General features: G+C 38.2%; 3 protein-coding genes across 12 annotated transcripts in view; 2 read left to right on the top strand and 1 right to left on the bottom strand.

The window, feature by feature from the left end:
• The window catches only part of LOC127971850 (zona pellucida sperm-binding protein 3-like), an 18,915-nt gene extending 10,194 nt beyond the window's left edge, over positions 1-8,721 (bottom strand). For 4 of the 10 annotated variants that reach the window (XM_052575156.1, XM_052575165.1, XM_052575174.1 and 1 more), the window contains exons 1-3: positions 521-1,083; positions 188-306; positions 4-107 (exon numbers count right to left, since the gene is read on the bottom strand). In XM_052575156.1, coding sequence (XP_052431116.1) covers positions 4-107; positions 188-306; positions 521-1,054 — 757 coding nt within the window. In that variant the 5' untranslated portion in view covers positions 1,055-1,083. Of the gene's footprint in view, positions 1-3; positions 108-187; positions 307-520; positions 1,106-6,686; positions 6,786-6,854; positions 6,947-7,006; positions 7,289-7,386; positions 7,565-7,635; positions 7,740-7,819; positions 7,939-8,152 lie in introns of those variants that run through there. The other 6 variants (XM_052575132.1, XM_052575184.1, XM_052575140.1 and 3 more) reach the window with 5 other exon arrangements.
• LOC127971888 (zonadhesin-like) overlaps positions 1-11,723 on the top strand; it is an 18,776-nt gene extending 7,053 nt beyond the window's left edge. Inside the window, exons 2-10 of the mRNA XM_052575217.1 lie at positions 2,092-2,430; positions 9,631-10,231; positions 10,308-10,495; positions 10,569-10,666; positions 10,738-10,895; positions 10,969-11,161; positions 11,232-11,379; positions 11,459-11,531; positions 11,612-11,723. Of these exons, the coding sequence (XP_052431177.1) occupies positions 2,092-2,430; positions 9,631-10,231; positions 10,308-10,495; positions 10,569-10,666; positions 10,738-10,895; positions 10,969-11,161; positions 11,232-11,379; positions 11,459-11,531; positions 11,612-11,688 (1,875 nt within the window). The 3' untranslated portion in view covers positions 11,689-11,723. The remainder of the gene's footprint in view (positions 1-2,091; positions 2,431-9,630; positions 10,232-10,307; positions 10,496-10,568; positions 10,667-10,737; positions 10,896-10,968; positions 11,162-11,231; positions 11,380-11,458; positions 11,532-11,611) is intronic.
• A 17,799-nt stretch (positions 11,724-29,522) lies between these two features.
• Positions 29,523-35,446, top strand: LOC127970784 (uncharacterized). The gene is made up of 15 exons (XM_052573521.1): positions 29,523-29,659; positions 29,820-29,949; positions 30,253-30,330; positions 30,632-31,021; positions 31,465-31,563; positions 31,848-31,981; positions 32,132-32,280; positions 32,440-32,533; positions 32,640-32,749; positions 33,011-33,136; positions 33,270-33,384; positions 33,711-33,773; positions 34,081-34,135; positions 34,393-34,484; positions 34,867-35,446. Exons 1-15 carry the CDS (start codon positions 29,561-29,563, stop codon positions 35,074-35,076), a joined length of 1,944 nt encoding a protein of 647 aa, XP_052429481.1. The 5' UTR covers positions 29,523-29,560; the 3' UTR covers positions 35,077-35,446.
• Positions 35,447-72,089: the final 36,643 nt, after the last annotated feature.

Genomic DNA, 72,089 nt, shown 5'->3' with positions numbered 1-72,089 from the left:
AACCCATCATGAGCTTCAGGGAGAACAGCAAGACTTCTTCACCAGCCTCCGTTGAGGCATAAGGGACCCAAGTTGGCTTCAAGGCATTACCGCTGATATTTTGAAACCTGACGTTCAAGTAACCGATTAAACGGGCTTCCAGTTCCACCACCGCAAGCAATGCCACGAGTCACAAAAGGTCACTTACCTTTGATAATGGCATTGAACACCAATAACTGCACCACCTGCACGGGTAATAGGAGTGCCAGCAAACGCCTCGGGAGTGTAGGTAAGGGCAAAGGTGTAGACAAGCTCATCCTTGGTCATCTATAGGAGACTGACGTTGTTACCAAGAGGATTCTCCCCAAACCCCGCCATTCCAAAAGGCATCTTAGCAAGTCACGCCATAACACTTGGTTACCCGAGTAAGCGGTTATTAAGAGTTTTTCCCCAGATATAGATTCAGGGAGCCATCGATACCAAAACAAGGGCCCATTTTTAGTAGGGTTCAATAAATCTAGTAACACTTAACCGCTCTTACCATCAACACACTGTTGCAGTCCTGCAGTTCATTCTCAAAGAAGAGCACCTTGGAGCCTGGGACCAAACCGACAACAGGACATCCTCCCAAAGTCAGACCAGATGGCTGGATCAGTTCACCATTGCTAAACAAGTCCTGCTGTACCTCCACATGAACCCGGTTCTCACCGCATTGAATAGCTACACTACTGGGAGTCACAGGTTGCCTCAAACGGAAGTCCACCGCCATCTCACTCGGCACTTCTGGAACAATGGGAAACCTCCAGTCCAAAGGCCTCACTGGACCCTGCAACACCTGCTTCTCCTGAAGACCAAGAGGCTCTTGCGCAAATCCGCTGTAGTCAAGACCCTGAGACGGAGAAGCCTTCTGCAAAGTGTTTCCGAGCACTTGAGAAGAAACAGCCACTCTGGAAGCTGGATATGGTTGATGCTTCTTGCTTTTTGGACTTTGACTGGATCTCAAACTTCCAAAAGCATTCTTCAGATCAAACACCACAAGCACAACCAGCACTAACACATATTGCAAAAGACCCATCCTGACAAACGTTAACACAATACCCACCAGTCCTCATCTTTGCCATTAAGTACAGCTTTGAATTTAAGCGGCTCCTCCCCTTTCAGCTTGAATGATTACCTTTGATTCTCCTCTGGACCTGTAATTAACAAATGAGAACGTTCTGGAATGTCACTAGCCATTGGAAGGCTTGATAAGGATCTGAGCTTTTCAGCTACACGTATTCACAATTTTACAATTAAAGTTTGACTGTGTGTCTATGATAGACAATGAATGTCATTAAAAAAGCCCCTGACATGACTCAAATAATAGAGAATATTCATAAAAATCTCTCTTTTTTAAAGAGTTTTTAGTTTATCATTGGAAAAGATTTGGAAAAATGTAGAATTACATCACTTGCTCCCCAATGAATCCTCTGCAGTGAATGGGTGGCATCAGAACGAAAGTCCAAAGAGCTGATATAAATATCAAAATAATCCACAAGTAATTCACATCAATTACTGTCTTTTGAAGGGAAAGGCTGTGTGTTTATAAGAAACAAATCCATCGTTAAGAAATTAAAACTATTGTTTCCGGCCAAAATAGGAGTTCATAATCCCAGTTAAAGGTGCCACAGAATGCATTGATACAATATTTTAAAGGATATCTACATTAAAGGTACGTGGCTTGGGCATAGGCAAAAATTCTCCAGAACGGTTTTACATGTCCATTTACAACCCTGGGATTTGTCCACTCAGTTGTTAATGAAGAGGGAGGGACTATCGTTAATTAGCTGAAATCTGTAGAATACAAAGACCAAAGGGCAATGTTTCCACTTTGTGTTTAGCTGTTGAACAATGGCTGGAAGTTGGTGTTTGGTTCAGATTTCGTTGGTCTGTGCTTTCTGTCATGCTGTTCCACAGTGGAGTAAGTCGCTTCAGGATGCTCAAGCTCTGATGATGCAGCAAACTGACCAGCAGTTTCAGCTCCAGAAGCCAATTCAACAGTTAACTAACCAACAGTTTCCACTTCGGAAGCCAGTTCAACAGCTAACTAAGCCGCAGTCTCCGCTTCAGAAGCCTGTTCAACAGCTAACTAAGCCGCAGTTTCCACTTCAGAAGCCTGTTCAACAGTTAACTAACCAGCAGTTTCCACTTCAGAAGCCAGTTCAACAGTTAACTAAGCCGCAGTATCCGCTTCAGAAGCCTGTTCAACAGTTAACTAACCAGCAGTTTCCACTTCAGAAGCCCGTTCAACAGTTAACTAACCAGCAGTTTCCACTTCAGAAGCCAGTTCAACAGTTAACTAAGCCGCAGTATCCGCTTCAGAAGCCTGTTCAACAGTTAACTAACCAGCAGTTTCCACTTCAGGAGCCTGTTCAACAGTTAACTAACCAGCAGTTTCCGATTCAGAAGCCAGTTAAACAGCAGTTTCAGAAGCCAGTAGTGCAGGCAGAGCCCTTTGATAAATGTGTAGCTGTAGCTGATTCTGAGCAGATCCAATGTGGTCTACCTGGGATCAGTGGTGCTGAGTGTGAAGCTATCAACTGCTGCTTTAACGGGCAGCAGTGTTTCTATGGAAGGGCGGGTAAGTGTTCTCGATCTTATTCCGTTTGTGTCAAACTGATTCTCTGAATTTAACCTGCTCTTGTACCTTGTTCTAGTGACTGTCCAGTGTATTAGAGATGGTCAGTTTGTGGTAGTGGTGTCTAGAGACGTTACTCTGCCTCGACTGAGTCTGGATACGGTTCATCTACTGGGTGGAAATGACCCACCTTGTGCTCCTGTGGGGTCTACACCTTCCTTTGCTATATACCAGTTCCCTGTGACCGCATGTGGCACGAGCGTGATGGTGAGCAGCTGCTACTGGTTTTATTCTGCATTGCTTATGATGGACTGGATGCTGACACTGTTCCTATTCACAGGAGGACAGCGGATATGTGGTGTATGAAAACCGAATGACCTCCTCGTATGAAGTGGGGATTGGACCATATGGTTCCATCACAAGGGACAGTCATTTTGAGTAGGTGATCCTTGTCTTGGTGTGACCATTAATCCCTGATAAACGCTACAAGCTCGCTGTGTGTCGTCCAGGTTTCTCTTCCAGTGTAGATATTCGGGAACTTCTGTGGAAGCTCTGGTTGTGGAGGTCAACTCTGTTCCTCCACCTCCACCAGTAGCTGCTCCTGGACCTCTCAGGGTGGAGCTCAGACTGGCCAATGGCCAATGTGTCACCAAAGGCTGTGCTGAAGGTAAGGTCTTGTCCTGTGTCTGCCTAAAGCCTTGGAAACTGGAGTCTGGTTAAACCCCAGTGTTGTTCCTCAGGGGATGAGGCCTACACGTCCTATTACAGTGACGCTGATTATCCCATCACAAAAGTCCTGCGAGAGCCTGTGTATGTTGAGGTGCACATTATGGAGAGGACCGACCCCAACATTGTCCTGACGCTGGGACGTTGTTGGACGACTTCAACCCCCAGTCCACTCAGTCTCCCCCAGTGGGACCTTCTGATCGGCGGGTGAGTGTACAGCCAGTCTTTATCCAGGTAGTCTGCTGGGAGACCCTTTCTAACTTCCTCTTGTTTTCAGATGCCCTTACCAGGACGACCGCTATCGGACCACACTGGTTCCAGTGACTGGATCGTCTGGTCTTCAGTTCCCAACCCACTACAAGCGCTTTGTTGTGAAGATGTTCACATTTGTAGATCCAGCCTCACTGGCTGCTCTGCAGGAAACCGTATGCCCCCCTTTACTTGAACCTCTGTATATTTACTACTTGTGGATTCTATGACTTGAGCCTCTTTCTTCCCTGTCAGATCTTCATCCACTGCAGTACAGAGGTGTGCCATCCATCATCTGGCTCTTGTGAGCAAAGCTGCACCAGGAAACGTGAGTTCTTGCTTTCTCTTGACAAGAGGAACTGAGCACTTTAGAAGTGCATGCTCACTTCGAACCTCTCTCTCTTTCAGGAAGAGACACTCGTATCAAGGCTGTCTCTGGGGAGCAGACTGTGGTTTCCAGTGGAGAAGTTACTCTGGTCATGTAAATCTAGTGTTTTTAATAAACTTTGCACAACCCTTAGGTGTCTCTTTGTCCATTGGTATTGTTTTGGTTCGGCAGAATGCGGGATTACATGCCTCTTCCCAGTGTTTTTATTCCTTTCCCCTATCACTATTAAACCAAGGTTCCACAACCTATTGTAAGGTTGTGCATTCCTTAATCCTTCCTCCCAGTTGCTAACCTGGGGCAGCACAAGGCTCCCCTTATTTATTTTTATTTTTTTTAACTTGTCTTCCAAACAGTAGTTTGGTTCCCAACATTCACAATATATAAAGTTATGTGGATTACTTGCGGCTTTTGTTTTAAATATAACCCAAATCGCTGAGCTCAAGTTTTAAGTGGAAATCAATTCTCGACTGTCTTGAAGCAAACTAAAACGGTGTCAATTGTCCGCAACTCAAAGTAGTGATATTAAAGGGATACTTCACCCCAAAATTGTGTCACTAAGCACTTACCCCTGTGTTGTTCCAAACCTGTAAAAACTTAATTCGTCTTCGGAACACAATTTAACCCCTTACTTGTCACCCCCCCATTTTCAGCATGAAGACACAAATGACATACCCAAAATTAAAAGGTTGCTGCTTAGGAGTCTTTCCTACTAGATACATAATGTTCACAAAGCTGACACCTCAAAGTTTACTGTTCAGGAATCAGAATTACTCGGACTGTTATAATAGAGATAAGCTCAAACATGTCAATAAAAAATATTAAAAAACTATAAATGATGTAGGATATGATTTTAGATACACAATGAAGCTAAAGCCACAAGTCTACTAATACTTTATTTCAGAATATGATCTCACAAAGTGTGAATTTTATGAAACCTTTTCTAAGACCATGTCATGTGTGTTTTTAGATAAGGCTCATAAAAGGCTAATAAAATTGATTTATGACTCCTGGAATGTGATTATCTCTTGTTTGGACCGCCAAAATTCTATTGATCTTCCGAAACGAGCCTTTCACACATTGGCCAGGTATGACACAAGATCCTCATTCTTCATTTATCATTATTCCGCTACTATTAGCCTTTGTTCGGGTATTTCAAGGTTTACCAAGCCACAACGCTTCATTTCCAGTATACATTTACCCCACTATTATCAAAAGCCTTACTATAAAAATACAACAAAACATTTTCTTACAACCTTTGACAAAATTACTACAAAATGCATTATGAAGAAGAACTGCACCTGCTATGTAGCTGCATTAGAGCTAACGTTAGCATCCAGCTACATAAGACTATTTACGAAATCATTAGTACGCTTCTACTCAAAACTCACTTTAAACCCTGACTGAGTGTTTGTAATAACCTCCTTTTGCGATCACATGTGGAATTTGCTATTTATAGCCTTTTACATCGCTGCACAAGTTAGCATTTCAGATGTACATTTTTAATGTTGTTATAAAAACGCCCCCAAATCTCAAGAAAATCACATACCAACCATTAACTAACGTAATCGTGTGTTTATTATTTGGATATTTCATGGGTACAGAGGTTTCTCTGTGTCTGGCGCCATTTTGAAAAACTCCTGCTGAACGCAAACGGCATATGCTATTGTTAGCCGCAACAAGGACGCTGCGGTTCTCTTTCAAATCAAAGCGTAAATTTATGTAGAAAACACATGCTTGTGGCGCGGCTGACACAGAAGAACGTACACAGTCTGACTACTCCGAGGATGCTTTTCTGGACCTTGACAGTGCATTTTACTTGGCACTCTGTGGACCAATGACAAGCCTCCTAGTTTTCCTCCAAAATAAGTTGTTCCAAAGATGAACGAAGCTCTTATGGGTTCGGAACGACTTGGGGGCAAGTGATGACCAGTTTCAATTTGGGGTGGAGTATCCCTTTAATATTGAAACTGTGCTAGAAACAAACCCAAGAAGCCCAAGATGTTGCACAAGCCAACAGTTTTCAAAAGAGGTAATTCACTGACAGTCCAAACATTAGCTCTATTTGGGTGTCATTTCGGCAATGATTTTTCAGAATTATAACTGACCTGCTACTGCACAAAAAAAAAAAAAAAAAAAAAACCCTTACGTCAGTACAGGTTCTGCAAGTTTGGCTCCCCAAATACTAAATTGAACTTAAGAGATGCCTGCCATTTTCCTAATGGAATGGAAAACCTATAAAGAACCCATCTGAAGGTGGAAAATGTTGTGCCAGTGTTGATACTGGGAGTATAATATTTTACATGGATTTAAAAGCATTAGAGATGTCAACAAGGAGCATTAGGAAACAAATTTAACTGAGCAAACCTATTTGGGGATGCAAGGAGAAAATTAAACCGCTCATTTGAAGTTACCAACACGAAGAAATCAAGTTCACTGCATAAGAGGCACGCAAAATCTCTAGTGCTACAAGGATGTGGACGTTTACGCAGAACTCTTGGCACAAGTGCCAATTAACAGAATTCCCTTTACAGCACCATGGGCAATGTATTCCACCTTTACAGTACTCATCAAAAGGGAGCTCACAGCAGGTCCCTTTAAAAGGGTTATTAACTTCCCTAACGTGAAAAGGGAGCCTTTCCTTCTGGCAAGAGAACAGGTACAGTAGGACTACCCGCTTCCTCGCTCAAATCAATTGGTTAAACTAGACATGAAAAACCAAAGCAAGAATAAGTTTGCTTCCCCACATTTATTGAAGACCAGCCAAAGTCTTCTTGTGCTCTTGAACCACTACAGGACCGAGCGAGGCCTTCCCTTCCCACTGAAGGCCTAGAAAGAGCAGACACCAGAGTTAAGTGCTTGAAGGGTCAAAAACCAAGCTTAAAAGCACCTTCCTACCTCCAAAAGGAGAAGCAGCAGTTCCACCATCAGGACCACATGTGGAGTCACAGCAACCACAAACCTGGTGGTTCCCATCAGCAGCAAGCCACCTGCAATACGAAAAATCAGACATGGCACCTTTAATGTATTCGTAAGTGGCATGAACATACCCATTGGCAAAGGAACAGGATTTGTGGAGCGCGTCACTAGGTGCAGAAGCAAGAGTGGCCTTCAGAACACACGTTATGTAGATCTGCAAGAGACACCACGGGTAAGGGGTAACAAACCAAAGCAAATGGGAGAGGTCGTTCTCCCAAACACTCATAATACATACAGAAGGACTGGATCCCCCCTGGAACATGAAGGCCTCCAGCTGCAACCGGATTTTGTCTTCCTGGGATCGAGGCATGAAGCGCGAGCTGGAAGCGGTGACCTTGGCATCCACAAGACATCTAAAAAGGAGTGAAAAGTAGTTGTCGGGGACAAAGTGGTTACAAGGAGCAAACGCGAGAACAAGTCAACTCTGCAGCATCTGGTGACATGAACACACCCATGATTCTCCATGAACAAATATCTCGGAAGGGCGTTCACATCAGGTACTTGGGTGGCCACACAGCGGTCCACAAACACACGCAGAGGGACGTGGTTGTATACCTTCACAGATGCCTCAACATTAATAACGTCACCCAGGAAGTAAGAGTTTGAAGGCCTCTCAAAGGACCAGTCATCTGCAAGAGGGAAGAACTGCTTAGGCACAGCCTCGTTCAGAAGACAGGAGGTCTAGAGAAACTGCACAAACCCATCATGAGCTTCAGGGAGAACAGCAAGACTTCTTCACCAGCCTCCGTTGAGGCATAAGGGACCCAAGTTGGCTTCAAGGCATTACCGCTGATATTTTGAAACCTGCCGTTCAAGTAACCGATTAAACGGGCTTCCAGTTCCACCACCGCAAGCAATGCCACGAGTCACAAAAGGTCACTTACCTTTGATAATGGCATTGAACACCAATAACTGCACCACCTGCACGGGTAATAGGAGTGCCAGCAAACGCCTCGGGAGTGTAGGTAAGGGCAAAGGTGTAGACAAGCTCATCCTTGGTCATCTATAGGAGACTGACGTTGTTACCAAGAGGATTCTCCCCAAACCCCGCCATTCCAAAAGGCATCTTAGCAAGTCACGCCATAACACTTGGTTACCCGAGTAAGCGGTTATTAAGAGTTTTTCCCCAGATATAGATTCAGGGAGCCATCGATACCAAAACAAGGGCCCATTTTTAGTAGGGTTCAATAAATCTAGTAACACTTAACCGCTCTTACCATCAACACACTGTTGCAGTCCTGCAGTTCATTCTCAAAGAAGAGCACCTTGGAGCCTGGGACCAAACCGACAACAGGACATCCTCCCAAAGTCAGACCAGATGGCTGGATCAGTTCACCATTGCTAAACAAGTCCTGCTGTACCTCCACATGAACCCGGTTCTCACCGCATTGAATAGCTACACTACTGGGAGTCACAGGTTGCCTCAAACGGAAGTCCACCGCCATCTCACTCGGCACTTCTGGAACAATGGGAAACCTCCAGTCCAAAGGCCTCACTGGACCCTGCAACACCTGCTTCTCCTGAAGACCAAGAGGCTCTTGCGCAAATCCGCTGTAGTCAAGACCCTGAGACGGAGAAGCCTTCTGCAAAGTGTTTCCGAGCACTTGAGAAGAAACAGCCACTCTGGAAGCTGGATATGGTTGATGCTTCTTGCTTTTTGGACTTTGACTGGATCTCAAACTTCCAAAAGCATTCTTCAGATCAAACACCACAAGCACAACCAGCACTAACACATATTGCAAAAGACCCATCCTGACAAACGTTAACACAATACCCACCAGTCCTCATCTTTGCCATTAAGTACAGCTTTGAATTTAAGCGGCTCCTCCCCTTTCAGCTTGAATGATTACCTTTGATTCTCCTCTGGACCTGTAATTAACAAATGAGAACGTTCTGGAATGTCACTAGCCATTGGAAGGCTTGATAAGGATCTGAGCTTTTCAGCTACACGTATTCACAATTTTACAATTAAAGTTTGACTGTGTGTCTATGATAGACAATGAATGTCATTAAAAAAGCCCCTGACATGACTCAAATAATAGAGAATATTCATAAAAATCTCTCTTTTTTAAAGAGTTTTTAGTTTATCATTGGAAAAGATTTGGAAAAATGTAGAATTACATCACTTGCTCCCCAATGAATCCTCTGCAGTGAATGGGTGGCATCAGAACGAAAGTCCAAAGAGCTGATATAAATATCAAAATAATCCACAAGTAATTCACATCAATTACTGTCTTTTGAAGGGAAAGGCTGTGTGTTTATAAGAAACAAATCCATCGTTAAGAAATTAAAACTATTGTTTCCGGCCAAAATAGGAGTTCATAATCCCAGTTAAAGGTGCCACAGAATGCATTGATACAATATTTTAAAGGATATCTACATTAAAGGTACGTGGCTTGGGCATAGGCAAAAATTCTCCAGAACGGTTTTACATGTCCATTTACAACCCTGGGATTTGTCCACTCAGTTGTTAATGAAGAGGGAGGGACTATCGTTAATTAGCTGAAATCTGTAGAATACAAAGACCAAAGGGCAATGTTTCCACTTTGTGTTTAGCTGTTGAACAATGGCTGGAAGTTGGTGTTTGGTTCAGATTTCGTTGGTCTGTGCTTTCTGTCATGCTGTTCCACAGTGGAGTAAGTCGCTTCAGGATGCTCAAGCTCTGATGATGCAGCAAACTGACCAGCAGTTTCAGCTCCAGAAGCCAATTCAACAGTTAACTAACCAACAGTTTCCACTTCGGAAGCCAGTTCAACAGCTAACTAAGCCGCAGTCTCCGCTTCAGAAGCCTGTTCAACAGCTAACTAAGCCGCAGTTTCCACTTCAGAAGCCTGTTCAACAGTTAACTAACCAGCAGTTTCCACTTCAGAAGCCAGTTCAACAGTTAACTAAGCCGCAGTATCCGCTTCAGAAGCCTGTTCAACAGTTAACTAACCAGCAGTTTCCACTTCAGAAGCCCGTTCAACAGTTAACTAACCAGCAGTTTCCACTTCAGAAGCCAGTTCAACAGTTAACTAAGCCGCAGTATCCGCTTCAGAAGCCTGTTCAACAGTTAACTAACCAGCAGTTTCCACTTCAGAAGCCTGTTCAACAGTTAACTAACCAGCAGTTTCCGATTCAGAAGCCAGTTAAACAGCAGTTTCAGAAGCCAGTAGTGCAGGCAGAGCCCTTTGATAAATGTGTAGCTGTAGCTGATTCTGAGCAGATCCAATGTGGTCTACCTGGGATCAGTGGTGCTGAGTGTGAAGCTATCAACTGCTGCTTTAACGGGCAGCAGTGTTTCTATGGAAGGGCGGGTAAGTGTTCTCGATCTTATTCCGTTTGTGTCAAACTGATTCTCTGAATTTAACCTGCTCTTGTACCTTGTTCTAGTGACTGTCCAGTGTATTAGAGATGGTCAGTTTGTGGTAGTGGTGTCTAGAGACGTTACTCTGCCTCGACTGAGTCTGGATACGGTTCATCTACTGGGTGGAAATGACCCACCTTGTGCTCCTGTGGGGTCTACACCTTCCTTTGCTATATACCAGTTCCCTGTGACCGCATGTGGCACGAGCGTGATGGTGAGCAGCTGCTACTGGTTTTATTCTGCATTGCTTATGATGGACTGGATGCTGACACTGTTCCTATTCACAGGAGGACAGCGGATATGTGGTGTATGAAAACCGAATGACCTCCTCGTATGAAGTGGGGATTGGACCATATGGTTCCATCACAAGGGACAGTCATTTTGAGTAGGTGATCCTTGTCTTGGTGTGACCATTAATCCCTGATAAACGCTACAAGCTCGCTGTGTGTCGTCCAGGTTTCTCTTCCAGTGTAGATATTCGGGAACTTCTGTGGAAGCTCTGGTTGTGGAGGTCAACTCTGTTCCTCCACCTCCACCAGTAGCTGCTCCTGGACCTCTCAGGGTGGAGCTCAGACTGGCCAATGGCCAATGTGTCACCAAAGGCTGTGCTGAAGGTAAGGTCTTGTCCTGTGTCTGCCTAAAGCCTTGGAAACTGGAGTCTGGTTAAACCCCAGTGTTGTTCCTCAGGGGATGAGGCCTACACGTCCTATTACAGTGACGCTGATTATCCCATCACAAAAGTCCTGCGAGAGCCTGTGTATGTTGAGGTGCACATTATGGAGAGGACCGACCCCAACATTGTCCTGACGCTGGGACGTTGTTGGACGACTTCAACCCCCAGTCCACTCAGTCTCCCCCAGTGGGACCTTCTGATCGGCGGGTGAGTGTACAGCCAGTCTTTATCCAGGTAGTCTGCTGGGAGACCCTTTCTAACTTCCTCTTGTTTTCAGATGCCCTTACCAGGACGACCGCTATCGGACCACACTGGTTCCAGTGACTGGATCGTCTGGTCTTCATTTCCCAACCCACTACAAGCGCTTTGTTGTGAAGATGTTCACATTTGTAGATCCAGCCTCACTGGCTGCTCTGCAGGAAACCGTATGCCCCCCTTTACTTGAACCTCTGTATATTTACTACTTGTGGATTCTATGACTTGAGCCTCTTTCTTCCCTGTCAGATCTTCATCCACTGCAGTACAGAGGTGTGCCATCCATCATCTGGCTCTTGTGAGCAAAGCTGCACCAGGAAACGTGAGTTCTTGCTTTCTCTTGACAAGAGGAACTGAGCACTTTAGAAGTGCATGCTCACTTCGAACCTCTCTCTCTTTCAGGAAGAGACACTCGTATCAAGGCTGTCTCTGGGGAGCAGACTGTGGTTTCCAGTGGAGAAGTTACTCTGGTCATGTAAATCTAGTGTTTTTAATAAACTTTGCACAACCCTTAGGTGTCTCTTTGTCCATTGGTATTGTTTTGGTTCGGCAGAATGCGGGATTACATGCCTCTTCCCAGTGTTTTTATTCTTTTCCCCTATCACTATTAAACCAAGGTTCCACAACCTATTGTAAGGTTGTGCATTCCTTAATCCTTCCTCCCAGTTGCTAACCTGGGGCAGCACAAGGCTCCCCTTATTTATTTTTATTTTTTTTAACTTGTCTTCCAAACAGTAGTTTGGTTCCCGACATTCACAATATATAAAGTTATGTGGATTACTTGCGGCTTTTGTTTTAAATATAACCCAAATCGCTGAGCTCAAGTTTTAAGTGGAAATCAATTCTCGACTGTCTTGAAGCAAACTAAAACGGTGTCAATTGTCCGCAACTCAAAGTAGTGATATTAAAGGGATACTTCACCCCAAAATTGTGTCACTAAGCACTTACCCCTGTGTTGTTCCAAACCTGTAAAAACTTAATTCGTATTCGGAACACAATTTAACCCCTTACTTGTCACCCCCCCCCCCCCCCATTTTCAGCATGAAGACACAAATGACATACCCAAAATTAAAAGGTTACTGCTTAGGAGTCTTTCTTACTAGATACATAATGTTCACAAAGCTGACACCTCAAAGTTTACTGTTCAGGAATCAGAATTACTCGGACTGTTATAATAGAGATAAGCTCAAACATGTCAAAAATATTAATTTTAATATTTATACAACCATATTTTGGAACTAATTTGTTATTTTAATAAGCAAATAACACATTTACAAATATATTTTACGATATTTTATTTAAATGTACAAGAATGTGTAAAAATACAACTGACATTTTCAAGATGTACAAATGTGTCAATTCATATCAAAACACAAATGTGCAAATACAGTTCACAGCTGTGGCCTAATGGTTAGAGAGTTGGACCTGTAACCCGAAGGTCACCGGTTTGAGTCTCGGTGCTGGCAGGAGTTTTAGGAGGAGGGAGTTAATGAACAGTGCTCTCTTCCACCCTCAATACTCATGGCTGAAGTGCAATTGTGCAAGGCACTGAACCCCCAGTTGCTCCCTGGGCCTGGAAATGGCTGCCCACTGCTCCGGGTGTGTGTTCACTTCTCACTGCTGTGTGTGTGCACTTAGATTGGTTAAATGCAGAGCACCAATTCCGAATATGGGTAACCACACTTGGCAAATGTTACGACTTCCAAATAAAATGAACATAACATATAATAATAAAACAAAGAATAATCATAAAAACAAGTAATAATAAAAAAAATATACTAGCTGCTGGACCTACTGATGATCAATAAAATAAAGTATTTAAGGAGGAGACAGTGTGCAGAAGGAACTATTAAAGATTGTGTGTTCCAAAAACTCTCAAATGGGAGCAGAGGGCTTTGGGTAGTAGATGTCATATTCAAAGAAAAGTTTGAAACACAGATTGGCTGCTTGTAGTATCATCTTCTGAGTTTTCCTTGTCACCAAGCACCAGGACATTTCACCAGGATTCTGGCTTGTCTCATGATTCAAGTACAGCACTAATTAGATTAGATTTAGATTAGATTAGATTCAACTTTATTGTCCCTGCACATGTAGGTACAAGGCAACAAAATGCAGTTAGCATCTAACCAGAAGTGCAATAAGCAGTAAGTACAAAATATACAAGGTCTATAATATGTACAATAACTATACAGATAAGAATTATGGACATAATTTACAGATTTTAAATACTATTGGCATGATATACAGAGGTGTACTATGAACATACTACACAGATGGATTATGTATAGTGTATGTACACTATAGGCAGAACTATGAACATATGAACATAATTACACTATTGCAATAGACAGTAAAGTGCATAGAAAATATTTCAGTGTGGAAATTGATTATTCAGAGTTCCTGGATGAACAGACAGTAGTGCAAGTAATAACAAGTTACTGATTTTTTGCTTGTTGTGAATAAATAAATAAATCAGTTGGAGTGTTGAAGAGGGGGATGAGTCTGTGTGTGTGGTGTTGAGGGGTGTCAGAGGGCAGAGTTCAGCAAGGAGACAACTTTAGGGAAAAAGCTGTTCCTGAGTCTTGTGGTCCTTGTCCGGAGGCTCCTGAAGCGCCTCCCGGAGGGCAGGAGGTTAAACAGTCCATGGTCAGGGTGAGGGGAGTCCTTGAGAATGCTGCGAGCTTGACGTAGACAGCATTTCCTCTGGATGTCCTCAAGGGCAGGAAGTGGTGTCCCTGTGATGTGTTGGGCAGTTTTGACCACCCTCTGCAGTGCCTTGTGGTCAGCCACTGAGCAGTTCCCATACCAGACTGTGATGCAACTGGTCAGGATGCTCTCAATCGCATACCGGTAGAAGTTCACCAGGATGGCTGAAGACAGCTGGTTCTTCTTCAGTGTCCTGAGGAAGAAAAGGCACTGGTGAGCCTTCTTGACCAGGCTGGTGGTGTTTGTGGCCCAGGACAGGTCCTCCGAGATGGTGGTTCCCAGGAACTTGAAGCTGGAGACACGTTCAACAACCATCCCGTTAATGTGGATGGGGTCATGCATGGTCCTTTCTTCTTCCTGAAGTCCACAATGAGCTCCTTAGTCTTATTGGTGTTAAGGAGCAGGTTATTGTCAGCGCACCATGTGGCCAGGTGCTGTACCTCTTCCCTGTAGGCAGTCTCATCGTTGTCTGTGATGAGGCCAATCACCGTGGTGTCGTCTGCAAACTTAATGATGGAGTTGGATCCATGCACAGGCTTGCAGTCGTGGGTGTAAAGGGAGTAGAGGAATGGGCTCAGCACACAGCCCTGTGGTACGCCAGTGTTAAGTGTGATGGTTGTGGAGTGGGTGTGGCCTGACCTAACATGCTGAGGCCTGTTGGTCAGAAAGTCCATAATCCAGTTGCAGAGAGAGATGTTAATGTCCAGGTCTCCAAGTTTTGTGGTCAGCTTGGAGGGAATGACGGTGTTAAATGCTGAACTGAAGTCAACAAACAACATCCTAACATACGTGTTGTTATGGTCCAGGTGTGTGAGTGCAGAGTGCAGCACTGTGCATACTGCATCCTCTGTGCTCCTATTCCTACGGTAGGCAAATTGGTGTGGGTCCAGTTTCGGTGGGAGGCAGTCTTTGAGGTGTGCTAGGACCAGGCGCTCGAAGTACTTCATAATGATGTGTGTGAGTGCTACGGGGCGATAGTCATCCAGGCACATTGGGGAGGAGTGTTTTGGTACTGGCACAATGGATGTGGACTTAGAACATGTTGGCACAGTTGCTTGGGTGAGGGACAGGTTGAAAATGTCTGTGAAGACCCCTGCAAGCTGCTTTGCACATGCCCTAAGCACACGTCCAGGAATGCCATCAGGGCCAGCAGCATTGCGTGCGTTTATCCGGCTCAGTACAAGGTGGTCATCTGTGGAGGTGAGATTGAGAGGTTGGTGGTCTGCTGAGTGTGTAATTTTGGTGGCTGTCTCCTTGCTGTCGCTGTTGAAGCGAGCATAAAAGTCATTTAACTCATTAAGGAAGGAGACGTCCGTGACCGTTGGAGTGGATTTGCTTGACTTGTAGTTACTGATGATCTGGATGCCCTACCACATGCGTCAGGGGGTCAGAATTCGTCATTTGGTCATTTTGGTCATTTTTTCAAGTGCCAACCTTGAAAAAAAGAATTTAAAAAAAGTTCAGTTTACTTGCATTGTGATGATTCATTGATACACTCACTGTACAAATGAGTGAATTTAAATGAGTTAAAAGCTATATAGAATTTAAATTGGTTAAAGTGATAATTCACCCAAAAATGAAAATTCTGTCCAAGAATGCAATTTGTGGTTATTTTTGTGTATTAATTTGTATCGTTAATTATGTTTTTTTTGTTTTGTATTAGGTTTAGTTGATCGCTGTTCTTCTTGAGTTTGTTTTGTTTTGATTTCCCCATCTAGCCAGTATCGATAGGTGTGCGCTGTATGCCTCCAGCGCTACGTGTATAGATGTTGTGAATCGTACTGGCTAGTAGGGTGTTTTCTCTTTTTATGTTTTTTTTTCTTGTTTGAACCTCACTTCAAAACCATTAATTCGAAATACTACCAAATAAAGCAAAAAAAAAAAAAAAAAAAAGTCAGGCTCTTCAATCTTCCCCCGCCCATCGAGTGCTTGAAGTGCGTCAGAAACAGAGCGCGCGCACAATCAGTTGTTGGTAATTTGTTGTGTAGCGTGCCCGACGCCACATCCAATGTAGACAGTACTGCTTTTGTTAACACACAGCTCGTAGAAACGGGCCTGGCAGCTCGCGCCAGTTCTAGACACAGTGAAAGTTTCCTGATTGTGACGGAAGGCCGAATTTACATGACACATTATAAATGAGCATAGTCTGCGATAGATACAGTGCCAAAAAGTAGAGAAGAGGATAAAGACAGAGGTAAAGAGATGTAGTGAAAGAACAATTTATTGCATAGGAGTAAGATACTATAATTTCATGGCAGTTATTTTTACCTTAAACTTAATGTTAGCAGTTGTTCTGAGTTCTGAGTCCCCAGACTGTGATTTTGTACAATCATGTCAGTTTTAAGACGCATTTTTTATTATCACTTTTTTTATAATGTTTTACTCTACAGTTGTGCAGTTTTGGGGGGATACAGTACAGGCCAAAATTTGGAAACATTACTATCTTTAATGTTTTTGAAAGAAGTTTCTTCTGCTCATCAAGCGTGCATTTATTTGATCAAAAATACAGAAAAAAATTAATATTGTGATATATTATTACAATTTAAAATAATTTGTTTTCAATTTATTATACTTTAAATTATCATTTATTTCTGTGATGAAAAGCTGAATTTTCAGCATCATTACTCCATTCTTCAGTGTCACATGTGACATCCAGTCTATCACATGATCCTTTAGAAATCATTCTAATATGATGATTTATTATGAGTGTTGGAAACAGTTCTGCTGTAATGTGTGTGTGTGTGTGTGTGTGTGTATATATATATATATATATATATGCTAAATCATGAACACAATGACAGGGTGAAATGGGCTGTGATGCATGGGGCGCCAGGTAAAATCTTGCCTAGGGCAGCAAATTGGTGAGGGCCGGCCCTGCTTGGAATTGTGATGTGTGCTAAAGTTGGGATTGTATAGGGGTCCATAAGAGGTTAGCTGGCTATTTACATCTTTCATGGGGGGGAATGACTTTTTGTTCTACAATGTAGTTTCTTTTCTGAATTTGATATATATTGTTATCGATTTATTTGCCAATAAATTTGTTAAATTTTTTGGGAACATTGTAGTTCATTTTCTTTTGGTCTCCCCTTATTTAAAGGAAGAGGCCCGTTGGTAACATAAATAAGTGTAATCTTTGGTGCGGGTTCTGTGGAGTTCGTGTCCGTGGAAGCCAGGTGGTTTAGTTTCTGTGAAAGCCAGGTGAATTCCTTTCCATGGAAGCCTGGTAGTTTCACTTCTGTGAAAGCCAGGTGAGTTTTTGTCCGTGGAAGCCAGGTAGTTTTGCTTCTGTGAAAGCCAGGTGAGTTTTTTACGTGTCGAGACGAAGTCTAAAAAAAAAAGAGTATTGGGTAGGGTAAGGGTAGGTGTAGGGAGGGCTTTATTGTCCCAATCAATTTTATAATTTGAATTAAAATTTAAATTTACACTCATTAATAATTATTGCATAGGCTACTATTTTATAATGTACTACAATAATGAGGTGCAGATAAAAGCCACTATTTGCAATAGGTATTATAAATAGCAGAAAATCCTGCTATTTTAATATCTAAAGCTATATGCACTTAGTGTAAATAGCCACTGCCTTTTCTGATTACTGCCAGACTAATGCTGGCGATGCAATGTTGCCAGATATTGTTATTAAAATAAACAAAAACCTAATAATAAATTAAATAAATTGAAATTATTTCAAATTTTGAATATTTTAGATAAGATAAGGATATTGCTGACCCTAATCCGCAACTTGCTATATTATTAACTTTCAAAAGTTCCAAATTAAGCTGCATTCAGACTGCATGATTTTAGCACAGTTTTTGGCTCGCCGACAGGTTTTGAGAAATCACCCACAAATGCTCGAAATCACAGGGAAATCGGTGCTCGTTCACGCGAGTGACAATCACACAGTGTGAATGAGCAAAGACGCGATCTGAGAGAATCACTGACGAGTCGCCGATGCCCGTGAGATATTTGGCATGCTAAATATATGGACCTGTCGGCGATTCAAAATCATGCTGTGTGAAAAGTGTTCTGACTGAAAACTACATCGGTGATAACCGACAGCCAATGAGAGAGCAAGATACAGAGCAGCGGGGAGTTCGGGGAGGAGTTATAGACCACAATATCAGCAAGCATGGCTTCGTTACACTAAAAGGCTTCTTCTCTGTCTATTTGGTGCCAAGAAATGGAGGAAAAATTAGTAGAAATTTGGCAGGAGCACTCGTGTCTGTTTGATGTTTCCTCTGAGCTGTACCACAATCGGGTCGAAAAAGAAAAATGTTGGAGAGAAATTGGTAATTCCCTTCAACAGCCAGGTGAGCAAAATAAGTTGATTTTCTGTCCCAATAGAGCCTTCGTTCTCATAATAGTTAATAATAAAGGATACTACGTGATGAAAAAATACTACAGTATATTAAAGTGTTTGTGAACCATAATATAGTAAATGTAATACAGTAAATTGTAGTGTAACTCAATATTCACTATAGTCTAACAATTGACTATAGTTAATATTACAGTATGCTGTAATATAAACGAACAACGTGTAGTAAATGCTATATTATTTTTTGTCATGCATTTACAAATATGTTTGCACATCATATTCTGGAACCTTTATGCATATAAACAACAGTTCTCAAGGTTAATTAAACCAAAACCTAGTGGGAGTGGGAACAAACCCCTGACACCTAGGCAGAGGTGGCTTCTCAGGGTTATGGATTTTATAAAAAAAACATTTTGTTCAACGTCCATGTGAGACCACTATAAGTTTACAAACACATTTTTCTCTATACACAATGTACAGTTCGGAAGCAGTACTATTTCAGTCAATATATTTATCTGTACTTTTAATACATTAAATAACACCAGTTTTATTGTGTGCAAAAATATACATAAATAAACCTCAATGTGCTAAAAATGCAATGTTCTGTACTATATATTGCATACTCTGCATGCATTTTTAATTAAATTATTACAAAATAAGTTATGCTATGAGCTATGAAAGTTGAAAAAGTATTACATGTTCAAAATTATTACATTCATTATTAAATACCAATGTATGTTGTAATAATCAATGAATTTGAAAATGGAGAATGATGATAATTATTTGCCATTTACATAGAATTGTAATATTCACTGACACCACTGTTGTGTTTTACCTTTTTTCCAGCTTCATTTGCCACCCAGTGACGAGGACAACACAGAAGACCCGGATGACTATGATCCTGATTATAGTACAGATTCTCTCAATGAGTTGCAGACACCACTGTCTAGGCCTAATACACCAACACCTACATCACATACCTCCTCCCCTGTTGAATGTTTAGATTCCCCATCAAATTCCAGCAGAAATGCAGGGGTGGAGTCAAGCACAAGGGAAATAAAATGCAAAGCTAGATCAGTATCTGATGTTGAGCTGCAGAAGCTAGCTGTTTTGAAGGAAATGGCAGCAAAAGTTGAGGTCGACCCTACACCGGATACATTCACCACTTTTGGAAACCAGGTAGCGGCTGAATTAAGGCTACTTCAAAACACAGCCATTGTTACCAGCCTGAAAAGGAACATTATGAACATGATGCTCAAGATAGTGAAAGAAATAGATCCTCTTCCTCACATTCACAATTGGCACCATACACATTACAACCCATTGTTACACCTTTGCCGCCAGTACAGTCCTACATGCAACATATGCCACTTCAGGGTTCTCGACCTCAAAGTTTTTTGCAAACATTGCCACCTTATGATGCCAGTGAAACTCTGTGAAAAGCTCTTCTGTTGACTTACTTTGTTTTATTCAGATTGTTGTACTTTTCCTTCATAGCTGCTTTGTGTTAAGACAAATTTATAAAAGTAATTTTACATTTGCAGTTTAAAAAAAAAGTCTGAATTTTTTCAGTAATGCTGAGGACTTCAATGAAAAGCATAGCACTTTCAAGGTTTGCACTTTATCAATAAATGTTTGATAGAAAAAAAAATCTGAGTTTGTACATACTATTTGAAACATTGATGTCAAACTATACACAGGTTTTATGATCCGAACACAGTATATACAAAGCATTCATGCCTCATGCCTAAGATCAATTATAGAAGCACCATGTTTTTTTTTTTAAGAAAGGCAGTTTTCTTTCAAATAAAAAACATTACAAGATGCTACAGTATGACATCTGACAGAATAAAGCACAGTGTTTTCTCCACTACAAAATAATACTCAGACATCCTTAATACTAAATGTGTTTCTCCTGCCAAGGAACACAACCTGGAGGTGAGAGAAAATGGTCACACAGAAGGTTTCGTTGCATTTTTGCCACAACAGATGCATTACGTTCCCTTCTATGATCCACTGGTTGGAAAGACCCTGTTCCTTGATTCGTCCAGTTTCCTTCAACTATGTTGTGGTCATTGTTCTCCCAGTCTGCAAAGGCTGGAGGTGTGTATGCCTCAGACCTGCGCTCACAGAGGAAGTTAGGGACGCATAGGGAGGCCATAGTTATTTTAACTACCTTGTCTGGCTCCAAGCATATGGTGCTCCTAAAAACTCATAACCTGTTGGCAAGAATGCATTTTCTACCACTCGCCGTGCTCTGGACAGACGGTAGTTCAGTACTCGTTGACTATGGTCCATTTGCCTGTAAGGATATGGCTTCATGAGGTCACACCTCAAAGGATATGCCTCATCACCCACAAACATGTATGGCATCATAATGTCACTGCCGGGCAATGGTTCGGGTGGAGGAAAGTTCAGCCGGCCCTGATCCATCGCTTGACGCAAGTCTGACTGAGCAAATAGTCCAGCATCAGAAACTCTACCTTGGGTACCCACACTGGCATAAATGAACTTGTAATTGGAATCTACAGCAGCCATCATTATCACAGAGAAGCTGGACTTGTAATTATGGTAGATACTGTCACTTTTTGCTGGAGGCTGTATACCGATGTTTACACCATCAAGTGCTCCAAGGCAATGTGGGAATTGCCATTTAGATTGAAACTCATGGGCTATTCCCCGCCAATCTGCGTCTGTGGATGGTGTCTAGCAAAATAAAAGAAGAACTGTTAAATATGAACATTTATTAAACTTATATTTGACACAGTATACAAATAAAAAAAGTTCTGAAGAACTGTAAATATTAATTCATTATTTAAGGCATCACTGACTACTACCAAATAAATATATTAAAATACAAAAAGCAGTGAGATTTTAAAATGCAAATACTGTGGAAAATATAACAATAACGTTTTAGTTATGATTAATATGTGAAAACAGGCATAGTCATTTTATTGGTGATTTACGGTTTTCCACATAAATTAATCTTACATAATGTAAAGAACATTCTGTGAATTCATAGTCTTATTGAGTCAAAGATTGAAATCATAGTGAAATTAATTATTGAAGTCAAATTTAGATTTTCCTAACCTCATATTTACATTATGAGTCTAGAGTCACATATAACTGATGCATTTATTTGTATGTTGCATTTTAATGACATAGATCTTTACTTTTAAGCTAATTTTACTAAAAGTTATACATTATTAAAAGTTATTAGCACAGCATTTTAGTAAATGTTGTTAATCAGAGAGTACCTTGAGGAAGTCTTTTTTCATGACCTTGTACAGAGCGGCACAGGTTTCCATAACAATCTCAGAAATAGTGCTGACCCCAACCCTGTACTGGAAACTGAGGGAACTGAACGTTTCACCTGCACAAGAAATAAAGTAAATACAGAATATAGAGCAATACAAACAGAAAAATTATATATATATATATATCCTCTGCTGTCATCCGCAGCAGCTTCCTGAACCCAGTCTGATCATCCATCTATTTGTGTGGCGAGCACAATAATATAGTTTAATAGAATTTCTAGCTTTTTAATCAAAAAAAAAAAAAAAAAAACACTGGACGATGGATCACAATGTGAACACAGCAGTGACTAAATGCTGGCCAAGATAGTCATGCAGTGTGAAAAGAACAGTGACCCGACTACTTTGAAAATCCTGCAGTCTGAACTCGGCTTTAGGTGGAAAGAAAAGTCAAAAAATGTGTATAATAGCTGGGTCTCGCGCTATTGCTCACAACTCTCTGAAGACTCATTCACTTCGGAAGCGTCTCTATATTTTAATTTGGCTATGTGCCTTAGTTGAAAAAGCTGCTCTTCACCAAAGCACTTATCTGATTTTCAAAATTTAGATCAGTGTCAAAAATCACACCTTATGTATTAGCAAAAGGATAAATGTTTGATAACAAATAATCTAAATGAATATTGATATTTGAGACCGCACCTGGGAGTCCAAAGACAACAAATCTCAGTTTAGCTCTCATTTAGTTGTAGAAAGTTTCTGCCAGTCAAGCCCTTCAAATCTCCAAAGAAATTAAAAAGATCAGAAAAAGAGTGTTCAGAGGTAAGAGGAATCTAGTTTCAATTATTATGTCTTTTACTATCTACACAATAATAATAAAAATCCAGTAATTATGAATTCTACCAAAATTATTAACACCTTTCTGTAAAATGTACTGTTTTGTGTTCAATGTTAGTTTTATTATTTTCAAAACATTACTGTAAATTTAACACATTTTCAATGTTTTTCTATATACAAAAATTACATGTCACTGTTTTACAAAATGTCAGTTCATTTTACAGTCATTTTATACAGTGTACCTATTATTGCTCCTAAAACTAAAATGTGATGACTTGCTTTTGCAAATGTAAAAATGTTCAGTATGTAAGATTCAACTTTTTCCTATGGTTTAGTGTTTAAAAAGCAAATATATAAAAGTATAAAAGTAGTGTGCGGACAGTCTTATTTTGACTCCCTTTCTGGAGTTTTAATTTATAACTTTGAAAAGACCATTGCTTGCTCCACAACATTCATTGCAGTACTGATATAAAATACTTGCAGTCAAATTCTTAAAATATGTAATACATATAAATTCAGCACCCAAGTATTTTGACAGCAATGATTCTAGGCCTCTGATTCACATGCCTATATTATGTGTACCTTCAGTAGCTGTGTAATTTGCAAGCAATTCTTAAGTTTTTGCTTGAAATCTGTGCTCTGCTGCAACTTTTGGTCCAGACTAAGATCTTGCTGTGGCAAGTAAACATTCCTTGATATCTAAAGTTTGCACATGAACCTCCTGCAGTTGCAGCGATCTCAGACGTACAACACAATGTTGCCAGACGTACAATAATTATCATATTTGTACAATCATTTTGATCTCTGTACGCTGTACGATCAATAATGATTAAATGTGCATAATGAATGATAATTTCGGAAATCCAGAAGGTGTTTTTTTCCAAAGTCAACCATGCCAAAACAAAGTCACGAAATTAGCTCAATACAGACACTAAATGGTGTTTGTGCACGGTCTGCACACCTCAACATCTGGCGACACGCAGGATACCAACAACAGCGACTCAGAGGTGGAGTTTGTAATTTGGAAACGGGAACAAAATCATGGAATCCATTCAACGGAATTGACTGTATAACGCGGAGTGTCATGGAATTTGTCAAAAATTGGATGAATTAATCAAAGGAAGGTCATTAATTAGCCTACACTTAAATCAAATCGTGATGTGGACTATCTGTAAATATTAAGCCACAAAAATATATGAATCTCGCATGACGCTCTGAGTTTAACATTACATCAGAAATATATAGTTTGTTCAGTAGAATGTACATACAACTAATACTACTAAAATTATTATATCTTAATTTCTAAGGAATAATCACACAATAATTCTTCCATGTTTTAATTTTTTATTGTAAATCCGCTTTGTTTGCCAAAAATATATTTTTTTAATGTTCTTTATTTAAAAGATCAATTAATGTGTTATCCCTTTATGCAATTAACAGAAAGAATACACAATGCAGAATTTTGAAAGAAAAAAAAAAAGAAAGAAAAAGGAATTTTAACTAATTGCAGAGATCTGTGGTTATCTGATCATCTGGTTGGGCAATGGAGCCAAGGAGACAGGTACCTGGGAGACCATGAAACAGACACAAGTGGTGCAGTTCAATCTAGGTTCAGTTTTATTGATTATATAATGCGTATAGAGTCGAGCAGAAGTGAAATGTTGTGCAATAAGAAAATGTAGAAAGAGCTAAAATATCCTAAAATGGCAGTGGTAGGCTATGTCTTATGACCATTGAGTAATGTCTATGTCCAAAAATATGTCCTAGTTATTTGTTGTAGTAATTTGAAGGTCCTGTAAAAAATTTGTTTGTCTAGTCTAGTAGATAAAAATATGTAGTATGTCCATTTGGACAGTGTACAATAATTCTTCCAAATATTATCTTTTTGAGCTTATAGTACCATATTACAGTTCCAATCTGGCAACACTGGGATAGTGGTTTGTTGGTTCAACACCAGAGGTGAGGCCAAGTCATTGTTTTGCAAGTCACAAGTAAGCAGGCTTGGGAGGGTTACTTTAAAAATGTATTTCGTTACAGTTACTAATTACAAAAAAAAAAAAGTATTCAGTAACGTAATCCAAGTACCACAATATGAAAGTAATGTAACTGATTACTTTTGGATTACTTCTGGATTACTTCAAGGTCAAATATAATTTTTTTAAAAACAACAACATTTAGTGAGGCCAGCAGGGGGTGCTCACCCTGTGGTCTGTGTGGGTCCTAGCGCCCCAGTGTAGTGATGGGGACACTATACTGTCAACAAGCACCGTCCTTCGGATGAGACGTTAAACCGAGGTCCTGACTCTCTGTGGTCATTAAAAATCCCAGGATGTCTTTCGAAAAGAGTAGAGGTGTGACCTCGGCATCCTGGCTCAATTCGCCCATTGGCCTCTGACCATCATGGCCTCTTAACAATCCCCATATCTGTTGATTGGCTTCATCACTCTGTCTCCTCTCCACCAGTAAGCTGGTGTGTGGTGGGTGTTCTGGCGCACTATGGCTGCCGTCGCATCATCCAGGTGGATGCTGCACACTGGTGGTGGATGAGGAGATACCCCCTGACTATGTAAGCGCTTTGAGTGACTAGAAAAGCGCTATATAAATGTAAGGAATTATTATTATAATTATTATTTATTACTTAAGAATTTCACAGCCCTGAATTGATATATATGTAAAGGACTATACAGACATCTAGTGCATGGTATTGGTATTACAGATTATTTTTTTATTTTGAAGAAAATATAATAAGAAAGAATTTTAAGGAAATGTTTCTTCAACAGGAAAATAGAGAATACAAATTAATTTTTTTCCAAGCAAATATAATAAGAACACATTTTTTTGACACTGGAAAATGTTTCTTCAACAATACAAATATATATATATATATATATATATATATATATATATATATATATATATATTTGTATCTTTGCAAATATAAAACTAATTTTTAAAAGTGCAAATGCTTCTTTAGGATGGATGTCGAATCCTTCGCTGAAGAAAGTGTTTTCTTTGCTGGAAGGCACAGTTTGCACTGTTCAACGTTGTTTGCAACTTCTTCTTTTTAAACAAAATAGCAGCGGAATTTCCATGAAATGAACGCGTTTTTGCAGCAGTGATTCGATCTGCGTATGAGGAGATTGTAGACAGCTGTTATTTGCGCATGCACCAGCGGGTGGCACACGTGACTCGCGTGGGTCATTAATCAAGCTGCGCTTAATATAGTGTTATTATGCCAAAATACTGATTTATTTAGTTTTAAATGAAACCATTATAATCCTGAAAGTATTCCCCCTTTTTTTCAAAATGTAACTATAATCTGATTATTACGTTTTTTTGACGTAACTGTAACGGATTACAGTTACTGGATTTTTTTGTATCCTGATAACGTAACGCCGTTACATGTATTCCGTTACTCTCCAACCCTGCAAGTAAGTCTCAAGTCTTTGTATTCAAGTCCAGAGTCAAGATAGGCAAGTCCAAGTAGAGTTGCAAGTCCTCAATTTTAAGTCAGGTTTTACAGAAGTCATTATTGGTCTTTGCCCAAATTAATGTCTCAGTATTAATTACAAATTCATAGTAATTTATATCAGGAAGGCAGGTAGAATATGTTTGACATAGTTCAAATTCAGGTTAGATGGGTGCCCTTAGTAAAACTACTCAAGTTCAATTTAGGGATTGTGCCAAAATAGGACAAGCAGTGATAAAAAAGACCATTAAAAATAAGCAGGTCTACATTTGAACCCATCATTTTGATCCTGGATTTAAGTTAGGCCTATATTTAAGATTAACTTGTCAGAAGTGCACCCTCTTGTGACCATGATGTGCTCCTATATTAAGAAAAATAATTTCTGTCTGTTAACAGAATTGTATTATTGATCAATCATCAAACTGATTAAAATAATGTTAAATTAAAATAAAATTGACATCAACAATCAGAGATTTGACAACATGTCGTGTTGGACTAATGTAAACACTTTCTGGTCATGACGTAATTATAGTACATTATCATAATGCATTAATTATGTATGGCGCACACAGTTAAAATAGTTTTGCCATTTATGTGAATCATTTCTAAAAAATGAGTGAAAAAAGAAAATTATCAGGGGCACAAGGCAAGAAGCTACGGAGCCCGCACATGACATGCAAGAAAAAAAAAAAAAAATTGTGCGCACAATTGACTAATTCGTTCCCTCAATGTACTAAAACGTGCACACGATTACTTTTGTGTTCCCTCCATTTGCTAAATCGTGTGCACAATTTAAAAATCGAGTGAACGAAATAGTAAATCTAGGGAACGCAATAGTAATCGTGTGCACGTTTAGTACATAGAGGGAATGAATTAGTAAATTGTGCACACAATTTAGCCTACTATTTTTTTTCTTGCATGTCATGTGCGGGGTGCCGTAGGAAGCGAAGCAAATAAAAGGAGCAGAAAACAATGATATATTTTGAGACAAAAATCACAAGTTTGAGCTGTGTATTATCCTGTGATGTTTATGAAATATTTTGAAATAGACTTTTTAGAACATCTTAACTGACAACACTGACACCTTGGAATGTTTTTGCTTGAGTTAACTGCTTATTTACTTTTACATTATTTTCTTTAAAATAAATTTAAGCTTAGAAGATACACTTCTTCTCTAAATCTCTACAAGGTGACTAGGGGTGCACGATATATATTGGCCAATCGTTAATGCGCATCTCGTCAGTAAAGCCGGTTCTCTAATCAGCGGTAAATACCATCAGGTGCTGATTTCACATCGAGCAGCTGTTACTACACAGAGCCGTTGTTAACTGACAAACTGCGCAAATCCACGCTGATAATGAACGTTACCCTGTTTTTTTTTTTGATATATTATTTATAGGTGACGTATTACCAATGTCAACGATTTGGTCATCTGAGACACATTTTGAAAATCCTAAAAGATTCCTTACAATCCTAGTCTAAAATCTGTAGACTTTGATCGTTAGTTTGACACGTTCACAGTCACTGACAGCCGATTAATGGTGGTTGCGAACAAATTTTAGCTCCGAGGAACTTCTGGCTGTCATAAAATTTGGCACACATATTTGGCAAACAAGCCATGATCTAAATTAATGCTAGACATTTCTTCCAACCTCATAAACTCAGGTGCCCTTGTCCTCTGCTGACATAATTCATATGATTCGTTGCCTTTGCTCTGATAAACACTGGTTGTGCTGCTGTTTCATGTGGGTGTGTTATGCTGCTTGCACTATTCTGTGTAAATACACTTGTATTGCCGCCATTCATATACTTTTAATGATAGCCAAAATTACAGCTCCACATCCCATGCAGCTCGCAGTGACTGAACGTGTATGGGTTGATGATGTAAAACTCCAGACAGGTTTTCTTGCGTGCAACCGTTTTTAACGCATCTTGACTGTTGTACAGTCTGACAACTGATCTTCTACAGTGTGAAAAGATAATTATGTTCATACAGTCTGACAAGTACAATCCTAAACAAATCGCAGTGTAAGCCAGGCTTTAGACCCCCGCCCATGTCACACTACAATGGGCCATCAAGGAGAGGTGCTGAGGAGCATAAGGCCAAAAGTCCAACCTGATCTCAAAGAAATGCGTGAAATGAACACGAGCCCTTAATCCCGATATACGTGGTGGTGGCACGGAATGTGTTGAAATTACGTGTCGGGACCACGGAAACAACACACATACAAAGTCAATGAAGCTAATTTGTCGTGGTGGACACACGGATTCCCTGGTTCAACAACGTCACACACTGGGCAGCGGTAAATGTTGTTTTCTAGTTTAGGAAACGTCCTCCTTTTATAATTTATTATATTGAATTTGTTGCTATTTTTGTTGTCTAAATAACAGTAAATTGTTTGTTATTTAACTATCGATTTATAGATGGAGTAGCTTTAAAGAATTGCCCGAGGCAGTGTTAAATAGATTGTTCCCTTTACGTTATTAAACCCTTTACGATAATTTATGATTTACAAATGTATTTTCTGTCATAGCATCGAATATTATTAATAATTATTCTTACGAATCAGAAAACTTTCAATGGTTACCGCGGCAACGGTACGTCACGTTACGCACCGTGACCCACGCTTCTTACCCATAATCACTTTTACCACTCATTTCACCCGCCAATTTACTACAGTAAGTATCTCAACTCAATGGGTGTTTGTTTGTTAAAAAGCACGCAACACATTTGCTGTTATTTCTTTAGTTGTAGTCAACCCTGGAGATTAGGTTTAATTTGTTACTGTTGCATTCTCATTTACACGGCTACCCGCCGCTATCCAGCCAAATCACAGCTGTTCCCGGCACAGCTGGATTGTGGCACTGCTAACCACTGCTACCAAAATCAGTTTAAACTCATGTATTTGTCCATGTGTTGTGAAGACAACAATTAACAACGAGTTGCTGCAGTGGTTAATGTTTTATTCAAAGTGCGAAGTAAATGTCAGAAGTGTAACTAAGGGGAATTACCAGAATCAGGGATGGACTGGAATAAAAAAGTGGACCTGGAGTCTTTCCAGAGGATTTGACTGCTCAGTGGGACTTAATGTCAATGACCGTTCATACCTGATATAATCAATGCACAATTAAATAGAGAGATATAGATAGAATATCCTGTAACACTATGGTGCCATACTTTTGTAAGACTTTGCCATTTCAGAAGACACTGAAATCATCATGACATAATTGAGGGTAATTGTTACTTTAGTTATGTGTGACATTGAGAAGAGAGAGCAGTGGATATTCTGAGAAGCATTTTACGCAACAGGACAGAAAAAGACCACTGTTTCCATTATTTGTAGACCTAAATAAAAATAGATTTGTGTATGTACTTGCTTGTGTCAAGTGACTGTGGTACAAATCTGACATTTGTACGATAATGATTGATTTGTATTATTGATATGATATTTGTGTGTAGTGGTTGTGATTGATTAATATTTATATTTACTCTGTCCTAACAATTAAGAAATGCTCATTTACTACAAAGGCTATTCTAATAATCTTTTGCTTTTTCCTGTTTTACAGCTTTATTGCAACACTTTTTGCCTTCACCAACACACACATATATACACACACGCACACAAATCAAAACAACGGCACTTTTAAGAGCCACACTCTCTCTCTCACTTGTCTCTTTCGAACTTGTCTCTTTCGATCACTCTCTTTCTCTATTTCTTCATCTTGTTTTTTTTGTTTGTTTGTTTTTTTTTGTGTATTGTTTCTATTTGTATGTGATGTCCCTAAATTCTGACGTCAGGGTCTTTGATGATCCCAATGATGCCAGGATCCACATGGCAGCATTGATTAGTGATGCTTATCTCCATGATGCCAGGGTAAGGCTTGTCATGAGAAGCAAATACCTAAGTCTGAAAATACTAATTGCTATTGCTGTTTATAGACGTGATGAAAAGGGTTAGTAAGACCCTTTTATGCAACTACTGAATAATGCACAATTATAAGTGCTGCTGGTATAAGTGCTCTGCAAATATATAGGCTGCCATGGCCAAGAAAAACCCTGCCTTTCCCCAAAGAAAAATGAGAAAAAGCAGGAAGAGATCCCTCACTAATCCACTGGTCACAGGCAGGCGTGAGAAACGTCGGGAAACACACTGCTCTGCATCAGGTTTGTTCTTTACTAAAACACATTATAATTCATTAAATAGTGTTTTGGTGGTTACACGTATTATAAAATGAGAGTCAAATACTACTTTGAAAAAATGGTGTTGCAATGTTTGTGAACATTTTTCTCACTAAAGTATAAGATATTTGAAGAGCATGTGACTGATAATCCTTACTTGTGTTGTGTTTTAATACCTTTTGCTTAGTTCCCCTGCCTCCACTCCAATATTTTCATTTTGAAATGAATTGGTTTCATGTTATATTGATCAGTTATGATTATATTGAAGTAAAATGACTGTCTCTGCAGCTGCTTCTCAATCCAGAAGAAGGGATCCAGTGCACGAGGAAGGCCTTCAGATAGAAGATCAAGAGCTGGCAAGTCTTGGTGAGGATACTGAGTGGTACAGTAGTAACAGTCCACTACAGTTTTTCCAATTCCCACCATTTATTTAATTATAATCAAGCATTATGTTTGGTCAGTTCCATTACAGACTCACAGTATAACTGATATATTAAATTTAATAAAATGTATGCATTTAGCAGACGCTTTTATCCAAAGTGACTTACAGTGCATTCAGGCTAACAGTTTTTACCTAACATGTGTTCCCTGATATATACTTGTGTGTGATCATAATCATTAGTACAGACCTTTTAAGGACAAGTGAATGTATATTTTTGTTTTTTAGAAACAAGACTCCAAGAGTTAAGGGACACTATAACTGCAGACCAGGTTCCGGAGGGAACAGACAGAATGGTTTCTGCTTGGGAACAAAGGCAGCTTCTCACAGATGTGAGAATGAAAACTGCTAGGCCTATGCTTTTTGATGCAAAGCTCTCAGCCGAGAGAGTATCCGTCCAAAATTGTCACAGATGCTGTGCTGTAGAAGCTGTGATTAGGTGCCTGGACTGTGTACCACTGGACATGGAGTACCTCTGTGCTACCTGTGACATGGAGGCCCACAAGAGAAATATCTTCCATGACAGAGAGGCTGTGTTCCATGGATTTCTTGAGCCCATTCCCCCTACAACTGCTGTGGTGCTGAATGAAAATGGCCAGCCTCAGTTTTGTGAACAAAGTATGTTAAAATTATTATTATATCAAATTGTCTCATACTTATAGTGTAATTCCCCAAATGTTTTTGTAGATTGGCACGTTTATATTTAACAGTGTTTCTAAATGGCTTAGACATTTTTTTCTAAAATGCTAATCTCATTCTAAGATTATTCTCAAAAAGTGCAAGTGTGAAATTTAGTAGCTGAATAACAAAAGTATGATTGGTTTTGACAGTTCTGACCAGCATATCTTTGACCAGCTAAGTCAATTGCATCTTAATAAATGTATCTAAGCATTTACATAGTGACAATTACAGTTGGTATAGTGGTGTGGCCAGTTTTGATTAATGGTTGTGTTTTAAAGCACTATTTTGAAAATGAGGTTAGCGTTTTGAGAAATGCATCTGAGGAAGGGACTGAGGAAAAGCTGTAAATATGCCTTTCATAACTTCTTTCTGTTTTGCAGTATGTCAACTGCCTGTTCCTGCACCAAGGTCAATTTGTGAATGCACACATGACTTCACAATCACTCCAGGGAAGCATATTTCTGTGGTCACCATCAATTGTATGTTGTTCTGAAAGCCCTCTTTTTTGTGCATTATTGTACTAGAACTAGCAAAGCGTTGCCCAAATGCCTTGTCAAATAGCTAATATATCATAAATTTGTATCTCTGTATAGAAGGCAATCTGTTGCAGTTTGATTACTGAAATTATTTTAGTCTTTACGACAGCATATTTACTTGTTCACAGGACGATACGATGTCTGCTTGCCACGGAAATCCTGTTCATCATGCTCTGCAGAGTGGACTCCCGAGGTGAAGGACCTGCTCATTTATCGGTACTGGCCAGCTAGCACCAGCTGCCAGACCCTGTACAAGTTTGATGTCTTCACCTCGTTTGAACATATGAAGGTGACGGCACCAGCCATGTCCAGGCAGGCCATCCTGAAAATGTTGGAGCACAGATCTGTTCAAGCTGGAAGGGTAAATCTGCCTGAATATCACTGAAACGTATAACAAACAAAATTATATTACTTTATACCTAATATTTAATTGTGGGCATTGCTTCAAAAAATCCTAACCCGATCATTTCTTAATATACAGACAGGTAGTATCTGTGCTGATACATTTCAGCGAAGCTTTTTTGAGTTTACCTTCTGTCAATACAAAGAAGAGGATATGTGCCAGGTCCATCATTTTGAGTGTCCAGCATGTTATCCAGACATGTTGGCTGTCTGCTCTGATGGGAACCGAAAACATTACCGCTTCAGCAAGTCAAAAGGGTAGGTATAGGTATTTTTCAGAAGTTTATTTTAGACTTGTCTTACACAAATAGTAGCTCTTCGGGTTGTCTTTGAGTGATCATAACTTAAATTTTAACAAATAGTAAATGTAGTACTTTTGATTTTTATTACTGACGCATTTTATCTTATCATGGACAGGACTGAGGAGCCAGCCATATACGAGGGCTTGTTCTTGGCCAAGGACAAGGAAGTTGCTACCTTTGTTGACCTCGTCAGAGGCAACATGAGAAGTGTATGAACATTTGATTTATTTAAAAAAAAAAATTTTATAATACTTGTTTATACAGATGTTTTGTGTTTTTATGTATCTTAAAATATGTTATAAACTGACTTTATAGGCAAATGAAAGTGCTGTGTGCGGTACTGCCAAGTTCACCGCTGGCAGAGAGATGTCAAAAAAGTCTGGTGCTCAGATAGACGAGGAGGGCATTCAAGTTGCAGTTTGCAGGTATGTATGAGCTTGTGTATGATTTTTGAGTCTGATATTTGAGTTTTAATGGTAATCCAAGTCTTAAGGTCCTTGCACACCAAGTCCGAAATTTTCACATGACTTTTTTCTTATTCATGATTCTGTGGCTCTGAATTGTCAAAACACCAGTCAAAGTGAATGCTACTGAAAAACGCAGAAAATCGAACCCGATTCTTAAGTTTATGACAGATGAAAGTTTAGGAGGGAGTCTAACCACTAGATTTTCTTCTGATTTATCAGACATGGGTTTCTCTTACGAGGACTGAACCATTACCGTGGAGAAATTTTTGCTTACCCAATGTTTCTTCAAAGAGAGATGTCAAAGAAGGCAAATGTTACCTTCTTCTGTATGGATGTTACATGCAGGTAATCCTCATTGTCATATTGCAAATCCAACTCCATGATTAAATTGTCTTGTTTCTCAGCTTTACAGTGATTTTAGATTTCAATTAAAAATGGATCTTTGTAACACTCACATAATGCTGCTCCTGCTTTTTAGGTACTGGCCCTACCTTAACAAAGTAGCAGAGGGTTTACCAGAGCTTCTGCCATTGACGGAAATGAGGCCATTTCTGAGCGTCATGCATGCCAAAGCCCATACAGCAAAATGCGAGGTACATGCAGTAACTTTGTCTGGTATGGCTGTAGCTATAGGGAAATAATAATGGGTCGGATAATAAAGGATGCTGTGTGTTATCTTTCACCAACTGCTTTTCAGGTGCTTTTGTAGGACATGGATTTTGTTTTCCCCCGCAAAATAAAAAGCTTGTGTCATTATATGTTTTAGAGATAATTGTATGCATTAATGTAGATATAACATTCAAGCAATCTTCAATGCAAAGGATTATTTTTACATTTGTGCATGTTATGCCTGATTGGATGATGTTATATAAAAACTTCTGAAGTACTGCTACATAATGCTTCTCACTCTGTGTTGCAGGTGAGATGGGGTGGCAGAAGCCAGGATGGAGCAGGAAACACGGTGGGAGAAGAAGTAGAGCAGGTATGGTATTATTGTCAGTATTTTAACTATGGCTACAAAGAGTCTTAATAGAATCCATAACACCAAAAGGTACTTATTTGTCATCTAAGTAACAAGCCTGGTGTGAGGGTTAAAGTACATCCTTTATGTATGAGTTAAAATAAATAATAGGCAGTTCAGTTGTTCATGAATGCGTAAGGGGTCCCAGATTCCTAGGATAATATAGCACACATGTTTTCTGTTAAACCACAACCACAAGATCTATGGTGTGTAGGTAATATTTTTATGTAATGGAGACCAAAATTTTATTGTATTATTTTCTTTATAGGTGAACAGCTTTCTCTCCAGGGCAGCACTTGTCACAAAATACATGACAAAGGCTGGTTAGTGTTGCCATTATACTTCACGCTGTCATAGCCTAAATATTAATAATAAATACTTAATTGTGTTTTTACAGGAAATTAAAAAACAAAGTTTCTCTGTTCTGTTCTTACGAAAGTTATCATTGTATTACTTCAAGGTAATTACCCGTTCAACTAACTTTTAGTGATAGGGTTTAGGCATGTCTGTTGGGTTTCTCTTTTTGCCTTTTGGTTGTGAAATCATACTTTTTGGCTTGTGGGTGCATTGTTTTCATTAGGAAGAGTGAACATGCTAACGCGACAGGCCATGGGTTGGAACAGAAGAAAGAGGGACAACCTTCATCAAGTGTTAGCCCACAGATATGTCAAAGTAAGGGTAAATTATAATTGAGATCCTAAGCACTGCCCGTTTCTCTCAGTGCACCATCTACAGCTAGAGCTGAAACTATTTGTTGATTAATTGTTTAATAAAATAAATATGTGACTATTTGGATAATAATCTTGTAACTGAGGGGAGGGTAGTGTTTAGGATTGGTCAGTTACCTTCTAAGATTGTAACCTCACTGTTTTACAGACATTTTTCTCCTATTTACAAGTCTGCTTGGTAGTATACATAGATATTTAATGTGTTATTTAATGTAACACCTGTTCTGATGAATGTCTTGTACCAAAAGCTCAAGTTAAATTTGTGGTTTTTTGCATTGTAGTGGTGCGTAGAGCTTTTTTTCTGACTTTTTTTTCTTTTTTAAAAGATCACAGAGAGGGCAAAACTGGAAGCTGCCAGCCTTAGCAAAATCAGGAAGGAGCACAACCTTGATCAGGACACAATACAGCAGTGGGTGTGTGATGTCAGACAATGGGCGGTTACAGGTAAAACAGTACACTATGTATATACAGTGTGTGTATATATGCACACACACACACACACACACCTGTTAATGACTGTACCTTTATACAAATAATAAAAGGTGGCTATATTTTGAAAATGTCACTAATTGTCTCTTGTTCAACTGTTTTGTTTCACCTATTTAGAGAGAGTCTACACTACAGGTTGTACTGAAGAGCTAAGGGCTGACATTGAGAACATCACTGTAACCCTTTTGTGCAAGAAGAAAGATCTCTATCGTCTACATGGTTTGTTGTCAAATCAAGTTAAGTTAATAACACTTAAAAAAACAATAATATTCTGGGATTATGGCACAGTTTTCTTTTCGTTTCGATTTGCAGATAGCAACCAGGCAAGACAAAGAAAGAAAAAGAAAATGACAGAGTTGAAGAAGAAGCTTCGCGAAAAGGTCTTGCAATACAACACCGTAGTGGAAGGAGATCCGATTGACGAGGAATTGGCTCGCAGTCTGACAGAGGGATACATCCTACCATGGGAGAGACACAAAGATGGTATATGTATGAATTGCTAGTTTACCATTGTCCTTTTTGTTACTTGTCATGCAACAACAAAGGAATGGGATGATACATTGAAATAAAAAATATCATGAATACCAAAATATGGAAATATTTATCATGGAGCATAAACATTTGAATGGTGACATCAACACCATGTTATTCTGCTGTAGTAAACGCAAATAAAATGCTTGACCATCACAATTTCACAAGTTCTCCATCCAAATTATATTATTGTTACTTGTATTCATATTTTTTTAATTGTTTATATTCTACAGAACCAATGCTGTCACTAAAAAGATTTTTCAGAAATAACATAATTCTGTTATACTTATATAATATAATAATAAACATTCCTTTGTCCACTGTTCCATTCCTATCCCCAACCAAAGGCCACACGTTCAGGTTGAAGAGATCTATCTTCGACCAGGTAATGCTGCTGAAACGCTTGGAGGAGGAGCAGAGCATTCTGGTAAAGGAGATGTCTCAGCACATCAAGTACCTTCTGAAGCAAGTGCAAGAAGTCGAGTCACTTAGAGGACAGACTTTGGAGCGCATCAAAACCAGCAGTATGTACAATATCTTTAGATTGTAGTGTCATGAATTAATTTATAATAAATAGATATATAAATAAAGATATAAAGATAATAAAGATATAGATATATATCTCCAGGGAGCTCTATACATTGAGTTGTGATCAGACACTAAGCTGACCAGCTATTTGGCACCAGTGTGCACAATGTTAAAGTTGTAAATATAATGACTAAAAAATAATGTTGGAGTTGCAAATTCAGCATTGTAAAAAGCAAAAATAGTTACAAATGTCATGTATTGTTTTATGTCTCATATTTCTCTTTCTATTTTTTTCCACAATTCCTCTACAGGTTTCAGTGACCTGACAGAGGACGCTACACATGGGCTCAACAGTGTCCTCAGTCGGAGGGGTCACTTACTTAAAAGTCAACACCAACAGGCTGTTAAAGCATACAGCAGTATAGCCACTATGGAATGTGATTTTCTTTCCATACAGGAGGACATTGAGGAGTGGGATGACAATGGGTTCACCAGCCCTGAATCTGAGGAAGACACCTAAAGACTGCTGCCAAAAAACACAGAGGAACTGGAGATTTGTACAAAAAAATATTGCCTTTGTTTTTAAATAGCTGTATCTACAGGAAGGTTTGTGTAGAGTCTGTATTTTTATAAAAGGAAAAAAAAATAGAAAAACATTTGAGCTTGCTGGTTTCAGACCAAAACTGCTTATTGCTGCTTTAAATAATTAATTGTCATATTTGCATGGAAAAATGTAATGAAGATTCAATGGCAGTCTGTGTGTAATTGTAACAAGTATAATACTAATGCTTTTTTTTATTTCCATAATATATTTGGATTTATATTTGTTTGCAATATGTATATGCATGTACCCATATTATTTTGTAGTTATTTGTAGTTATAGCATACTTTATGTTTTCTATATCTACATGTAAATACAGACAGACAAATCCAAACATTTTTCACTTACATCCTGTAAAACTGTATAAAGAAATGTCTTGCATATGCACCACTTTAATAAACCCATTTAATGGAATTGTCTGTTGTGTGAACTTAATATGGCAGTTAAATCCTTCAGTGGTGGACCTGGCCATAAATAAGTACATTTACAAAAGTACTGTAATTAGGTACAAAATACTGGTATTTGTACTTCTGTATTTTCTATTCAGAAAACTGCTTTAGTTACTATTTACTTCACAAAGGTGGAGTTTTCCACACAAACAATATGAAGAATATAAATGAAGGTATAGCTAGTACATTAGTAAATCGACAGAACTTTAATTGCCAGCTATTTAGATAATTGTTTAAGTCATGTCATGTAAAAACATTTAATGGTTCCAGCTTCACAAATGTGAAGATTATCTTTTCATTTTGATTATTTAATATATATATATATATATATATTAAACATTTTTAGGTTTAGACTGACGAAACAAGCAGTCTGAAGGTGTTACTTTTAGGCTATGGGTTCTTGATTAAGGTTGAGGTTTAACTCTGACTCTACTCTAACCCTAATCCTTTACTTAAGTAACATTATTTTGACTTTTACTTGTAAAGAGTATTTGTCCAGCTAATTATTAGCACTTTTACTTTAAAAGTAAAAAAAGTAAATTATCTGAAAACATAATCCACCATTGCCATCATTTGAAAGTACTATTTGGACACCTAATTGCTCCTTTTAGACTAATGCTGATGTGCATAAGTTTATGACTGTGCCAAAACACTCAAATAGTCTGTTTGTTGCTTGGCTGCAGTACATACATACAGGTGCTGGTCATATAATTAGAATATCATCAAAAAGTTTATTTATTTCACTAATTCCATTCAAAAAGCATTTTATTTATTTTAATTTTGATGATTATAACTTAAGTAATATTCTAATTTTATGAGAAACTGATATAATCTTCAAAATTAAAATAAATAAACAATTGAAATATATCAGTCTGTGTGTAATGAATGAATATAATATACAAGTTTCACTTTTTGAAGCCATCAACTTTTTAATGATATTCTAATTATATGACCAGCACCGGTATAATACTACATTTCTAAAAAAATATATAAAAGTTGAGGTCGGGGCTGCAAAGTCCTCACTGAAACTAAGCCTGAGCCAAGGCTGTGTCCATGAGAAGTTAAAATTTGAACTTTTTCTTAGGACTAAACCAAATATATTGTTGGAAAGGGCTCGACATGGAGAGTAACATATGTCAGTCTGAAGGTTGTAAATAGCTAAAAACGGCATACATGAAACCAGCTGTTATGAATAGTTCTTGACCTCAGCTGTATGACTATACCCATATGGATAGAGTCATCAAGAGGGGAGCTGTCAAAAATGGTCAAACTTGAATTTCACCTATTTAACAGTAAGGTATTTACAATTTTATTACACAAATGTGATTCCCATCCCCTTTAATCCATCACTAGACTTTAACATCATTATTTACAAATTTCAATTTCAGTAAATTTAGTCATATATTTTTAAACTACAATTCCCTATAGCCACGCCATCCCACTTGATATTAATTAGTATCATATTTGTAGTTTTTCCTGTTTGCAAAGTTGGGCTGTGAATAGGGTCGTAAAAAGCTGTATGCACAGAAAATATATTGAATACCTAGTACAACCGAACTAGTAATTACACTGTATTTAGGTGTTGTATGTTATGCAAAAGAAAAGAATTTGGTTTATTTGAGATATTTTCAGAGCTTGAAAAGAAAACAAATCAGCATCACAGTAGTTCTTCTGGTTTGCAAAATAGGGTTTCCATAGAAAAACATATCAGGAGAGTATCTTAATGTTTAACTACAGCCGAAACATATATTACACTGAATTTATGTCATTTATTTGAAAAAAGCTAACTTTAGGAATTTGATTTGTATATTGTTTAATTAGAATTTTAAAATGTTTGTTCGGCCACCACGGCTCAAATAAAATTGCTCCTGTGTGATTGGTAATGTTATCAGTAGCTTACTTACACAATATTGCATTGTGTTAGTAAGGATTAAGGTGCTAGTATATTACGTAGTCAAGGTCAATGATATATGGACAGACCTGAAAAACACCCATATTAAATTAAAACATTTACAGTGCATACTCACGTCGTTTTTAACTTACTAATATAAGGCTACAAATTACTCCTAAATGTGTAAATATGTATATATCATCTCCTTTCCCTTTTCTTGTTATACAGGTATACATTACCTTTTTCAAAATCTCAATAGGCTATTCACTTTTCTTAAACTCTATTTTGATATGAATAACAGAAATGGTAAATGAACAAGAAAATGTAGTACCAAAAACTTTTATTAAAGATTGTCAATTCCCATATTTGAAGTTTGTGAAATGTACATTTTCATTCCCATCAAAACTTTAAATAGCTATTTTACATTGTCAATACACAATCAGCTTCAAGGTAACTGCTACAGAGGGTTAGTCCAAACAGTATGTAATGAAAATTAGGATATGGCATGTTTTCATAGTTAATTACGGTACTGTAATTTAGCACAAGAGGTTGAAAGACTGCTATTTCGAAGCCTGTGAATAAAATGGGAAGTTGCTCATTTAGTTTAATTTGTGGCGGAGGTTATTTAATATGAAATCTTAAAATTAAACCGTGTCCTCTTTGATATTGAGCTATGTCCCCCAATAAAGCACTCCAACTGTGTGTGTCATCAGTGGACTGAACATTATGGCAGTTGTGAAAGGATCAGTTACTAAGTTGTTAGTTTAGCTTGTCTGAGTCAAAATATGATCAACTGTAACTTTTCCATGGTCTGTTGGCCACAAAACAATCCATATAGGGGTCCTTCAAGTTTAAGAAATGTTAAGTTTTGTTGACTGTTGCCCTTTATTGAATCCATACACATAAAAGAGATTGTAACAAGCTTGAAGACAAAACATGAAGAATATTAAAGTTCAAATTACATTACAAACTGCTTAACTGATGTAACATGACAATGTTATGGAACAATACAAGTGGACAACAAAAAATATGTAAAGAAAAAACACTTAACAAGACCAAGGAAAAAAATTATGTTTGCAATGTATGTTGCATATTTGCAGGCTGCACGGGATGGGAATCAGGCTGGCTGCCAGGATGGAGGCCAGGTCTTTCCACTGTGAAAAACAAATAAATAAAGAGAGGGAAGTTGAAGGAGAATTAGTAAGTATAATACACAATGAATTGATTGTCATGATTGTAACATTTACTGTTTTACAATACTTTGTAGAGTAGTGCAGTGCATCAAGAATCTGTTGTTCCAGAGTGGGGACGAGGTGATAAAATTATGTACAGTATTGTTCAAAATAATAGCAGTACAATGTGACTAACCAGAATAATCAAGGTTTTTCGTATATTTTTTTATTGCTACGTGGCAAACAAGTTACCAGTAGGTTCAGTAGATTCTCAGAAAACAAATGAGACCCAGCATTCATGATATGCACGCTCTTAAGGCTGTGCAATTGGGCAATTAGTTGAATTAGTTGAAAGGGGTGTGTTCAAAAAAATAGCAGTGTGGCATTCAATCACTGAGGTCATCAATTTTGTGAAGAAACAGGTGTGAATCAGGTGGCCCCTATTTAAGGATGAAGCCAACACTTGTTGAACATGCATTTGAAAGCTGAGGAAATGGGTCGTTCAAGACATTGTTCAGAAGAACAGCGTACTTTGATTAAAAAGTTGATTAGAGAGGGGAAAACCTATAAAGAGGTGCAAAAAATGATAGGCTGTTCAGCTAAAATGATCTCCAATGCCTTAAAATGGAGAGCAAAACCAGAGAGACGTGGAAGAAAACGGAAGACAACCATCAAAATGGATAGAAGAATAACCAGAATGGCAAAGGCTCAGCCAATGATCACCTCCAGGATGATCAAAGACAGTCTGGAGTTACCTGTAAGTACTGTGACAGTTAGAAGACGTCTGTGTGAAGCTAATCTATTTTCAAGAATCCCCCGCAAAGTCCCTCTGTTAAAAAAAAGGCATGTGCAGAAGAGGTTACAATTTGCCAAAGAACACATCAACTGGCCTAAAGAGAAATGGAGGAACATTTTGTGGACTGATGAGAGTAAAATTGTTCTTTTTGGGTCCAAGGGCCACAGGCAGTTTGTGAGACGACCCCCAAACTCTGAATTCAAGCCACAGTACACAGTGAAGACAGTGAAGCATGGAGGTGCAAGCATCATGATATGGGCATGTTTCTCCTACTATGGTGTTGGGCCTATTTATCGCATACCAGGGATCATGGATCAGTTTGCATATGTTAAAATACTTGAAGAGGTCATGTTGCCCTATGCTGAAGAGGACATGCCCTTGAAATGGTTGTTTCAACAAGACAATGACCCAAAACACACTAGTAAACGGGCAAAGTCTTGGTTCCAAACCAACAAAATTAATGTTATGGAGTGGCCAGCCCAATCTCCAGACCTTAATCCAATTGAGAACTTGTGGGGTGATATCAAAAATGCTGTTTCTGAAGCAAAACCAAGAAATGTGAATGAATTGTGGAATGTTGTTAAAGAATCATGGAGTGGAATAACAGCTGAGAGGTGCCACAAGTTGGTTGACTCCATGCCACACAGATGTCAAGCAGTTTTAAAAAACTGTGGTCATACAACTAAATATTAGTTTAGTGATTCACAGGATTGCTAAATCCCAGAAAAAAAAAATGTTTGTACAAAATAGTTTTGAGTTTGTACAGTCAAAGGTAGACACTGCTATTTTTTTGAACACACCCCTTTCAACTAATTGCCCAATTGCACAGCCTTAAGAGCGTGCATATCATGAATGCTGGGTCTTGTTTGTTTTCTGACAATCTACTGAACCTACTGGTAACTTGTTTGCCACGTAGCAATAAAAAATATACTAAAAACCTTGATTATTCTGGTTAGTCACATTGTACTGCTATTATTTTGAACAAAACTGTAACTGTTAACGTAGTCTTGCATAACAAGACCTATCTCCACACTAGAGCTGTGACAGAGTTGGAGGAAGGTCTTGTAGTGTTTAGATCATTATCATTTTGTTGTATCTGGTTTCCATGTGCGCAAAATTACTTTAAAACAAGATATAAAACATCACGGTCATTATGGTATGTCAGTGTTTCTTACAGTAACTGTTGCTCATGGAAAAATAAACAAAACTAGATAATTGTGTAAAAAAATGTAGATAGGCACAATACAGCTGTCAGGTGGACCAAACGTCGTCTTAAAATGTCAAAAATGTTGTGGAAAAATAAAATAAATCCTCTAACTGACAAATAAATGTATCAATTCACAGTGTACTAATTGCCAAACCCTGAAACCCTGATGTTTCCTCTGACTATACCATAAACATCTCCAATCACTGCATTCCTCTTCTAGAGACTTACAGCAGAAACGTAACTTTTCACTTTTGGTTTCATACGGCTGCGGATGCACAGTACAACATATCAGTTTCCTCACAATTGTAAACAGCATACAAAAACCGTTTGCAGTACAATTTTTCTTTAATAATCTCTACCCAAGACAATGGCTTGTCAACAATCCCCACAAATTAAAACAGTACATTACGTTACATTTATTCATTTAGCTGATGATTTTATCCAAAGCGACTTACAAATGCTGTTTATGTCAAAGGTCGCACACCTCTGGAGCAACTAGGGGTTAAGTATCTTGCTCAGGGACACATTGGTGTGTGAATGCTTTCTGCCAGTACAGAGAGATCCAGGCACAGATAGATCCAAGAGCCCAATAATAAAATGCATGCAATCATACATAACCAAAAGCTATTTAACATACCACATTGTGCAGGGTTGCCAGTCATAAAGATGTTCTGTCCTCCCCTGTGGCAGGAAGACAAAGACATTGTATTACTGTATGTTATTTAAATGTTGTTCTTTAACAAGGAGTCAATACATATTCATTGTTGACATTTTATATACTGCATATTTTGAATCATAGTAATCAAATAAGATCCATAACTGACACTTCAAGCTAAAGGTATTTACAGGATGCCTACTTATACAGCTCAATGTTGTGACTTAGACAACAGCATTTTGTCAAGGTAACATTAAGTAATTGCAAAACAATTTATCCAACAGTCATAGAATGTCATCCAGTGTTTCCTTTGTATTTTTTTAGGGTGGAGGGAGGTAGGTGTCTTTAGGGGTAATGTTTGTTTTTTGAATAAATAATAAAAGCGATAAAAGCAATGGGTCTCATTCACTAATTTTTGCGTACAATTTTCTTAATTATACGCACATTTGAACTTCTCACGAGAACTTTCCGCCTAATTCACAACACGTGTGTACGCACATGAGCTTGTTCTTAAACTCGTTCTTCTGTTAGTGAATTTGGAGTCTTCTAAATGAGCGCCCGCGTGCACGAGGTCAGTAATTAGCATAATTCAAGCCCAAACCAGCTCCATATAAGGGCTTTCCACAACGAGGCACTTGTACAGAGAAAGACAATTATGGCACCTAAACAAAAGACAAAGAAAAATAACTTTAACGATAATGAACCTGAGGTATTGCTGTCTGAGGTGGAAGCCAGGAAAAATTTGTTATTTATAAGTGTATCCACTGGCATAATGGTCACAGGTAAAAAAGAAGCATGGGTTATTACACAGGCTTGGAGATAAGGTGGTATAGGGTGAGAGCGGTTGGTGATGTGGCTTAGGTGTGGTTCCAGTGAGTTGCATAAATTAATGAGGACTTCTCTGGGCAACCTAAAGCGACTGAACAGCCATTTGTCACTCTCAGCGAACATATCTGTGCGCACAGTGCGCTCTCTAAAGACGCGCCGCGATGTCTTCAAGCAGTACCAAGTGTGCCATGCCTCTAAACACAAGATGAGACAAATTAATCACCGTTTATATAAGGATAGATAAGGTGATTGTTGTTTGGACCTCTAATATATATATATATATATAAAATTGGAACTGTAGCCTAATTATAATTTATCAATAACATCTAATTATATAGGGTTCTTAACACATGCTTATAAGGCCCCGGTGATTATTGCATACGTGTGGTATAAGTTGTTCTTGAATCTATTCGTGCATTTAGGATAAATTTTAGTACGAAAGTTTTTGATGAATCATGATTTATTCGTGAAAACGTCCGTACGCACATTTCACGCAAAAATCTGTGCCTATGCATATTTAGTGAATGAGACCCATTGTTCTTAATCACATATTTGTTGCTGCATTTAAAGTGAAATTTAACTTAATTAAGGTTTTGAAATGACAATTCCAATAGCATTATTTAACTAGAATTAAAAGTTAGTGAACTAACTTTGATGTTGGCTTGGCCATCTTGGCCATGGAGCAAAAGAGCCAAAGTACTTGTGTGCCCAACATTGAGTTGCCCCGCTGCAAAATTTATACACATAATAATGCCATAAAAAAATACACCTGCAACAGTCTTTTTCCATGCTCCCTTGCTGTTTTCTTTTTTTAATAAAAAGCCTGGGCTATGATAACAGCTATGACAGGGTTGTCTAGCTGGATGTGAAATAAGTCATGCCTATTTTTCTCGTGTATGTATTTCACAGTCCTGCCACCGTTGCGTTGTGGGCAACGACACACAAGATTACTGAAACAATGCATTTTAAATCAAGGAGATCATAAGGGGTCCAAGCACAATGGTTTGTATAGATGATGCAGTTACACACTGTTTAAAATTGTTTAATTTGTACTGTATGTTCATTCTATTTATTTATTTGTGCTATTTACATAATGTTTACTTTTTTTAAGTTTGTTTTTGTTAATGTAAAATAGCACTGCATAGTCTTCACTGTAAGATAAAATACACAATCAAACCAAAATGTATTCAGACACCTTCAACATTTCTCACATAATCACAGTTTATTTACTGTAGTTTAGAAACTGGTAATAATATATGACAATAACTCAGAACAAATTCATCTTGATAATTTCGGATAACTTTGATAAAAAGATATGTAATGGAATCAACCAAAACTTCAGACTGTCAGTATGACAATATTTACACAACTATCAATACTTTGTTGAACAGTTACCAAGCAAGAAATGCTTAATTTGGTTCAGTCTGTGGTGTGAAAAGGTTGCATTAACAATTAAAGAAAGAAACACTTAAGCAAAACATGGGCAGGTCCTTAATTATTATTTTTTTAAATCAATTTCACTGGTAGCCTACTGTATGAAGAATTAGTGGGTATAATATTTCACAGATCACTATTTTGCCATACTCACTTACATAAATGAACTAGTGGCCTGCACCCACTAGTAAAACAATTCTATCTTATTTTTGGATTGACTTTGGATAAATTCTTGTACTACAAGGTAATTCAGTCAAGAGCAGTGAGTGATTTACTTTCATTTTCATACATTAAAGACTCTGACAGCAGAGCTAGTAAATTAGGCGCGGTCCCTTTAAGAGACAAACGCATCCATTATGATGATACACATCCGATTTTTTTTTTGCAAATCTTTACTTTCACTTAAGACATAACCACATACTTATTCGAACACACTTTCCAACACGGGTATTTCGACATATTTTGTATGTATTTGTTGTCGGTACAAAAGCAAGAAGACTTTGAGACCAGGGGCGTAGCAAGCTTTTCAAAAGTGTGGGGGATGGATGTGGTTTATTTATAAACAATAAAAATGATGAACACATTGACAGAGGGGTAAAAAATGCAGGGCTTAAAGTTCTCTGTCACTGTGCGGGATTTCCGGCTTGCAGCGTTTGGCTGGGAAAAAAATAATCCTACATTAAAAAAAAAAAAAAATCAGAAAAGGGGAGAAAAAAAACGCAAAATCAGAAAAGGGGAAAAAAAACGCCCACACAAAGCTTTTTCTCTGGTGGTATAAATAATGTAACAATTTACTGTTTTTAAACATTAAAATAATAGCTATACACTTTTATTTCATAGTTCTTCAACAGGTATGCAAACAATATCCCAATAATAGCAATTAGCATTAGTCTAAAAAACGAAATATAATACCGAAAACACTCGACATGTCAACAAAACGATTAACAGAACATCTTCCCAAACACATATCAAGCTTATTTAAAAACCTCTAAAGCATAAACACTCATTCAAAGTACCTGGAAAAGGGAGATGTAAATAACCATAAGTTCCCGCCTCCTCAGCACGAGCTGACCGATAACACCCCAAGAGAGGCGGGACTTAAGGCAGAACAGCCAATCATCAGCCGGTCACACTCAAAGCCGGTGTCATGTTTGAGAGGGAGGGGGGAGGAGGCAGCCGCGGCGAGCGCAGACACAGAGCGGTCAGAGAAACGGAGAAACGACTGTAGTAAGGCGTTTGTGCAAAACTGCGGGAAAACTGCAGAAAATGTGCGGGTGTCGAACCCTCTCACCGGGAAAAGTGTGGGTGTTAAAACCCCCACATCCCCCACGGGTGCGACGCCCCTGTTTGAGACGCGTCTCTGCTTGCTCCCTGAACAACACCGCGCTGCTGAATTGAGCTCTTTTGCTTTTCGCTCTTTTTTCTGTTTATTTAAACTGCGATTTGAATTTGTTCGTTCAGGTCCAGGAGGAAGTGAACGTCCTGAACGACAGCTCTGTTCAGTGTTGCTGTCCCTGTCCGCGATACGCGCGGCTCTCTCTCGTGCACACGCGCCATCAGCTGCTCAGTTCAGTTTCCCGCAGCGCGGGGCTGAAGCCAACTTGATGTGTTGAATGCTCGGAGCACGTTATAAAACGTATTCTTAAAATACACATTTCTGTTTTAATAAATGGTCATATTAAATCATAGCATAACACATAAGTAGGTACAAAAATAATCAGTGATGCATGCGACCCTTTTGGTCTCAGTGTAGCTCCCTGCTTTACCATGTTATGCAACGCTGAGCAATTGCTGCGACGTTAAGCCTGACAGAGAAATCTCACAAGCACATATAAACACTCATTTTCATATGTGTAATATATTCTTCTAATTGTTTTGTGCCGTTTCGCTGCAGTGTTTTAATGTGAAAGGCTGTAAATGTGTACTTCAAGTGTTCAGAGAAATACATCACGAGCTCACTGTGACGTTCAGCATGATGATTCAGTTAGAAACCAGCTAAGACCAGCGTGACAGTGGCCAAAACTACTTTAAAACCATATAATATATTATTCTAATTGTTTTGTGCCGTTTCGCTGCAGTGTTTTAATGCGAAAGGCTGTAAATTCTCTGTGGACTTCAAGTGTTCAGAGAAATACATCGCCAGCTCGCGAGCAGTTGGCTGCCGCGAATATATAATGTTATTACTTTAAACAGTTCAGAAACATCTGAATTTAGCTCTTGGTGTGTTCTAACGTGTGGATTGCGTGTAATCGCGTTTTTAAAAGGTCTTAAATAAGAATGAATTCGCTAGTTCTCGGCTCCGTGTAGACAGCCTGGGCTGAGCAGCAGTATTTTTAACCAGTTTAAAAGTGAAACGAAACCCGACCCCGCCCCTAAATGTCATTGCAACTGTAGGGGCGCAATTTTTTTATTTTTTTTTTACATTTAAAAATTAATAAAAAAAAAACTTTAAGTCTGATCACTCTGAAAAGATATAGCACACACCACCCCTCTATCCCGCAGGTGTCTGCCGAGTTTGGGGCTTGTGGCTTTAAAGCCCTAGGAGGAGTAGCGTTCAGAATTTTTTTCTCAGAAGAATAATAATAATAACTAGAATTAAAAGTTAGTGAACTAACTTTGATGTTGGCTTGGCCATCTTGGCCATGGAGCAAAAGAGCCAAAGTACTTGTGTGCCCAACATTGAGTTGCCCCGCTGCAAAATTAATACACATAATAATGCCATAAAAAAATACACCTGCAACAGTCTTTTTCCATGCTCCCTTGCTGTTTTCTTTTTTTAATAAAAAGCCTGGGCTATGATAACAGCTATGACAGGGTTGTCTAGCTGGATGTGAAATAAGTCTTGCCTATTTTTCTCGTGTATGTATTTCACAGTCCTGCCACCGTTGCGTTGTGGGCAACGACACACAAGATTACTGAAACAATGCATTTTAAATCAAGGAGATCATAAGGGGTCCAAGCACAATGGTTTGTATAGATGATGCAGTTACACACTGTTTAAAATTGTTTAATTTGTACTGTATGTTCATTCTATTTATTTATTTGTGCTATTTACATAATGTTTACTTTTTTTAAGTTTGTTTTTGTTAATGTAAAATAGCACTGCATAGTCTTCACTGTAAGATAAAATACACAATCAAACCAAAATGTATTCAGACACCTTCAACATTTCTCACATAATCACAGTTTATTTGCTGTAGTTTAGAAACTGGTAATAATATATGACAATAACTCAGAACAAATTCATCTTGATAATTTCGGATAACTTTGATAAAAAGATATGAAATGGAATCAACCAAAACTTCAGACTGTCAGTATGACAATATTTACACAACTATCAATACTTTGTTGAACAGTTACCAAGCAAGAAATGCTTAATTTGGTTCAGTCTGTGGTGTGAAAAGGTTGCATTAACAATTAAAGAAAGAAACACTTAAGCAAAACATGGGCAGGTCCTTAATTATTATTTTTTTAAATCAATTTCACTGGTAGCCTACTGTATGAAGAATTAGTGGGTATAATATTTCACAGATCACTATTTTGCCATACTCACTTACATAAATGAACTAGTGGCCTGCACCCACTAGTAAAACAATTCTATCTTATTTTTGGATTGACTTTGGATAAATTCTTGTACTACAAGGTAATTCAGTCAAGAGCAGTGAGTGATTACTTTCATTTTCATACATTAAAGACACTGACAGCAGAGCTAGTAAATTAGGCGCGGTCCCTTTAAGAGACAAACGCATCCATTATGATGATACACATCCGATTTTTTTTTTGCAAATCTTTACTTTCACTTAAGACATAACCACATACTTATTCGAACACACTTTCCAACACGGGTATTTCGACATATTTTGTATGTATTTGTTGTCGGTACAAAAGCAAGAAGACTTTGAGACGCGTCTCTGCTTGCTCCCTGAACAACACCGCGCTGCTGAATTGAGCTCTTTTGCTTTTCGCTCTTTTTTCTGTTTATTTAAACTGCGATTTGAATTTGTTCGTTCAGGTCCAGGAGGAAGTGAACGTCCTGAACGACAGCTCTCTTCAGTGTTGCTGTCCCTGTCCGCGATACGCGCGGCTCTCTCTCGTGCACACGCGCCATCAGCTGCTCAGTTCAGTTTCCCGCAGCGCGGGGCTGAAGCCAACTTGATGTGTTGAATGCTCGGAGCACGTTATAAAACGTATTCTTAAAATACACATTTCTGTTTTAATAAATGGTCATATTAAATCATAGCATAACACATAAGTAGATACAAAAATAATCAGTGATGCATGCGACCCTTTTGGTCTCAGTGTAGCTCCATGCTTTACCATGTTATGCAACGCTGAGCAATTGCTGCGACGTTAACCCTGACAGAGAAATCTCACAAGCACATATAAACACTCATTTTCATATGTGTAATATATTCTTCTAATTGTTTTGTGCCGTTTCGCTGCAGTGTTTTAATGTGAAAGGCTGTAAATGTGTACTTCAAGTGTTCAGACAAATACATCGCGAGCTCATCTGTGACGTTCAGCATGATGATTCAGTTAGAAACCAGCTAAGACCAGCGTGACAGTGGCCAAAACTACTTTAAAACCATATAATATATTATTCTAATTGTTTTGTGCCGTTTCGCTGCAGTGTTTTAATGCGAAAGGCTGTAAATTCTCTGTGGACTTCAAGTGTTCAGAGAAATACATCGCCAGCTCGCGAGCAGTTGGCTGCCGCGAATATATAATGTTATTACTTTAAACAGTTCAGAAACATCTGAATTTAGCTCTTGGTGTGTTCTAACGTGTGGATTGCGTGTAATCGCGTTTTTAAAAGGTCTTAAATAAGAATGAATTCGCTAGTTCTCACAAAAATAATCAGTGATGCATGCGACCCTTTTGGTCTCAGTGTAGCTCCCTGCTTTACCATGTTATGCAACGCTGAGCAATTGCTGCGACGTTAAGCCTGACAGAGAAATCTCACAAGCACATATAAACACTCATTTTCATATGTGTAATATATTCTTCTAATTGTTTTGTGCCGTTTCGCTGCAGTGTTTTAATGTGAAAGGCTGTAAATGTGTACTTCAAGTGTTCAGAGGAATACATCCCGAGCTCATCTGTGACGTTCAGCATGATGATTCAGTTAGAAACCAGCTAAGACCAGCGTGACAGTGGCCAAAACTACTTTAAAACCATATAATATATTATTCTAATTGTTTTGTGCCGTTTCGCTGCAGTGTTTTAATGCGAAAGGCTGTAAATTCTCTGTGGACTTCAAGTGTTCAGAGAAATACATCGCCAGCTCGCGAGCAGTTGGCTGCCGCGAATATATAATGTTATTACTTTAAACAGTTCAGAAACATCTGAATTTAGCTCTTGGTGTGTTCTAACGTGTGGATTGCGTGTAATCGCGTTTTTAAAAGGTCTTAAATAAGAATGAATTCGCTAGTTCTCGGCTCCGTGTAGACAGCCCGGGCTGAGCAGCAGTATTTTTAACCAGTTTAAAAGTGAAACGAAACCCGACTCCGCCCCTAAATGTCATTGCAACTGTAGGGGCGCAATTTTTCTCAGACAATGTAAGTCTATGGGTAATGTATTTTGACATTTAAAAATTAATAAAAAAAAAACTTTAAGTCTGATCAGTCTGAAAAGATATAGCACACACCACCGCTCTATCCCGCAGGTGTCTGCCGAGTTTGGGGCTTGTGGCTTTAAAGCCCTAGGAGGAGTTGCGTTCAGAATTTCTGTCAGAAAAATAATAAGAAGAAAAAGAAGAAGTTTAAATAGCATAACAGTATGTTGGCTTGTTGCCAAGCCAACATAAAAATAAAAATAAGTTTAAATAGCATAACAGTATGTTGGCTTGTTGCCAAGCCAACATAACTAATTGAGAGGAAACACTTTCATCCAGTTAGTCATTGTCCTACCTTTCTTTTCCTTGTCTTTATTATTTCACGGACTGGGAACATTTCAAGCCGATTGTGAGGACAATCTGTAATTGTAAGGAATATATTATTTGCACCAATGTCCACAATATGTGTTGTACTTTTTGTGGAGGAATCAATTCACAATCCACACATGTATGCATTTTTTCCACTGTTTGTCATTAGCACATTTAGCTCGTCCTAGTGAGATTTGAGAACCACAGGAGTATCAAAGGCTGCACATGGTTCTATTCAAAATCTTTTTCACTGGTATTCTTTACACTGGGACTTTAACTTTGCAGCTCTCTAATTACATGAAGCAGGGATGTGTAAAGAACCATCAATTAAATTATTATTTAAAAAAACAATAAAATAATATAGTATCTAGGCATACAGTATAATTGCAATTCTGGATCAGATCCATAATAAATCAATAATGTTTGGAGGGTTTAAAAAAATGACATTAACTTCAAGACAATATGCAGGGGTAAAATGTCTGTGCATAGACTAAAACAGACCTTTGATTTTTTGTAGTCTTTTACGTTGCTGTGGACCCCGCAGTGGTGGCTGCACAGCTGAGACCTGGTGTGCTGGTTCCTGGATGGGTGGAGCCTGGTGTGCTGGTTCCTGGATGGGTGGAGCCTGGTGTGCTGGTTCGTGGATGGGTGGAGCCTGGTGTGGAGCCTGGTGTGCTGCTTCTTGGATGGGTGGAGCCTGGTGTGCTGGTTCCTGTATGGGTGGAGCCTGGTGTGCTGGTTCTTGGATGGGTGGAGCCTGGTGTGCTGGTTCCTGGATGGGTGGAGCCTGGTGTGCTGGTTCCTGTATGGGTGGAGCCTGGTGTGCTGGTTCCTGGATGGGTGGAGCCTGGTGTGCTGGTTCCTGGATGGGTGGAGCCTGGTGTGCTGCTTCTTGGATGGGTGGAGCCTGGTGTGCTGGTTCCTGTATGGGTGGAGCCTGGTGTGCTGGTTCTTGGATGGGTGGAGCCTGGTGTGCTGGTTCCTGGATGGGTGGAGCCTGGTGTGCTGGTTCTTGGATGGGTGGAGCCTGGTGTGCTGGTTTATTGTATGGGTGGAGCCTGGTGTGCTGGTTCCTGGATGGGTGGAGCCTGGTGTGCTGGTTCTTGGATGGGTGGAGCCTGGTGTGCTCCACCCATCCAAGGGTGGAGCACATTAGATATCTATTAGTTGGGAGAGACTTTATTATTCTTAAATATGCACATTGCTTCTCTGTATGGCATCACCTGGTTGGAGAAGCAGCAATATGTAAAGATTGGCTGATTGTTGACTCCTAATGTTAATTATTGTTCCAGTGAAGTGGAGCCTGGTGTGCTGGTTCCTGGATGGGTGGACCACACGGCACCAAATTTAGAATGAAGTTCTCCTCGTCTTCTTGAGGCAGTTGGTCTGGGTTGAGTCTTGTCCAACCTATAAATGGACATGGAACACACACAAATATAATATATAATATGCAATTAGCCCAAAGTGAAAATAAATGCAACCCCAAATCAACCCTAACGGTTAAAAAAAGGTGGACTTAGTGAATGTGATTATACCCACAGGATTCTGAAAGGCATAGGGCAGAGGGGTCAAGGAAAAATGGAGAATCGGTTGGATATGTTCTTTCAACAGCTGTTAAGTATCGCCATTATTGTGTCACAGTCTAAGATGCAAAGAACATTGTTATCCATTGTAAACTTCTACAACCTACAATAAAGGTCTACAACCGCCAACAATTATAAATCTAATTTATTGAAGCACCGCCATCTAAAACATATAAAAAGAAACACCGGCGCTGACCGGTAGGATGCTACTGCCAGTGATGCAAGCACTCGTCGGGAGAGTAGCATTAAGCAAAATTTAATCTACTGTAAAAACACTGAATACTGCTCTTATAAATACAGGAGCAGAAAAACATTAGTTCAAAAGTCGGGGTTGAGTTGCTTTATTTTTTATTTCAGCCAGGGATGTTAGGAAATATACTCCATGCTGCTCTTATCAATATGATATTAGTTAAATAGCATTAGATATCTATTAGTTGGGAGAGACTTTATTATTCTTAAATATGCACATTGCTTCTCTGTATGGCATCACCTGGTTGGAGAAGCAGCAATATGTAAAGATTGGCTGATTGTTGACTCCTAATGTTAATTATTGTTCCAGTGAAGTGGATTAATTTGATGGCTAATTTCGCTGGTACTTGTGACTAGTGACAATAAAGGGCTACTACTACTAATTTCTAAAATAAGCAGACTAAACAGGTTATCTGTCACTTTTTAGAAATGGGCGGACAAGTAACATAACTAGTAACTTTTAATTCCCTGTAATAAGTAAAGTAATATTATAATTTTTACAGGAGGAGTAACAATTTCGGAATAACTTTCCCAACACTGGTTGTGGTCTCAGTTAGGTACTTCCAATCTCCAATCTCTATTCGCAGTGGCACAAGTAGTAGATTTATTTTGACTAGGTACCATTGTTATTAAAAAATACATTAACATAAACACAAGTTAGTCATAAAGGGCAAAATGAGTAGGATTGTCTCTTGCTGTTTGTAAACACATGATTCAAAGTTGGCCCCTGTTGGAAGGAGCCACATTGGCGGATTTTGTGTGAATACAGCCAAAGCCACCGTCAGCTTTTAATATAGGTCTGCTATAAGTGTGTGTGTGTAGCTCAGACACACATACCTGCTTGACAGAGACAGATCACAGAGGAGAGAGATGGAGACAGCAATGTAACTTGGTTGCTACGTTACTACAGAGTCAGAGTCGCGGCTTTTACTTTATGAAAACCACAGGAAGTCCTGTTTCCCATTTGCGCTAGCTTCCCATCTGAGTGTTTAGGCCCAGTCAAAACAATGCTACCTCTATGCAAGAAAAACCCTGCAAAAGCTTATCGACATACAGTTGCATCAATTTACATAATCCAAGTACTGACATTTTTATTGATTGGATTTAGCTGGAGGTCACTAATTTAGCTTTAGCACACATCCAGTGTCCTGCTTTGCTTGTCATCTGGCTGAAATGCAAACTGTGACTACATAAGTCTGCTGGTGGTCTTGTGCTAGAGCTTCCAGCATATTTGATTTGACAGTGAGTGTGACTCATTAAAAAGTTCAGACTGAAAAAAGTGCTCCCACTGCAGATTTCAAAAGTTTGAATAAATTAAAACTACCAAGGAGATAGAAGTGAGGTATTTTAAAGCACATGTGACCCCTGCCATCATCCCAAAGCAATTTTTGTCCTTGTTTTCCACAATACCAGCTCTTTAAAATTACTCTAAGTTTCAGCTAGGCTACAGCCAGATCAGAATTTCTAGTCTTTGATGTTTGGAAAAGTACAGGACAACACCAAAAATTTTTCAATTGATAGAGAATTAATTTAATAAATAAGGTTAAATAAATGCAATCTCACCTTCAACCATCAATTTGTAGATGGCATTCACATTCTCTAAGCATGTCTTAGCGGATGTGCTAAGTTGGGCATGCACTGGCAGCATTATTTTAGTCTGGTACGTGTGCGTCCCTGTCACCATCTTAGGAGGATGTGCAATCAGCAGCAGGGGCTTCATGCCAAGGGCATACAACTTCTCAAGCTGGAACAGAGAGGTAGAGAGATCAATATACACAAAACTGTAGTTTACAGCTGAATTTGTCCTCAAGCTTGATCTGAAGTTACATCAAAGCTAGAAAACATCTACAAACAATCAAACTATGTTTTTTACATAATCTTTGGGTAGATAAATGTGAGGAGTTTTATGAGTTTCAACTCCATAGACATACTAGTTTGGAAAAACCAGTAAACATGAATTGTATTCTTATTAATAGTGTGGATGTATGAGGCAATATATTATACCAGTTATTATACCAATACATTTATTTGCTTATGTCAAAATAATAAAACACTTTTGGTGAATGAGATGATCGGAAATCTACATACCAGAATGGCAGCATCATCAAGAACGTGGGACTTTATTTTATTTTTTTTCATGGATGCCAACCACTGCTTCTGCTGACTTTTAAATTTGTCCATCTTTTTCTGAAGTCTGACATGTTGGGGTTGTGGATGTTTGCAAAACGAACAAATTTTAAGTCCGCAGTATATTTTTTCCCCACAGTTTGGGCAGGTCTTTTTTTGTGATCCTCCAGCCATTGCTGAACAGAAATACCTGGGAGTGAGATAGCTAGATTAAAAGAGTGATTAAAAGAGGGAGGGAGGCAATAAGAAAAAGAGAGTGTTCGAAAGAGACAAGTGAGAGAGAGAGTGTGGCTCTTAAAAGTGCCGTTGTTTTGATTTGTGTGCGTGTGTGTATATATGTGTGTGTTGGTGAAGGCAAAAAGTGTTGCAATAAAGCTGTAAAACAGGAAAAAGCAAAAGATTATTAGAATAGCCTTTGTAGTAAATGAGCATTTCTTAATTGTTAGGACAGAGTAAATATAAATATTAATCAATCACAACCACTACGCACAAATATCATATCAATAATACAAATCAATCATTATCGTACAAATGTCAGATTTGTACCACAGTCACTTGACACAAGCAAGTACATACACAAATCTATTTTTATTTAGGTCTACAAATAATGGAAACAGTGGTCTTTTTCTGTCCTGTTGCGTAAAATGCTTCTCAGAATATCCACTGCTCTCTCTTCTCAATGTCACACATAACTAAAGTAACAATTACCCTCAATTATGTCATGATGATTTCAGTGTCTTCTGAAATGGCAAAGTCTTACAAAAGTATGGCACCATAGTGTTACAGGATATTCTATCTATATCTCTCTATTTAATTGTGCATTGATTATATCAGGTATGAACGGTCATTGACATTAAGTCGCACTGAGCAGTCAAATCCTCTGGAAAGACTCCAGGTCCACTTTTTTATTCTAGTCCATCCCTGATTCTGGTAATTCCCCTTAGTTACACTTCTGACATTTACTTCGCACTTTGAATAAAACATTAACCACTGCAACAACTCGTTGTTAATTGTTGTCTTCACAACACATGGACAAATACATGAGTTTAAACTGATTTTGGTAGCAGTGGTTAGCAGTGCCACAATCCAGCTGTGCCGGGAACAGCTGTGATTTGGCTGGATAGCGGCGGGTAGCCGTGTAAATGAGAATGCAACAGTAACAAATTAAACCTAATCTCCAGGGTTGACTACAACTAAAGAAATAACAGCAAATGTGTTGCGTGCTTTTTAACAAACAAACACCCATTGAGTTGAGATACTTACTGTAGTAAATTGGCGGGTGAAATGAGTGGTAAAAGTGATTATGGGTAAGAAGCGTGGGTCACGGTGCGTAACGTGACGTACCGTTGCCGCGGTAACCATTGAAAGTTTTCTGATTCGTAAGAATAATTATTAATAATATTCGATGCTATGACAGAAAATACATTTGTAAATCATAAATTATCGTAAAGGGTTTAATAACGTAAAGGGAACAATCTATTTAACACTGCCTCGGGCAATTCTTTAAAGCTACTCCATCTATAAATCGATAGTTAAATAACAAACAATTTACTGTTATTTAGACAACAAAAATAGCAACAAATTCAATATAATAAATTATAAAAGGAGGACGTTTCCTAAACTAGAAAACAACATTTACCGCTGCCCAGTGTGTGACGTTGTTGAACCAGGGAATCCGTGTGTCCACCACGACAAATTAGCTTCATTGACTTTGTATGTGTGTTGTTTCCGTGGTCCCGACACGTAATTTCAACACATTCCGTGCCACCACCACGTATATCGGGATTAAGGGCTCGTGTTCATTTCACGCATTTCTTTGAGATCAGGTTGCAAAAGTCATACCCCTGGCTGTCACAGTGCATCAAGTTCAGGTAATTTTATATCTTTTGGAAGCGATGTAAAATGGCTTGATTAATGTTGAATAAAATTTTGTAATTCGTTATGTAATATTAAAAAACGTTATTTTTTTATGAGTTAAGCATATTCTCACATGAAAATGCACGTCTCATTTCGCCCAGACATTTAGGAATGACCATTACAACATTTTTAAGATTCTGTGGAACAAGATCTGTCTGCTGGTTAGTAAGGTTATGGCCTTATTTTATTTATTTATTTATTTTTTTTTTTCAGTTCCATCACATAAAGAATTAATGTGAACAGAAAAACATTGCACATCTCAAAGCATGCAAAATAACTGCAGCAACAACAAAAATTACAATTGAATACAAACGTACACAAACAAAGACAAATAAAAATAAGACAAAAAAAGATACAAATTAAATAAATAAAAACTGCATTAGGGCAATTACATAAATTTGAAAAGCTTTAGAATTTGTTTTGTTTTTAAAAGCTTATTTTGTGATCTTATATTAGAAAGGGTTTCAAAATATATTTTAAGATCAGTGTTACAAAATGTAATATATGATGGTTTATTTTGAAATACTTTTGACTTATGAATATAAAACTTTGCTAAGATAATTAACAGATTAATAATATACATATGTTTATCAGAAAAAGATGGGTTTTGATAACAAAGTAAAATATTGTGAGGTTCTAAATTAAGGACTTTGTTTATTTTTTTTGTTATGTCTATACTAATCACAAACACTATGAATATATCTGCTAGATATATCTATCAGATAAAACTACGCGTGCGCATGATGCTGAATGCGAGATGCGAGACGTGACGTGTTCACTGCTCATTGGCCAATCAGAATCAAGTTCTAGCCTTGAAAAGCGGCCCATTACAACTGCAACGAAATTCAATATGTTAAATAATAAAATATCTAAGCGTAATGGAGGGGCCGAACGTTGAGAGAGAGAAAACGACAAGCACTTGAGGCAGATGCCACCAAATGTGTCGAGATAAATCAATTATTTGCTGGAAGGCAAAAGACTTAAGTGAAGACGTCAGCAGGGCGGGACTTGACTGCTGAGGTGAGACAGAAGTGTAATGATACACGTAGGCTACTGCATTGTTTTGCTTCAAAAAGTAACGATGTTCCAGCTGTAATATGCCACCACTCACTGATCTATATAAATTACATTTACAATTCTCAGCTCTCAGGTTCTGTCCATTTTATTACAAAATTCAGAAAATACCGTTTTGGCGCTAGAAAATGTGTCGTGACAGATCGCTTTAGCGCCTCAGTTCAAGTAAACCGATCATCTGTTACTTTCTATTTAAAGATACAGTACAACTTACCGAAATGTATATATGCCTCATAAATAATATCGATCAATCAGTCATCAGTCAAAACAGCAGGAGAACAATAATCACAGAACGTTACATTTACCTCAAGAAAGCCATTTAAAGATCATAGCAGGTTAGTTGAGAAGAATAGCCAAAAGAATTGAGTATTTTGCTTAATATGTGCACACTATAGTACATATTTATTATATTTTCACCTGTCATTAAATAATTGTTATTATAATGAAAACTGCATTATATTTAATTATTTTTAACATTTAATAATAACAGCTGATGCTCTATGTCTCTGTATATTTACAGCATTTATGGCAGATATATTTTATCAATTTGTAATCAATTGAGAAAAAAATCTCTTAAAGTGCCAGGGAGAAGCCTTACCTACTGTTGGTCTGTGTCATTGTGAACATAAGACAAAGAGAAATAACTCACTGCTCTTGAATAACAGCTTTAACAAGGATACTGTATGTATTTATATGTATATGTGTGTGTTAAGTGAAGTATTTTATATTTGGATATGCAATATCTGTACCTGAAAACGGTGCTATTTATTATATTTTTTTCTTATTTTATTACTGACTGTTACCTTGTCTTCATTAATGTTTGAACCTAATAGTTAGTGTTTATTGTGGTATTGAAATTGGAATTGTGAAATGAGATTGCAGCTTATTTACAAAGAAAACAATAGCAATTTTATTTTTATGTATTTATTTTTGGCAGGGCAAGTACAGTTTTGAACCCTAGTATTGAGCTCTGCATTTGAATATATAAGCCAGTCTACTTCAAGGATTTTTAAATGCCTTTGATCATGTTAAGAAAATTGTAAAATAAATCACTACACAACGTTCTTTGTCTTAATTACTCTTTTATTTTATTGTAGAGCAGTGGTCTTTATAAATCACATTTACTGTAGATCATCGTCTTAATACAAGCCTACTATAAGCAGCCAACAGGTCAGAGGTAATATGTTCAAATTAATAAAAAAAAAAAAAATAAATAAATAAAAACACAAGTGTTATGTTGCTGCACTATTAGATTAATAAGAAGCACATCAATTAAGACCTTTAGATATTTAAAATAAAGCCTGATAAAATCATTAGCATTTTCTTTGTTTATTATTTTAATATTTAATATTTAATATTTTTTTTCTTGGTTTTGATAGTAATACATTCTAATCAGTAATTTTACATGCAGATTAATGTATGTATAGACGTGTAGTGTGTGTGTGTGTGTGTGTGTGTGTGTGTGTGTGCGCATGTTTACATGAATAGTGGGCCGGTCTGGATGAAGTCCAGGGCTGATTTTTTGTCCCAGTCCAGCCCTGCTTAACGCACACGGACTGCATACGGAGTATGTGTGAAACAGGCATGAGCAGGGCCGTAGCTGGGGTCAGCAGGGCCCCGGTGAAGGTTGTACCAGTGGGCCCTGTTTGAATTTTTTTTAATTTGCATGTTCGTTTATTTTTATTTATTTGTGCTATTTACAAAATGTTTCAGTTTTTTTCAAGTTTGTAGGTGTCAAGGTACAGAAACCAATAATTAAATGTGAAATAGCACTGGATAGTCTTCAATGTAAAAATGAAATATACAATCAAACCTACATTTATTCAGACACCTTCAACATTTCTCACATTATTACAGTTTTGCTATATATATCAAAAATTATGTCTGATGTCTGAATAATTTTTGGTTTGGCTGTTAAAACTACAAAGTAATTCAGTCAAGAGCAGTGAGTGATTTTCATTTTCATTTTCTTGGATTAACATTACAGCAGCCAGTCGCTAAATTAAGCGCAGTCACTTTAAGAGACGATGAACGCATCCAATATAATACACATCCCATTTTTTTCCTCAACTGTTTACTTTCACTTAAGAAATAACTGAAAGTTTTTTCGAGCATAATTTCCAAGGTGAATATTTTGTATGAATTTGTCAGCACAAGAGCAAAAATAAGCAAATTCGATGTTCAAGTGTTTTGAGACGCCTTTCTCTGTGTGAGCTCTGAACACCAGAACACCACGAGTACTGAATTGGGCTATTTCACATCTTTTTTTTGTTCAAACTGCGATTTGTATTTGTTCGTTCAGGTGTAGGAGGGACTTCGAGGAGAACTTCGCAGAAGAGAGCTCGGTTCAGTGTCGCTTTCGTGACAATGCGCAGCAGTGGCCCGTCAACTGTCCTGAGCATCTTTTTAGGCTGTCCTCAGCCAGTCGGTTATATAAAATATCAATGTGAAAATCATCATGGCTTGCTAAGTATAGACCTAGCTCTCAACCCAACTTTGAGAATAGATTAACAGCGATACATTTTTTTATCGCCCGATAAAGAGTCCCACCACTAATATATATATATATATATATGTGTGTGTGTGTGTGTGTGTGTGTGTGTGTGTATGTATGTATGTATGTATATATATTATCAAATTAGTTGCATATTCTATTCCATAAAATGCAGAGAAGTATTTGTTTTCGCACGAAATGTAGGCTACTTTATAGACAAACATTTTGAACACCAGTATAAATGAAAAATGATTAGTCCACATACAAGTTTGTTTCAGCTGTTGCTCTCAAAAGATGACTAATAGCAGACACTTTTTTTTTAACCATAGCTACAGCACAACAAACTGAAATCAATGTATACAACTAGCTTACATTTGCTATGCTTTATCCTTACATTACACAAAGAATGTCTGCAATCATTCAGTCACAACTGCACAAACATGCAAACAAATAAAAAATAAAAAATAAACGTACAAAATGATGAACAAATGTAGTTTAGACATAGGTTTATGCAACACTAAATATATTTACTTTTTTTTTTAAAGAATATTCCATTAAACCATTAAAATTAAAAAAAAAAAAAGTAATGTAAATGTAAACCAGCTGAGATACAAGGAGTGTAAACTGAAATTCTCGGTTCCACACACATGCCCGGGAAACTTGTGAATATTCATGTATGCTCCGCCCACTGAAACTGAAAATCTCATAACAGTGTCCCATTTTGCAGTCACGTGACACTTTTGATGCACATGGAGGAATTTTTTAGTAATATATGTTTACTAGCAAGTGTTTTGCAAAATGATTAAGTGATTTGAAGCGCTGATGCAACAAACCCAACAGATGAATAACAACTATAATAATAAATAAATGCCTACATATTAAATGGCTGTGTAATTTGTGTCCTTCCTTTTATTCATTTATATTGCTAATCCCCCCCCCCCCACCGAAACAGGACAAAGTGTCCAAACACAGAAAAACAACTGAGATCCACGCTGAATTATTAAAAAGATGGCATTTATTAAAGAGGAAAGTGAAGACGTGAAGATTGCAGTATTCAACGTGAAACAAGAAGATACTGAGACACAAACAGGTTGGTTTTTATTCTCAAAGCTTCCTAAAATGTCTGGCTCTACAGAAATTAATGATATTTTTGAAGGATGTAATTTATTCCCATGCAAAGGCAAAATACTGTAACTTCGTTTTTGGTAAAAAAAAAAAAAATGTCTTGATCTTTTTGGGACATTCAAGGTCTCCTTTATCATGTGTTTAAGTATCTTTTTTTAATCTCAAACTTAATGGATTGTCTTAAAAGTAACTTCCAAAAGCCCAGGGGAAACCAAGGCAGAACACTGTATTTACACCAGTTACCGCGCTTTGATTTTGTTTTGGAACACTCAAATTGAGTTATAGTACTCTGCCTTTGTTTAGTCAATATGAAGTTGCTGTGCTGGCCTGGAGTTAATCGGTATTCTGTCTTGTTTTACTGTCCATTAAAGTCTGCTGTGTTTAAATTACATATACTTTCATGCATCTGTCACTAAAGCACTTCATTAGACAAACAAATTAGATCACATTCTAACTGCTCCATATAAGCTAACATTTAACCCTCATATTTCCTTAGTTTCCTGTTTACACTCAGTGCATTTTGGGTCTATATGACCACAGAGTTTGTAGAGTGATTGTAAAAAAAAAAAAAACATTTTTAATAATAGGCATAATATATATATATATTTTTGTTTACTTCTCATCTATACAATAATGGTGTGTTTTTGGAGATTCAACGTACTTTTGTATATATTTACCACACAATTCCCCAACTATAACATTAGCTAGCATGTGAAATATTTTTATTTTTTCATGAAAAAATACTTGAATACTTAAATGATGATCTAAATTAATATAAGATGTTTCTGGATTTTGATCTAAGTGTTAGGTGTAGAGTTCTGCCATCTGTTGATTAAAGAAAACCCTAGTTTAAGAAAGAAATGGGTTTTGTCCATAGATACTCTGCAGAGGGCGATATAGATCAATTCATTATACTGGATGTGACCAACTGCTTATCTCATAACTTTTGAGAATTGAGATATATTTTTAGAATGTATGTATAATTAAAACATTATGAAAAGTTACAATTAAATATTTTTAAAAAGTAGAATTTTGAGCGTTTCTGATGGGTTTTGAAATTTGAAATTTGATGGAAAAACACCTGATGTCAGGGATCTAGGAAGGAGGACCCAATTGCAGTGTGAGATAACAAGGGTTTGACAAGACCGACTGATACCAGAGGGTAGTGAAATGCACAATAGATAACACAACAGGAACACAGTAGGGGCAGGTTGATGAAGAGCGCACAAGGCACCATAGAGCAGAACTGAGACACTTGTAGACCACCGATTCTGAAGCAGACCAAGTGCCAGGCTGGTAGAACCTGGGCAGGGCACATGGGGACAGGTCAGTGCCCGGTTGCATGAAACTCCTTAAGCTAAGAAATCCCTTAGTAAAACTTGGGTTGCAAGAAAAAACCCTAAGGGTTTCCTTAAGGAACTTAAGGCTGTTATTAAGTTTTCCCCCTTAAGCGTTGCTACAAAGTCCTAAGTGACCATTTCACCTTAATAAATTTAAGAGACCAAAACAGCTCCCTTAAGTCAACTTAAACTCCAAATACGATGGCTGATTTAGTGTTAATTGAAGATGAGGAAATACCAAGGTGTGTTTTTAATGATCATAATAATCCCTTTGAGACGATGAATGGTTGATGAAAGGCTGAAAAGTATTGTTATTATAACCACTTACGAAAACAATAATTGTCTTTTCGTCCTCGGTCCAGTTTGGTTTACGATTTTTTTGTTTTCTGTTATGTTTGTACTCTCCATAGCAAAAATATATTAATACAAATGTGATTTTAGCAAGGGTTTGGCTTTGTGGTTCGTTATGTTCTGTTTACTGTTAGAGGTAGTAATTATAGCAACTGCAGCGATTTTTGCCGTATGTTGTAAGAAACTACTGTGAAACGCTTAGTATAAACACTTAGGTAAGGGTGACAGTTAAGAGGTTTCTTGCAACGCTCTTAATCCCTTACCTCAGGGATTTTTTCTCCCTCAGGGAAACCCTCACTTAAGGAGTTTCATGCAACCGGGCACAGGAACTCTAACACAAGACTAGACAGGACAAAGCTCCACAAAAATACAAAATTAAACCCAAGACGAGGGAAAATATAAACCAATGAAGAATAAAGTAGCAATAAGAAATTAGCAGTTTAACCAGCTAACAATATAACAAACAAAACTCAAAGAATCAGGACTAGAAAAATTAAATAAATACTACAAATAAAAACAAAAAGGCAAGAACAAACAAATTACTAAAACAAGGAGCAAGACAAGAACATGGAACTACAAGGACTAGACAAGGGCACAAGATCAACAAGGCAGGGAGGGAGAAACGGACACATTGAGCCATATCCACAGACAGTGACAGAGGAGGTGAAAATGACATGAACCAGCAAACACAAACGGGTAGGGGGCACTAAAAATGGGGAGGAAAATACATGAGGGACAGGTGAGTACAATTAGACAAACAAAGCTAACAAGAGGGTTTGGTAGCGGAAACGAGGAGGAGGGGCAAAGGAAGCACATGGCCAATAAAACAAGCCTATGTGCAGACACCAGACAGACACAAGAAACAAAAGACAAACAGTCTCGGTGCAAAACCCTGACACCTAAAGGACAAGACATAGAGTCAGATTGTAGTTGCATAGTATTTATTTTAATGAACCAAATGTGAAAAATTTATTACTTCATAATTTAGAAGAAATTAAATAAATTATATATACTTAAAACCAACAGCAAAATGCAGAAATGAACAGTGAATAATCAATCAATCAATCACCTTTATTTATATAGTGCTTTAAACAAAATACATTGCGTCAAAGCACTGAACAACATTCATTTGGAAAACAGTGTCTCAATAATGCAAAATGATAGTTAAAGGCAGTTCATCATTGAATTTGGTTATGTCATCTCTGTTCAGTTAAATAGTGTCTGTGCATTTATTTGCAATCAAGTCATGATATCGCTGTAGATGAAGTTACCCCAACTAAGCAAGCCAGAGGCGACAGCGGCAAGGAACCAAAACTCCATCTGTGACAGAATGGAGAAAAAAAACCTTGGGAGAAACCAGGCTCAGTTGGGGGGCCAGTTCTCCTCTGACCAGACGAAACCAGTAGTTCAATTCCAGGATGCAGCAAAGTCAGATTGTGCAGAAGAATCATCTGTTTCGTGTGGTCTTGTCCTGGTGGTCCTCTGAGACAAGGTCTTTACAGGGGATCTGTATCTGGGGCTCTAGTTGTCCTGGTCTCCGCTGTCTTTCAGGGCAGTAGAGGTCCTTTCTAGGTGCTGATCCACCATCATGTCTGGATACGTACTGGATCCGGGCGACTGCAGTGACCCTCTGATCTGGATACAGACTGGATCTGGTGGCCACGGTGACCTCGGAATAAGAGAGAAACAGACAAATATTAGCGTAGATGCCATTCTTCTAATGATGTAGAACGTACATAAGGTGTTATGTGAAGTGTTTCCGGTTCCGGTTTACCTAATTAATGCAGCCTAAAAATACTTTAGCGGATTTGGATATTAAAAGCATATTAGTATGTTATGTGTATGCCAGGTTAAAGAGATGGGTCTTTAATCTAGATTTAAACTGCAAGAGTGTGTCTGCAGTTGATTTTGATATTCTAGGTATTATCAAATTGCCTGAGTTTTGAGAACGTAGCGGACGTAGAGGAGTATAATGTAAAAGGAGCCCATGATGGATTTACCTCCCTCCACACCACAAATGCATTTCTGGCAGATACATCCAGGATGGTAGAGAAGACAACCACTGGCCAATGATTTGTTTTACCCCTGGCACTGTAGCTTGCAACCATCTGCAATATTGTTAACACATAACTTAGTATATCTGTTAGCATATGAAATGTCACTCTGTCACCAACTTTGAATAAAAATGAGCAAAATAGTGCATCAAAATATAAAATTTGTAAATACCTTGTCAAGGTTTTCAACTCCACCTTTGCAGCGATTATAATCCAAGATGATATCTGGCTTCTTGTTCTCCGGGTCACTCACTTTGGCATTTTTGTGGCATGTGCTCATCAGCAGCACATTTTTACCCCTTTTGGGGCAGTATGACACAAGACTGTGTATCTCAGTGAAAGCAAAGAGGGAGGAAAACACGGCTCGGTCTCTTGTTGCCAGAAGAACAGGTGGGAGTTCAGGCTTGTTTTTCTGAACTGTGCCAACCATTGTCAGCTTTCTTCTCATGAGCTCCTGGGCAAGGGCATAGGATGTGAACAAATTATCACACGTTACTGTTTGTCCCTGGAGTCCAGGGTCAAATCAAGGACAACACGCATGCCTTGATTTTCTTCTGACAGTCCTCCTTGAGGCTTGCCAGTGTAAACTTGTATGTTCCATGCATAGCTTTTCCTGGCATCAAATGCTGTCCAGATTTATATCCCATATTTCGCCGTGTTGCTGGTCATGTACTGTTTGAATGGGCATCGACCTCGAAATGGCATCAGGCACTCATCCACTGTTATGTCCTGGCCAGGGTTGAACATTAGTGGGAATCGCTCAACCCATAAATTCCACACATCACGTATAGGTGCCAGCTTGTCACTTTTGCGCTGAGCAAAAAGTGACTTTATGTTCTCTATTCGAAAACATGCATACCTTATGGGTCCAGGGGTCTGCTTTATCACTTGTGCAGCTGAAGCAGTCCAAGGTGAAGTAATCCAGGCTATTTTTTTGCCAATTTAGAGTCATAGGTTTGGTTTGCAACTGCCACCTCATAGTCTTCATCCGATTCCTCTTCCAACCCAGTATCAGCTTCAGGGGGATTGCAGTCATCTGGCTCAGAATCCTTCCTGGCCTCCAGAATCCTCAGAATCTTGGTGGCATTCATACCTGTGTTTCTAAATGTGTGAGTGTGAGTGCACGTGTGTGAATTCGGGTTAAGGTCACTATTCGGGTTTCTAAAACATTCGGGATAACCCGTTTACATGCTTGAGCAGAGAGAGTTACTCCTGTATACATGGAATGTGTAATCAGTCGCCAATATCCCGATGTAAACGGCGACGCACGGTTAGCGTCTGGACGTAAGACACAATATGCGTCATTTCCGATTCTTCTTCCTGTATCCAAAGACTCAAAAGACCAAGATTCCTTGCGAATAGAACATGCGCAGAACACACATTTTGATGGGGATATGCCGAAACACGTTTACAAGACCAAATATTCGGGTTAGAAAAGGGGTACCCCAGGTATAATATCCCGGTTTTTAAAAACCGGGATATGAGCATATCCGGGTTTTTGCCGGTGTTTATATGGCCGTGCGCGACCGGGTTATTGCTAATATCCCGGTTTTGAACGGGTTATTGGCTGCATGTAAATGTAGTCAATGTCATTTGACCCCTTTAAACTTAACCTACTTCAAATGATGTGTCCTCAAACTGCTAAGATGTAACTTATGAGTCCTCAAAATGACCTGATGATTTTCATTATCGATTATTACTATTAAAAAAAATTATCTAATTAATTAGAGGCTTTGTAATTAATTAATCGAAATTAATCGCATAGAAATATTTGATCTGAGAACAGTGTGAAGTAATTTTTTTTCACATGGATTTATAGTATACCATTGAATAATGACTGAATACATAAGCTTAAGCAACAAAATATTGTTTATTTTTGTTCAACCAAGTCTAGCAGACCAGTGCAATTTTTGCCATTAAGTGTAGCAATAGCATATTTAGAAACAATTCAGAAATTCAGGAAGCTTATAGGTGCTGGAACCTTCTGTAAAGTGTTTAAGTAATACACAATACTGTCAATTACATTCAGAACATTGGAAACCCTGACTATTAGAAAACATCTCTCTGTTGCTTCAGAGGCCATAACATACTAAGTCCAACTCTCAATAACACTGGCCAAAACAATAAAGAGCTCAACATAAACTGTTGCACCAACAAAATAATACATAGTTCAACATAAAGTGTAAAGTCCACGCTAGCAGCTATATGTTTTGCGTTGAGGTGATACTTGAGGTTCGATCATGTGCTGCGGTGATATGCGAACGCTAGTTGGTGCTTCAGTATAATCGGTCCGCCGAAACTCATCCAGTGAGAAACGTTCCGCGGTGCAAAAATAAGTTATTAAAAATGCGGCAAATTTTTTTCTGTAACTAATTAATCTTAATTAACGCGTTATTTTTTCTGTAATTAATTAATCTCAATTAACGCGTTTAAGTCCCGGCCCTAATTATTACACAAAATCAATAATACGCTGTACTAACTTGGATGTCTATTTGTTAAAAAAATATAAGCAGTTGGATAGATTTATGATCTTAACCATGCTAATGCTTATCGACAAATAACATAATTCTCAAGCTATCCAAAATATTTTTCACTAGAAGTAATCATGATACAAAGCCATATGCATTTAATATATAAAAATTTAATAAATGATAGTGCTTAAATCCTGACTGAAATTGTTCACAAGTACCTTAGCATAGTGAAGAGGACTCTACTTTTCTAATATTTTAAACATGAATGGCAGATTATGAACAGTGGATTTCAATCCTGGTAATGTGGACACACCGCTCTGAACTTCTGATGCATTCAACTGAGTAAATGGAGCTTTAACCTAATGACCTGGTTATGTGAATCAGGTGTGGACCTTAGGACCAGCAGTAAAACTACTGGGCCCATATTCATAAAGAATCTTAATGCAAAAAGTAGCTCCTAGTGAACAAATTCTAAGAAAATTCTTAGGAATGTGGGCGTTTACTCTTAAAATGAAAGAAAAAATCCTAGTAAAGAAAAAAGTAATTCAGAAAGCATCACATAAAAAAGCTCAAACTTGTTAGGAGCACAGACAAGGACTTTTAAGAGGCTTAAGAGTTTCTTTAGCAGAGGAGAAAATGGCAGAAAGAGGAAGAGGCAGAAGAAATTTGTTGCAGACAATGGATGACCGTGAGTTAATAAGACGCTATAGATTAGATCGTGCAGGGATCATGTTTGTGACTGATATTATTAGAGACGTCCTAACATCTCCCGACACAGCGCAGAAATGCCATTGCTCCAGAAATTTAAGTAATCACTACATTACGATGTTTGGCAACTGGGAAAAGGCAACAATGCAATAGTGATGATTTGGGTCTGTCACAACCTTCTGTAAGCAGACGGATCACACAAACAATTACAGCACTTTCAGAACATCTTATTGTGTCCCAGTGGACATTTCCACTGGACATTCCCACCTTGCAGGCTCAAAAAACTGCATTTATGAATATAGCAGGCTTATAGGTGTGCACAAGCAGGGGGAATGAACCGTTAATAGTTTGTGCTATATGCTCCCATATCTGCTTCTTGTCCCTTGCTGTGACACCCGGCCTGAATTTTCCTTTAAGGAATGGCCTTGTGTTCATCCACTAACTTGGCTAACAGTAAACACTGTTCCTCTGTCCATTTGGGCTTTCTTGCCCCTCTTGGTTTTGATTCCATGTATGATACATTAAAACCAACATTCAAACCGCCACTTAAATAGGACAGCAATTGGAAAGAGTGGAACAATTTTTATCATTATAAGCCAATTAAATACCTTATATGAAATGAAAAGCATGGTAAATAAAAAAATGGATTTATATACACACATATAATGTGTGTGTGTGTGTGATAGAGAGAACGGTCAAATAGGAAAAATTACGCATGTAAATTCAAAGTGAGAATTAGAATAGACCCTATACTTAAAATCTCTCTTTTTTCTTCTTCTTGGACAACCAACCAATCACAGTCTTCAAAAGATTGTGTCATACATAGCAACAGGGTTAACCCCCGCCTCCTCACTAAGATGAAAGTTTTTGTCTTTTCCTTACTCATAGTTGCTCTCAGATTGGTCCCGAATCGCTCTTAAGCTAAGACTCCTACATAAACGTTTTTAAGCTAAATTAAGAGTTTTCTGAGAGGATTCTTAGAATCTTTATGAATACGTGCCCTGGTCTATTAGGACTGGACGATTAATCGAAAAATAATCAAAACCGGAATTCATAACCTCTAACCGACGTAATTTTCCCATGTCGGTTATTATTAATTTTTTTTTATCCTGTTAACACTTAAAAGCATAGCGCGTGTGTAGCTACATGACTGTGGCCCGTCCAGTCAGTGGCATAGAAGCAAATCACTGAGGTGAACCCCAGGTCAAGACATAGTGATGGCACGTGAGCCTTGCGTCTTTGCTAAACTTTGTTAGTTGTATATGTTTTATGGTTTGGACATTCAAGCGATTAGATGAAAGGATGTGTATTTTTATATCGAGCTACCATGTTCGCGCAGCTGCATTGTGGCACGAACACTAATATAAACAGTAGCTATGAAGATCGCGCGCACAGAGGAACACCGAAACTAGTTGTCATCGCTGTCCTGTGATTTATCACTAAAGTAGCTTAGAATCTCAAAGCTTATTATAGCATGTTTGTGTGCAGCGCACATGAAGCACAAGCTTGTGCACTAGTGCTGTGCAAAAAATCGAATGCTATTTTCATGCACATCTCATCAGTAAAGACGCTCATGTAATTAGAAGTATATCCCCAGCACGTGCCTTCGGATCAGGGTTGCCAGGTTATCACAACAAATCCTGGCCAGTTGCTTCTCAAACTAGTCCAAAACTAGCCCAATCGAGCTTCCAGAAGGTTCTTCGATAAAAAATTGCTTCCCGGGGGTTAAAATATACGTTTTTTAGCAGGGTTGCCTGGGTAAAATTCGCATTTTAGGGGCTAAATATCACGTTATTTGTATTGGGGTCGCTTTGACCCGCGGACGTGAAAAACAACCAAAGACTTGGCAACACCGGTTGGGATTTACTACACCGAGCCGTACTTCACTGACAATCTACACAAAATCGTTGTTACAATCACAGGCGATTCTTTGTCGATTTTGAATGTTGTGTTAGTTGTCGGTAGACCACGGCTCTGTGTAGTAACAGCTGCTCCACCTGAACCAGTGTTGCCAAGTCTGCGATTGTTTTTCATGTCCGCGGTTTGAAGCAACCCCAATACCAATAACGTGATTTAGCCCCTAAAATGTGAATTTTACCAGGGCAACCCTTACAAAAATTGTATATTTTAACCCCGGGAAGCAATTTTTAACGGGGAACCTCCCGGAAACACGATTGGGCTAGTTTTGGACTAGTTTTAAGAAGCAACTGGGCAGGATTTGTTGTGAAAACCTGGCAACCCTGATCTGATCGTGCTGGAGATATACTTCTAATTACAGGAGCATCTTTACTGATTGAGATGCGCATGAAAATTGCATTCGATTTTTTGCACAGCCCTAACGTGCACAGGGAGTAGCGGTCGGCGGTTGCGCTGCGGGTTCCCGGTTTGTGTCTTCTTCTTCTTTGACGTTTTATGGCGGTTGGCAAACCAGCTTTAAATGTGGAGCACTGACGGTAATGAAAACTAACTAGAAAAAAAAAAGGTAACTTACCTAAGTGGTAATTCTTTAAATCCTATTAATTACCTCTGTATCGTTGAGATATTTAATTAATCTGTGGAACATTTCTATATCCACATCTTTATTTAAAATGTTCTGAAGTGAGATCTGATTTGTTTTTATATTAATTAAATCTATAAGTTGTAATCTTTCCTTATCATATCCTTTACATTTTATTATAATACGTTCAACTGTTTCAGGAAGATCACATTTTACACAAAGTCCAGACATATGTTTACCTATTATAAATAAAGATTGGTTAAGTGCAGTGTGTCCAATTCCAAGGCGAGATATTATGCGGTCTTCCTTTCTATTCCCACAAGTTCTCCTCTCATTTCCAACTGTTCTTTGAATATTGTATAAATGCCGTCCTTTATTTTCACCATCCCATTTAATTTGCCACATATCTTTTAATGCTTTTTTAATTAACCCTTTTATTTCTAATTTACTCATTGGACTATAAAATTCTATGTCTGGACGTTTTAATGTTTTTTTTTTCGCATTCTATACCTATATGTGCAGGTATCCATACAAATTAAATAACTGTTTTTGTATTCTGAATAAAATCTGTAAAATGTCTGACAAAATGTCTTGTCTAGTTGAGGATTTTCCACTCTTTAAACTTGACAGTGCTGAAAATGAGTCTGAACATATTCCCGGTTTGTGTCCGTTCTCGGACTGTATTTTAACTATAAAAAAGGCTGTTCTGAGTCGAAACTATGATACAGAAAACTACATCAGTATATCATCATAAACGAAGCCGTTTTTATCTTACGTGAACATAAACCGATGAGAAAGAAAACTCACGTGCAGTATTTTTGCTTAAAGAGACAACAGCCTAATAAACACGCTGCCTGTCATTAATGTTAATCAAAGAACAAAAGAAAATCATTCACTGATCTTGACTGAATATATTTAATAACTTTACTTGATTAATCTTTATTTTATTTATAAAAAGAAAACTATGCAGTTTTTAAACTTTTAATTACAGTTTCTGTACCTGAAATTTAGTTTAGTTGTATTTATTTATGATGTTGCTTATTGATTTTTTTGTT

The sequence above is a fragment of the Carassius gibelio genome, chromosome A4, assembly GCF_023724105.1.
Source record: "Carassius gibelio isolate Cgi1373 ecotype wild population from Czech Republic chromosome A4, carGib1.2-hapl.c, whole genome shotgun sequence".
Lineage (NCBI taxonomy): Eukaryota > Metazoa > Chordata > Actinopteri > Cypriniformes > Cyprinidae > Carassius > Carassius gibelio.
Note: the sequence above shows the minus strand (reverse complement) of the source record. Positions and strands in the feature narration are given on the sequence as shown.

Coding starts and splice junctions, on each gene's coding strand:
- LOC127970784 (XM_052573521.1), top strand. CDS start 29,561: ATGTCCCTAAATTCTGACGTCAGGGTCTTTGATGATCCCAATGATGCC. Junction 31,022..31,464: donor GCCTCAGTTTTGTGAACAAA/GTATGTTAAAAT, acceptor TCTGTTTTGCAG/TATGTCAACTGCCTGTTCCT. Junction 32,750..33,010: donor ATTCAAGTTGCAGTTTGCAG/GTATGTATGAGC, acceptor CTGATTTATCAG/ACATGGGTTTCTCTTACGAG.